The sequence below is a fragment of the Daphnia pulicaria genome, chromosome 8 (genome assembly GCF_021234035.1).
Source record: "Daphnia pulicaria isolate SC F1-1A chromosome 8, SC_F0-13Bv2, whole genome shotgun sequence".
Lineage (NCBI taxonomy): Eukaryota > Metazoa > Arthropoda > Branchiopoda > Diplostraca > Daphniidae > Daphnia > Daphnia pulicaria.
This window is the reverse complement of record NC_060920.1, coordinates 3,463,647-3,526,106: the sequence shown is the minus strand read 5'-3', so window position 1 is coordinate 3,526,106 and position 62,460 is coordinate 3,463,647. Positions and strand designations below refer to the sequence as shown.

Sequence of the window (62,460 nt, the reverse complement as noted above, 5' to 3'; positions counted from 1 at the left end):
AGGGAGGGAGGGAAGTGGGGCGTGCTGGTTGAAAAGAGGCAAATCTCGTGAGGTTCCAGAGTGGCGAAACATGTCGCGTTGGTCTTGTGCTCCTCTGCGTGTCTGTCTGTATGTGTGTTTGCCAGTAGAACAGAACAGAAAATGGATAGAATCTTCTTCTTCTTCAGATTCCCTTTTATCTCGTAAAGTAGTTGTACAATATCAGAGTCTTGTTTGATTCAATACAAATTGATTGCGATAGAATTCAAGGCGTTCGGAAAATAAAAGCCGACTATGACGCAATTGCCCGATGATGAGTTGAAAATTTAATCGAATTGCGTACACGTGTGGTATAAATAGAGTTAAAAACAGCAGCAACAGTACTTGAATGATAATAAGATCCAAAAAATAAGAAAAGGAAGAAGAAATAGTAGAAAAGTTGTTGGTGGTGCTGGTGCGGGGTTTTCCGTCGGGAGCGGGGATGTCGGCCGTTGCCGCCGCCATATAAATATCCTCGGATGTAAACGGCAGGAAAAAGGGTCTAGTAGTATAGTACAAGAGGAAAAGTCAGGGGGGCGCAAATCCCACATAACACATAGCCTCGTTTGCTATAGCTGCCCCGTCCGTCGTCGCTGGCGGCTTTACACAGACAACAACACGCACAACAAACACGTTGGTCATTGTAAATCGCGTAGAATAAGAGAAGAAGAAGAAGAAGAGCCTAGCGGCCACCGGCTCCGCGGCCGCCGCCCCAATGTGAACGCTCTCCCTGACCTTCCCGAGGGAGTCACTATAGACCACCCTCCCCGGCCACCATCAACCCTCCTCCCGCATATACACAAAGTTGTTTGGTGGTGGAGGGGGGGCTAGCCTATATAGAGTCCACCGGGCCGCTGGATGAGCCAGCACACATATCCAGCAGCCGGAGAGAGAGAGAGAGAAATGGATGGATGGACCAACTATTTGCTGGTTGGCTTTTAAGCTTTTTGATGATCCTCCCCACCATCACCCCTCCTAGATATATATGTTGCTGTTGTTGTTGTTGGCCACTATATAAACGGCCGGTTGTGTCTTTGACCATTTTTTCCATCTCGTCTCAACATTACACACGGAAAGAGAAAGGAAGAAAAGAATAAAGAAGAAGAACAAAAATAGATATTGTATCATAGTCCCTTTAGGCTGTTTGATGGCCGAAAGGAAAATATATAAGGAACAACAACAGCAGCACCACCAAGTTGTTGTTGTTGGAGATGAACAAATACAAGAAAAGCTATTAGTTTCCGGTTGTGGATGTGTGTACAATCCTCCAATAGCGCGGACACATATTGAACCCCCGGCCCATGTATCACGCCGGACGACTGCCGACCCTTAATCTCACCGCCATCCCATTTTTCGGCCCTTTTCTTTTTCTTATAATTCATTCCCATAAAATATCACAGCCGCACAATTTTTTGTTGGGGAAAACAAAATTTAGTTTTCAAACGACATTGTGATGATGGGGTGGCCAATAGAGAAGTTATACAGAGGCTATAAAAACTCGATGACGTATAATGATGATGGATGTTACAACACCTCTCTTGTTTCACCGTCTAATCGGTTGACGAGAGTCAACAACACAAATCCTTCAGGAAAAAGATAAATAATAAACCAAACAGCCTTTTTGTTTTTAAAACTCCTGGATACTTTATTTTATAATGAAAGGAATCAAAATGATTTCTTTTCAAAATGTCTCAATGGATAGTCTCTCTCTGTAACATTCACGAGGGGCTTTGTATAGCAGCACAGGCCGAAAGAGAAAAGGGAGAGAGCCAGCGAGAGAGCTTTAAGAGTCCCTCTACTATATAAAAGCCTTAGCTGCTAGCTAGCCGTATGAATATTAATGGCACCTCTGTGGCCGAGTTTTAATAGGCCCATCATTGCTGCGCGGTTGCAACACCAACATGTATCCGGCATTGCCTATAAATAATTCCTCTATAAGTCACACACACCGCCTACTATATATATTATACCAGCATCATCACCACCCAACGCAATTTCCAAATTTTCTTTTTCTTTCAAATTTCGATCGTCTGTTGTTTGTGTGGCAGTGACGTTTCTATCTAAAACTATACGCCGGGCGTCCCGCGACCTATACAACTACACCCAAGTCTCACCCTGCTGTACATATTATAGGAAAAAAAGGAAAAAAAAGTTGTTCCTTTTATAAAGAAGAAGACTATATAGCTATAGTCAGCAGCCAGCCCAGCAGCCAGGAACGGGGCAAATAAACACGGTTGTAAATCCAGAGTTAATCTCAGGTTGACACGTCGCCTCATTTAACGGGCCGGCGCCGCGCTAGCAGTGCGAAGGGGACCGACGACGACGACGGCAGTCTATGACTATATACACACACGACGCCGTTGAAACAGCTTTTTAGAAAGAAGAAGAAAAAGAGAACCGAAATTGTGTGTATAGTTGTGCGGGGACGAAAAGGGGTCGATGCAGTTCACAGCAGCAGCAGCCGAAAGCGGCGAAAGAGAGAGAGAGAGTTTAATGAAAGTGTCTTATGCAGCAGTGATTTGGGCCTAGTAGTAGTAGTAGTAGTAGTAGTACACACATAGCTGGAGGCTATAAGTGCGTGCCGCCGGCGTTATAGAACGGGCCGCGCGCGTGTTGAGTGCGTGTGTGTGTGTAGAACACGGAGAGAGAACTGACACCGACAGGCCCCCCGAAACAGTTTCCGTTTTGTAATTTTTTTTTTTTTTTTTTTCAATTTGGAAATTTTTTGGGAAATTCAATTTTTCAATTTGCGGCGCGTATATATTTTGTAAGGGTAAATTGCGGGAAATTCAATTTGTTCTCTATTTATATACGGTCGGAGACCTCAATTTGATTAAAGACAAGTGAGAATTTTGATCGATAATGTAATTTTGGATTTTTGTTCAATCTAATTAATTCGGCAGACGTGGGCAGGTTCAATTCCTGGAAGACAAGTTTGGGAGACTTGCACGCAAACTCTTTTTTTTTAAATAAGTTGCTGGAATGAAAAGGTTGAAATTTCTCAAATGTTTGTGACATGTCTATAATTAAACGAATCACCGTACACTGTGCCGATCCTGGATATATTCACAAAAATGTTTGTAATAGCTGATGAATCTTTTTACTAGTAGGTAGTAGCTAGCTATATAAGGTAATAAACTGACCTGGGCTTTGACAATTTTTGCAGCAAATATAGATCTTTTCGCTCCATACCTTAATTACGTGTCCATAGCACTTGGCACGAATTGGTTCAGCCTCATTTTATAGAAAATAAAAAATTCATGAATAATCATGAATAAATGCATACACGTTTATCTCAAACTCAATGAATTATCTTAAGCCGACGAGATATTATTTCACATTATTCTGTTTCTAAATGTTCAAGAGAAAAATGCATTTAGGACGGTACCATGGTAATTCCAACCAACTGATGGTGGTTTGAAACCAACGATATAGGTCGGTAAGCGTGTGCAGCATTCACAGCAGTGTTGTGCCCACTTTGACCCTGCCCGAACGAAACTTTTCAAGGTAACGGGAGGAATAACTAGTAATATGTTGCCAGATATCGATTTTCAAATCACGAAAGTACTGTTTATTGATCGATATACTCCTATGATAATTAATGTGTTGAGCGTCTGCTAGGGTCGCATAACAGTCATTCAAACGGAAATATATTAACAATGATTTAAAATTTCTTTTTGAAATATGATTGTAAAATGTTGCGGATCTTGAAAACAATTATGACCGCAAGCTAGTTATTTAATTTAATGATGTTTTGAAATTTAATGGAAATCACATGGTAACTGGATGTTGCGCATGAGGCAGTTCTCCCCCACCCCCTAGGTCTATATAAAGGGTGCGTACTGCTGTAGTTATAGTTATCAGAAAGTATTTCGGCAGTATTTTAAAATGGATATCCTAACACATATCAAGACTTTTACCTTGGGGCTTCTGTCCTGGGTTACTACCGTTTTACTTGCCTCATTTGACGCAATGACCAATAAATACTTGATTGTGAATTGCGATTGGAATTTCGCTGATGATTTACCTGGAATTCTCAATGAACCCGACTCGTCAACATCAGCCCCAGACGCCAGCACACCAGTGATGCAACAACCTGAGCTAATAGTTCTATCCCACCAAGAACTTGAGGAAATGAAACGGTTGCCCAAAGGCCAATGGCGATTTGGGAAAAGGGAAATAAAAGGCTGTTGAATGAATTAAAAGAGAAACCGATCGGGTCCACTCACCAACTCGACGTGAATGAAGCAAGTGCTGCTGATGAGTTTGACCAGCTGAAAGAAATTCCGCCGCCCATTTCCAACGATCCGGTTACCACAAATAAGCCAGTTTCATCATGTTCTGAGAATGAAGCGGGACCCTCTCATTTTTCTGCCATACTACCAAATAAGAAAAAGGACGATAGAGGTCCACAAAAATAAAACAAAATTTCATTTTATTTGAAAAAATGCAGATGAATGCTAAAAAAAAATCAGGCAACCAATTTCAGAGAAAACTAAGAAAATTATTGAAAAAATAAGAATCTCCTACCAAAAAAAAAACCATTTCAACGTCAAAGCTTGAAATGGATGAATCGGAATATATCTTTACGACATTAAGAAAAATACTTTCATAGTTTGGGCTTGACGAAACATGTTCCCAGGCCCAAGTCAAAAAGGCTTACAAAAATAATAAATGTTTACTCTATCACCTGGATCGGCACGTTGCATTAACGGAATGAGAACGGAAGGAGTTGGAAGAATGTTTTAAGACCTTTAAAGAATCTTATTACGGCCTGATATTGGAAAAATGCAGCAGCAGTGACCAAATCACGGACCCCCCCCCCCCCCAAAAAAAAAAAATCTGGAATGTTCACATCACTCATCACGGAAATCAACTTTCGCCATTTTGGGTTGCTCTCTGCCTATATACGTACCCTTCCAGTGGAAATCAAGAAATGATCAGAGGTTTCCTGTTAGTTGAGTTGGCTGCTGTTGTCGAATGAGTCTGTTTTTCTATAGCAAGAAAAGTGTTGGCTATAGTGTCGAGAAGAAGCTGGATATCCTCGTGATTGTCAGTATCGACTCTTCTACTTGTGAGGGAATAACACACATCCGGGTGATTCGAGTTTCTCAATGGCACCTATAAAAAATGTTATTGGAATGACTAAGTACTCGGTCGTCTAGGTGTTTGTGGCATGAGTGCCGATGCAGTCAATTTTTACGGAAAAATTTTGATCCGTTCTGTTTGTTGTTTTTTCCTTTCGAAAACTGAATTTTTAATAATACAATCAATTCAAATATCAAAGAAATACACAGTCAAGTTCATTTCAACAATTATACACGTATAGTATTACCGTTTAAAAATTTCAGGTTTACTTTGAAGGAATAATCTGGTTAGTATGTTGTAATCCAGGAATTATTTTCGAAACGATAGCGTATACCTTGCAGTATACAAACACCATCATGTATAGTAGTAGGGGCTGGTGGCTGATAGATAAATATAGATTTGGACGTTGCTGGATTACGACCGTGAATGGCTGCCAAATGAAACGAATTAAAAATTAAAAAGAGAAAGACAATAAAAATAAAAAAGGTCTTAATCATTCAAAAGAGGAGGAACCAACATCATTAGAGAAGTCAGATAATTATAGCTTACATAAAGTAGTTTCATCTTCTTTTCGTTCTTTTCTCCATCATTCGCGGTTGCGAGCGGTTTTCGTTCGCCATTTTACTATTTTAGTCGTCTTTTCACACGCAAACAAACTATAAGAGAAGACAATAGTAAAGCAGCAGACGAAATTAAAGAGAGATGAAAGAGAGCTAGGGGGGAGGCCAAAGTAGATAATCAGGCGAAATGATGGAACAACGGATCAAATGTCAATGTCTCTCTAATGAATTCGTCCAGCCAGCCGGCCCAGCCGGCCGTGTAGAAATTCTTATCCCAATCGCAAAGAAAAAGAAAAGGCCAGCAGCCGTCAGCAGCCAGGTTGACTAATAATCAATGGGGAGGGGGTGACCCCGACATGTTTGGGTCTACCGGATATGATGACGGGGGAATTTCTAATCAACAATCAAGGCCCGCGCTAGCTTGATGAACAAATTTTTTTTTGGTCAGGTCGTCAGGTATATGATGATGTGATTAAAAACCTTCTTCTTCTCGCGGGCGTCCATATGTGCTCGACTGTTGCTGGTGGGGTCATCGCCAGGTATGTCCTGATTATTGGCAAGACAGGGAGGGGGAAATCTAACTATGTTACGAGGGAGGGAAAAAAGAAAAAGAAAAACGGAAGAGGGAGGTAGAGTTTGATATTAAAACATCCCCCGCCCCTCTCCCCCTACTCTGCTGGTACTGGGTGGGGTGGGTGGAAAATATATTGGCAATTAGAGGCAGAGAGAGAGAGAACGTGTATAATATATCGATTGTAATAGAGAAGGAAAAAAGAGTAGCTATTGTTGGGACCGGTTACATTTATAAATGTTTGATGGAGCGAAAAGAATAATAGATTGATATAATAATAATCAAATGCTGTGATCTTATTTGGACGGGTGGTGGAACATTGCCCGGTTACGACTGGCCGACCGTCAAGCAAAACAAAATGTAATACCCCGAATGCCGAATATCCAAATGTCTGAGACCTTTTCGAATAAGAAAAAAATGGGATAAAATCTGTTTCGGCGCTCTGGACTGTTCAAACAGAATCAAAGAAAAGGTGCGATAAAGCGCACGAATATTACAAAAATCAAATCATCTGGTGGGAACATGAGCCCACGGTTTTTCTCAGCCATGACAAATAGATCAACAAACTTGACCTGTGTATGTGTGTGTTTGGCCGTCTTGTGAGACAATGTGCGAGATATGCCCCGGCCGGACAGAAAACCCCAAAAATGGGGAGAGCCCCGGCCCCCCTTTTTTTGTTTCATTTTATTTTATCGCACATATATCATCGAGATGCTGAAATCAGGGTGTGGTTCGATATGTCCTATACGTAGTCCCAAAAGGGGATAGAGAAAAGAACTCTGCTGCACTACATATATATAGAACGAAGGACGAGCGCCATATCAGTGTTAAAATGACCTTGTTTGACCCTATCCAAAACAAACCCACCGAAAAGGGAAAAAAGAAAAACACATCGGTCACACACATTTTCCACGACATCATCGCGCGGCCAGATGTTTCATTTTCCTTTTTTCTTTCTTTTTTTCCTCTCCTAAATGGCAAATTAGCAAAATAAAATATTAAGATTAATTTTTTCAACGGATATAATGAAGAATTTGAATCAATTTAAATTTGTGAATCTAATTGAATATTACGTCAACACGTTTTGTTTGTTTTGTTTTACGTCATAGCAAAAGTCTACGTGACTCCTCCTCTACGCGGGCGGTTGGCTTTTCGGCCAGCCTTTGAGGGTCGCCGCCACCAATGGGACGGCTCGGATGAAGCGCAAGAGATACAAAGCGAAGGCGGTGCTTTCAAGAAGAAGAAAAAGAAGCACCAGGAAGGTTGTTACCTCCTCCGCACAACCGATCTTGCACGCGCAGTATAGTCAAGGAAGAAGAACAAAGTCACACCCACCGCCACTTGCCCGGCCCCCCGCCCAGCCGGATGATAACCTCTCCCACCCCCTTTTCTCTTTTCTCTCCCGCACAAGGTTTTTTTAGATGGATATATATACTATGCATTTACTACAGACGCATGCAATAGTGCTCTAGAGTGTGTACACACACCAAGTAGCTGCGTGTGTGAATATATAGACGATTGAGTTGGTTGGGGTTGAGACGGGCCAGCCCAGCAGTGACGACGAGTGGGAAAATCATCTTTTGTGATGTCGATGGAAAACTGTGACACCAGTCGGCCAACATCCACGTGATGGAACGCACACTCACCATCTCTTATTCACGACAATCTATTAACTGAAAAAAAATTAAATTACCAAAGTTTTTGAGTGAAATCGAATCAAGTGAAGTGTCGGTTAGTGATTTAATTTTTTTTAAACATTTTCATCTTGAATTGATTGTAATTCAATCGAATTATCGGCAAAGAAAAATGCTGGTTCAACATCTCAATTCATCTGGTAAGTTTCTGTTTGATTTGGAAATGAATTATCTTTTTTCTAAAAAGAAAAAAAAGGAAAGGAGTGATAGTATATTTTTGGCGTGTTCATCCTGATAGCGATAAAACATCAGATAATAAATGGCCGTTTTGTTTTTTGGGCGCTGGGTTAAAAATCCCCGGAGAAAAAAAAAATAGAGATCCATATGAGAAAAAAGATTCTGTTGAAATGAGATTATATTCAAGTAAGAGGTGGTGGGTGGGTGGTGGGGTTGAAGGAGGTCATCAACGTCCTCGTTTGGTATTCATTAGCTTCTAGCCGAAATTTATCTTCCGCAGGAAGAAGAAGAAACTGGGGTGGTTCGTTTTCCATTTCCCAATGGGATCGTCTACGGCTAACAACAACAAATCCTCCTCTTTTCTTTATATTCTTATTCGACATTTAAAGAAATAATCATTTAACAATTGAACGATCATCTCAGGTCATCACCATCACCACCAGCATTTGATGGCCGGCAAAGTTGGCGGACACCACCACAGTTTGCACAATCTGCACCAATCGACCGTTCAGCAGCAACAACAACAGCAACAACAACAGGGTGGAGGAGGCAAGCCACAACAACAACAGCAACAACATCACCACCATCTGAGCAGCAGCTCGGGATTCTTGCACTCGCTCCAGCAGCATCCGTCGGCCACGTCTTCCGGCAGTCACGAAAGCGACGAGAGTCTCTGCCAGGATCAGCACTCGGGTCATCCGCAGCAGCAGCTGGGCGGCGTCCAGCAGCAACAGCAGCAGCACGTCAAGAGTCACGGAGTCTCATCCAACACGACGGCCTCGTCAACATCGTCGTCGTCGGTGAAGCAGAAGAGGCACAGGACGCGGTTCACGCCGGCCCAGCTCAACGAGTTGGAGCGCAGCTTCACCAAGACGCACTACCCCGACATTTTCATGCGGGAGGAAATCGCCATGCGCATCGGACTCACCGAATCCCGCGTTCAGGTTCGAATTTTTTAAATTTTTAATAAAAATTCAAATTAAAACAAAAAAGCAAAAAAATGTTTTTTAAATAAATCGAAAAGTAGCGCCGTCATGGGCGGTGGGAAAGAAATCTGTTCAAAAAGGACCCCGAAGATCATCAAACATTGGGGGAAAAACGAAAGGGTTTTTGTCTTTGGGCTGTTGGTGAACGAAAGGTGCGACATTTGCGAGGTGTCCATCAAACTTTGGAAAGAAAACACATGACAGAGAGGTTGGGGGGGGGGGGAGAGTGTCGGTGACTGTGTCGGTTATTGGGAACTGTGTGAAAAATCTCACTTACGACAAGAAGAAAGAAGAAGAAGAAGAAGAAGAAGATGGGTGGTGGTTGGGTTGACACCTTGACACAAAACACACCTTTATAGACATTTCATCTGTCTGTATTCCAGGGTCGTCGTCACTTTTGTCTTTTTTATTTTCTCTTCTGCTGGCTGGAAACCAAAAAAAGAAAAAGAAACAAATTATTATTTTTTCGGTCATTTGGTTGAATTTTGAATTTGATTTGATTGGTTTTAATCATTTTTTAAAAATTATTGTTGAATGGTTGATTGTAGGTTTGGTTCCAGAACCGACGGGCCAAGTGGAAGAAGCGCAAGAAGACCAACAATGTCTTCCGGTCTGGCAACAATAACGGGAGTGGAGGTGCGGGAGGTGGATTGATTCCGTCGCACGTTTTGCCACCGTTCGGTTCCGGTAACGCCGGAAGCGGAGCAACTGCGTCGGGCACCAACGGCGGAGGTGGCGGAGGCGGAGGCGGACAGGCGACGGGACTAGCCGTCGATCCTTTGTGTTCGCCGGCCTCGCTCTTTGTCAGCACGGCAGCCGATTCCGGCCGTTGGGGAGTGGCTTCCGGTACGTCCTGAGAGATAAAAAAAGAAAATACGAATCGATTTTATTTATTTTGTTAATTGAATTGAAAATTAATTTCACAAATGATTTTCTGGCTTGAAGGTTTGAGCCCGTTGGGGTCGTCGAGCGGTGGCATGTCATTGGCCGGCTTCGGGAGTCCGTCCCTGTCGCAACTGAACCAGCTGAGTAACGCACTCAACAATCACCACAGCCACCACCCACCCACGCAATCGAGCGGTGGGGGAGGAGGAGGAGGAGGAGGGATCATGTCACCGTCATCTCTGATGAACTCGCCCGGCTATCAAACGGCCTACTCTTCCACCACCAGTAATATCTGCAAATAGTTGATATTAAACTTTTAAATTAAATTTAAAACAAAAAATTTAATTTCAAAAATTATTCAATTAGACGGAAGATTGAGTTCGTCGTCGATTCAAACGGGCGGATTGAACGATTTCGGGGGGACGGGCCGAGGTGGCAACGGCCAACACTTGACGGGCGGCAACGGGACGATGGAGCAGCAGCAGACGGCCGAGTCGCTGGCCGCCCAGAATCTGGTCAACAGTTACGTCAAGAACGGCGGCTACAGCGGCTACGAGCAGCTGCTCCAACTCTCCACCAACGGCAATTACTTCCAGGACTGTCTCACCTCCCACCACCACCATCACCACCACATTTCACACTCGAACCGGCCGCCGCCCGCACAGCGTCACCTGTCCCACCTCCTCAACGACAAGGATCCCGGCGGCGGCGGTGGAGGGACAGACAGCGGCTCCTACGAGAACAACAATCAGCAACAACAACTCTCACCACCCATCTAAACTTTTCTTTTTCTTTTTTTAAATTCAATATTATATCCCAAAAAATTTCCTCGGGGCGACTCAAAGCCTTTTTTTTTCTTTTTTTTTTCTTTTAAAAATTAACAAAATCCGCAAATTCCTTTTTCTCTGAAATGTTTTTTTTTTTCTTTTTTTAAAAACCATTTTGAATTTCTCTCCGATTCGTTTTTTAAAAAAACAAAAATTTATGTGGCCGAATTTGTTTTTCTTCCATGTCCTTCCTATGGCTGTGTGTGTGTGTGTGTACTGTACACTTTCGTTATATTAAAGAAAACAAAAAACAAATTTTCAATGTGCATGCTTTTCCCAAATGTTTTTCAATTGTTTTTTTCGTGATTGAAGATATGATGAATTGGTGCTCCAACCAAAAAACAAATATTATGACGTAAGACATTCCACAAATCTTTTCTTTGTATCCAAATCAAACACACACACAAAAAAGGTCAATGTCGTTCTTCTTTTTTTCTTGTCGCCCCCAGAATTAATGAGATGCAAAACACACACACACACCAAAGTTAAACAAAAGAAAATGAGAGAGACACATTTTTTAGAAAATATCTTCTTTGTTCGATTTGATGTTTCCACACACACGCGCGTGCAATCCCTTTTCCCCTGTTTCTATATATAATAATTATCATTAATTAATTTATATCAATTCATTATATATATCTGTAGTGTGTGATTGGTCCGTGTGAATGTCCGGCATCGAGGAGAAACGCTCACAACTGCGGGGTATATAGAGGAAACTCACGGCACGTCAACTTTCAGCACCTCCCACCCGCAACAAACAAACAAAACTGTGAAATTGATTTTGAAAATGAACGGGCAAAGGGGAGGGGCCGGTTTTAAGTGCAAAAATGGAAACAATACAATACCAAAAGATCCTGTAATATCAATTCAATGGTAATTTCTTTCTTCTTTACACTAACGAAATGAAAGCGACCTTATAGGATTTTAGACCCCTCACCCCTTCGTCACATAAATTCTACCCCCTTGGAATATTACATCACAATCCTCAGACCCCCTTTTCTTAAATTAAAAATTTCTAATTAAGTTATAAATTCTCAATTCAGGACGTTGTTGTACTTTTTTGAACAGTTGCCAACCTGGGCCTTAACGCATGAGAACGACACAATATACACGGAATTACCGACCATTGCGTTAAACCTACAAGAAAAGCGAAAGGGCTCACGAAAATTAGTTTGATAAAATCCCAGAGATGGCGGTGGTAGCAGTAGCGATGGGATAGCGACATTAGGACTAATAACCACAAGGACTAATCGAATGCGTCACTAGAACGCGACACTAGAACGCACTTCCACCACTAGAACGTCCATATTTTAGCCACGACATTAGAACGGAAAAACCTCTAAATTCCGCTGCGACACTAGAACGTCCACATTTTAGTAACGACAATAGGACGGAAAACCTCTAAATTTCTCTACGACAGTAGGACGGATTTTGCGACATTAGAACTTTCATATTTTAACAACGACTCTAGGACGGGAAATCATGTATAATTATTGCGACACTAGAACGGCTATAAAAGAATCGGCAGCGGGGAATGATTCTTTACCGCTAGATGGATTTCGCATGCGTCACTAGAACGCCCGCCCGACACTAGAACGTCCATATTTAAGCGACGAAACTAGAACGGGAAAAAATATTGCGACACTAGAACGGCTATAATAAAATCTGCGGTGGGGTTTCATTCTTTACCGCTAGATGTAGGAGATGTATAAAGTTTCCGATTAAGTTGCGCGAATTTTAAAACATCGAATGGATGGATTGGTATACCATACAGCTAACAGACAAAAAAGACAGGATGAGAACGGCAAAGTATAGCGAATACTATATGTTAATCCCTAAATACCCTATTCTTTCTGAAATCTGAAATGGAGTCTTAGAGCTTCCAACTTTTGGTTATACAAGATCCGGCGGCAACTATGTGTCCTATATTACACAAAGGCAGCACTTGGTATGAGAATAAAGGAATCTAATGGAATCTAGCCAATTCTTTTGGCCCTAGTTCTTATACTATCAAGGCTGTGTGCTGCCGTAAGGTATACATAGAGGCGATGTCTTTGAATCAATTAGTGACCGGAATGTTGAAGTTCTGTTCCCACCGTTCCCACCGCGATTTTCACAGCAGGTCGAAATAAATAAAATAGAACTAGATGCCGTCTCTTTTGTACTATTGAACGCATTTGAAGCGGTGCAGAAGGTGCGTTAGATTATCCGCATCACGATGAATACATAATCGAGGCGTTACGTCATGCTCACCCCCTCCTTTCTTGAAGGACCATAGTGTTGGCTGTCGCTCGTATAAACCATACACAGTACCAACACGTAAAGCTGATTGCAGCGCATAATATTATAGAGAAAACGCGCCAGCATGGGATGAAGATACTTGGGTGGTAGGGCCTAATGGTTTCCTTTGTGAGCTCGAAGGCGTTTGTCTGCAGCCACGCTCTCCCCGACCGATTTTATCTTCGACGTCAGACGTTCAGGCGGAGTAATTGATCGGATATCAAACGTAAATTCTTTAAAGCCCACAACTAATTTAAGCGATGTTGATTAACTCTTGTTTTTAATGCAGCTTGTGACGAACAATTTAAGTCAGTTGCAAGATAATAATCAGTACTGCTCGGTAACTTTCATTCGTGGGACACCTTCTGCCGTTCTGCGGCTGTTGTTGTGCGTCAACGAAAAATTCGGTACTCAAATCCAGAAACATTTCAAGGAACTAGTAGGCCACGAAATGGCACCTGCTCTGTACCCTATCCTCTTTGACCAAATTAAGGCACTCGTGGAAAAGTTTTTTATCGCACTGGCCGGGTTGTAGTTAACAAATCATACACGCAGTTCACCAAGAACGTCATTTTCATCACGAAGAATGTGTTAGAAAACAGTAGCCTAATAACAAGAACGACACACCTGCAGAGCATTTGAGTGTAACCGGTAGCCTATTGAAGGAATGATGCTTGCAATTGTCCGGTGAGTTTTCGTAATTCGCCGGATTACACATTAAAACTGATGGCGAGGGACCATTCTTTTAAAATGTTGATAAATTCTGTTTACAGAAATCTGGGAATCCCCATGTGGGAGTCAATCATTCCTGGTGGAGCAATTGAGTGTGTCATAGAAACGACATTACAGAGAATTCAAATAAATTTCAAACTCTGAAATCGGTTACAATTTCAGGCAGATTGTGTACCGTGGGCATGGTATTTTTGTAACGTTTGTCTACCTAAAAGAGGAACGCAGTTTCTTTAGGATTGCAGAAGCAATAGTTAATGGAAAATTTTTTGTGATGGAGTAATTGGAGACTGCGTTATTTTGCCAAGACCGATTTTCGTTCATATAGTTTCCCCTCCGAATACCTTTGTTTTCGTTTATGACTTCGTTTTCGATATTCCCCTGCATTCTTTTCATTACGATAACGATTAACGAAGTTCGTGCGAGAGTTCGTGTGTCTCTCGAGAGTCTCCCCATTACTATCATATTTTGAAATACAAACACTTTCATTACATTTTTTTTTATTCTATCATTTCTTTTAAAACTAATAATATCTATTCTACGAAAACGAGACTGATTGAAAACTGAAAAATCCTGAATACTACTTCTAGGATAACATGTAGGATTTCAGAAAGAATAGGGTATTTAGGGATTAACATATAGTATTCGCTATACTTTGCCGTTCTCATCCTGTCTTTTTTGTCTGTTAGCTGTATGGTATACCAATCCATCCATTCGATGTTTTAAAATTCGCGCAACTTAATCGGAAACTTTATACATCTCCTACATCTAGCGGTAAAGAATGAAACCCCACCGCAGATTTTATTATAGCCGTTCTAGTGTCGCAATATTTTTTCCCGTTCTAGTTTCGTCGCTTAAATATGGACGTTCTAGTGTCGGGCGGGCGTTCTAGTGACGCATGCGAAATCCATCTAGCGGTAAAGAATCATTCCCCGCTGCCGATTCTTTTATAGCCGTTCTAGTGTCGCAATAATTATACATGATTTCCCGTCCTAGAGTCGTTGTTAAAATATGAAAGTTCTAATGTCGCAAAATCCGTCCTACTGTCGTAGAGAAATTTAGAGGTTTTCCGTCCTATTGTCGTTACTAAAATGTGGACGTTCTAGTGTCGCAGCGGAATTTAGAGGTTTTTCCGTTCTAATGTCGTGGCTAAAATATGGACGTTCTAGTGGTGGAAGGGCGTTCTAGTGTCGCGTTCTAGTGACGCATTCGATTAGTCCTTGTGGTTATTAGTCCCAATGTCTACATGCCGTAGCGATAGTAGATGTGAGAATCTGTACAAAAAATGCTCAATAATTACTTCCACCACCGTTTAATGTCTTTTCTGAGTCTCTTAACCGACAAATAATGACGGTAGATACAAAATCCACAAATGTGTGCCAATGATTTGAACAAAACGAACGACAATGAAATTTCAAAACAAAAATAAAAAAAATGTCAACGCCGTTCTTGTTTTTTTCTCGTCTGCCAAAATGGAATGACACACGCACAAAATAACGGAAAAAAAGGGGGAAAAGTAATCTTCTTTGTTCGATTTGATGATTGAAGTACAAAAATGGGAAATAATACAATACCAAAACATCCTGTAATGAATTTCAGTCCATCAGCGGCCGTCCACCTGTTTGGTTCTCATAATACTTTTCAAACCAAATGGAAAACTTCAGGCAGGTTTCATCCAGACGGGAGTACTCTCAAAGTGTTCCACGGCTTGCTTGGCTGCATACTCGTAAGCATCGGTCATAATCTCGAAATCTTCGGGGTACGTCATAAACATCTCCTGGCCCACCTTGATGGAAGCGATGAAACGTCCCGATTTCAATTGATTGTGATTCAAAGTGATTCGACCCAGTTTATATTTAGCCATCATCGCTTTCAGGCGCTCGCAATAGAACTCGCCCAGCCTGGGAAAAGAAAAACAAAATTAATTTCACCGTCATTATTCACTGGCCCAGCATTTTAAATAGAAATTTACCTTGTTGATAGAACTGCTTTCGGCTTGGGAGTAAAATCTTGAGTGACGGTCCGAGAAACTGGTTGAGATTCAACGGGCTGGTGAGGCAACCGTCTAGATAAAAGAGGCGAGACAGGAGGTGGTTGCTTAGGAGCCTCTGCTGGCAAATGATCGGGAAGATGCATGAAAGGCCGGGGCGTTTGCAGTGGCACAGTCGAAGGTGGACTGACGACCACTGGAACGCCGTTCCTCAACAAGACGCGTGGAGCCCTGGCCGCTGCACTTATTTTTGGCGTAACAGTAACAGGAACTTCTTCTTTAACCATTTCAGGAAGTTTTCGAGTTACTTTAAACGTCTCGGTAATGATTTCCGGTAATCTGGGACGTTGCTCTTCCTTTTTAATAACGACACGACGATGATAGGCATTATTTCGTTGCTCGAAGCCAGAGGGCAAGAACTGCAGCGTCGATTTGGTCGCTTCCTGGAAAGGGTTAGGTGTAACTGGCCTCCACTGGAACGCGTCAGGGCTGACTGGCTTTTCTTCATATACCTTTATTGGAGATAATGGTTTAGGCAGATGTTGCATCTGTGTCGCGGAATCTTGCTCGAAGGGATTGATGGGATCCACCGGTTTCGACGAGGAAATCTTTAAATCATTCAGCGAATTTTGAACGGAATCTACAAAAGCTGATGGCTTTTGGATAACCTGAGGGGTTGGTTGAACGTTTGAAGTTTGGATCGTAACAGGAGGAGTTGCAGGCATGTCCGGCTGCACCTGTGGAGCCGGTGTCCGAGGTTGCATCAATTGGGGAGTCAAGTGGGCACGACCGGGCACTCCCTGAGGCTTGTTGGCAGGTGTGACATTTAATTGCAGAGGCACTGCAAAAGGTTTAGGCTCCATCGCAGCATTTGGCACGGTCAACGGTTTGTTGTTATTGATGTTGTAACTGTTGGAAAACATGCTGGGACCTGTTGTGGTTGGAACTCTCTGGCTGTAGTTTGATGAAGGTGAAAAATTGGGCTTCTGCATTACAGGAACTGAGAGTGGTGCCTGATTATATAGTTTCACAAATCTAGGAGGCATATTTGAATTTTTAAATTGACTGGAATACAGTGGTGGTCTAGTAAAGGTTCCACTTCTAGTGTTGTCAAATCTTTCTTGAGGTTTGTAGGCGTTGAAATTTGAGTTGTAGTTTCTGTTGAAGTTAGGATTTGGAGCTACTTGCGAGGAAACTCTAAATGACTTGAACCTGCTACCCATGGAAAAGTTGCTGTTGGTTTTCTTCTTTTTGGCCGATCTCTGTCCTTGAACAAGTTCATTGATGTGAGATGATCCTTCCAACGGAACAGCCTTCACATACAGCATTCCATCTTGGAAATTTGTGTAGGAAGACACTACGTCTGGTATGCTTCGTAAAAAGTCATCCATTTGGTTGTAGCCCAATTTAGCGTACGGCATGGTTGTTCCCATTTCCGAAATGTATAGCCCTACAAAATAACAGTAATTTCAAACCATTTTAGTACAGATTAGATTCAAGAATTAATACCGTATAGCCGTTTAGATGTAATGGCTGTCTTCTCTGTACATAAGAGCGCCTGAATTTCGAGCTTCAATTCATTCCTCAGTTTTTCCTTGTCCGTCATCTTCAATATTACGTGGGAAACAACAGTTCAGTTTCTTTTTTTAATTAAACGTTAAACCAAACACGTGTGCAGTGTGGTCGCGTCGTTTGCTCAAGAGGACAGTCTTTTTTTCTGCACCACGATGACTAAGCCAAGGCCAAGATACTAGCCAGAGGCTAGACTGGCTAGACTTTTCGGTTTTGCATCGTTCTTGCTGCCATCTAGCGGCAAGAGATAAACTTACCGTATGAGCGAATTGCGCTTGGTTAGTGCTAACACCTCATAAAGAACAAGAACATCGATTTTTACAATACAACAACCCGATTAATAAAATTTGCCATTTTTTAAATGAGGTGTATAATTGTAAATTATGTAAATTAGCCAGCATAAACCATCAATTCAACAGTAAAACCCATTTTTTGAACAATATGAAGAGCATGTGGAATAAAAAGTAACACCGTGATTCATGAAAAAGTGCTATACATCATCGCACCAGTTTATTATTTGCTATCTTCTTTAAAATAGTGACAACACCAGGATATAACTTACAATACATGAATTGAAGATATCACACTCGAGAACATGTTTGCTTTTGCATTTATTTAAATGCTTTCTTCTCCCTCCTTCATATGCCCATATGAAGATGATCCGGAAAATGGAACTCGAGTGGGTGTTTTTATTGTGACGTGCTCAAGTGTGAGTACAACTGGTTTAGCTGGGCGATGTGGGGTTTTGAAATTATTTTCAGCTAGCGGGTCTTTTTTGGCTGGCGGGATTGTCACGGCAAATTTCACAGTGTCCGAAGTTTCCTTCGGCACTGTGGAGGCAACCAGAGCTGGAAGCGGAAGCGGGCGGTTCAAATTCAAAGGATAAGGCCGTGCGGTCATTGTTGGAGGCAAGACCTTGTTATCGGGTGACGCTGCCGGGAGATCTTTGACGTCTAAACTGGAAATGTCGACAATTTCTGCCTTTATCTCGGGGATGGATTGCTCTTGGCAGCGGCTGAGACCAAACACCATGAACCAGATCAAAGCAAGGGTGATAAGATGTTGAACCTATAGTTGTATACAAAGTAATTATTACAATGGGAAATAACAGCAGTGTGGTTGGCCATATATTGTAAAAGGTACACATTTCCTTATCCAAGACAAGAACAATTTTAAAAACTAAAGAGTTATTTCTGATTTGCATACCTTCATTTCCAAATGAAAATGTGTTGGAGTGTTGACTACTAGTCGACTGGATGGTTTCAACTGCAACTGATGTCAGAGAATTCATCGCCCAGCGTTTTTAAAGCGCACATTCATGGCCATCATCATATGATTAATAAACAGTAAAAGATCTAGCTTCTCTCATTGATGTTGGTAGCCTATCTTTCATTGACATTCAATTGAATACTTCGAATTTGATAATTAAAATAAAATTGATGAATTTTTAATCCCCCCTTCTCCAGATTCCAAGAAACAACCAAGGATAATCACTAGCTTGTCTATTACTAAGGCAAGTGCGCTAGGAAATGTACACATCTATTTATGGTAAATTGGTATTTGTTTAATTTTTATTGTGTAATTACAATTGAGTACTAAGTTTCCTTTCCCATGCGTTTCCAAAAGATTCTCAGCCGACGAGAAGTTGAATACTAATTTCTTTTTGGATTCCAGCAATGAATAAGGCTTATTCTATCGCTGCTCTTTCGCAATAACGCAAGCTTTTTCTCTTCTTTATATTGGGATAAATTAAAAAATTATGCAAATGATTTCAATCGCCCAGTCCCTAATTTACAGATGCATTCAAAAATTGTAAAAAAATTGTATTGCAGGAAGAATGTACACTGACAGTTCCTCCTCAGACGACAAGTGAACGTTTAAAAATACTTCATGTTGCAGCCTTTGTAGTCGGAAATGATTTTTGTTTTCTAAAAAAAGAAAATAATCAAATACTGAGAAGAAGTGTTCCAGGAACAACCCAAGGGGGTCAATAAAATATGCCAGCCAACTGGTCGACCATTGACTTCAGTTCAGGTATGTGCTGCTTGAGAAGGAAGAAGAGAAATCTTTTAGAAGAGCCGGAGGGATTCAACGGGGAAAAACTGAGTTGACATTTTTCTAAAAACTTTGGAGCTAGTAAATATTTTTTGGGGGTTTAGTTCACCGTTTGAGCCCTATTCGATTTGCATCGTTTTCTCAGTTTGCAGAGGCCAAGTGAAACATCATGTCGTCAACAGCATCGCTCGACGGCAGCTATGAGGATAGCCTGGCCAACGAGAAATCAGACTTGGTGTCCACCCAGCAGTACAAGGATCAATCTCTCCAATGGATCGACAAGGTTATTTGCAATTCCAAGCAATCTCGGTTAATTTCATTGATTACGTGTTGAAAGATTATCACTCGAAGGAAGAATTACTTTCCTCTTTTAATGAAGTGATTTTGTGTTTTCGCCGTCAACAACGCACCTTCAACGTTGTAGCGCATATTTACTGTGTTACACGAACCTATGGCAAATAGAATTGATACCAATAATAGTCAGTTTTGTTTGTTACATTTTTAGTACGAAACCGATATGATGGAGAACAGCAACTATACCGAACCAAGACACGTCGTTAAAGCATTCGTCGAACTCGGTCTGGACCGTCAGTCCCGCATTTTGGATATCTTGGCCGGCTCTGGAGTCGTCGCTGAAATGGTAGGGCAATTTTATCGCCTAGCTATTCTGTTACGAAATGTCCCCAAAATTTTAGTTAAGCCAATTCAAATTCGTGTTAGTTACGTCCTTGTGGCTACACCAACATTGACGCTATCGACGCCAGCAAAGAGATGTTGGCGCTGGCCAACAAGAAACAACTTTACAAAAAGTTCTACGTTTCGCTGTTGGGAGGGCAGCACAAAGCGCCCGTCCATGACGGTTGGTTCTACATTATCTCGAGATCAATTCTTTTCATTAATTAATTCCCCTATTTTCCCCATATAATATCAGAGACGTACGATGCCATTATCGCTAGCGGAACATTCGCCCCGGGACATTTGAATTCTGACGCTTTTGGTGACCTTATTCGCATCGCAAAACCAGGTTAGTTTTTAAAACGATTAAACTGTTCTTCTCAATGAGATTTAAAAATCATGTTGATTGAATTACAGGCGCAATTATCACGTGGAGCATGCGATCCGATTACGGGTCGTCGGCTCCCAAGTTCGCCCATTTCGACGCCGAGGTGGAGGATTTAGTGAAAAACGGCGTCTGGCGCCACCACGTCCCGCGCAGAACCATCGAGCCTTACCTGCTAGGATCCGACGGCTATATCTATACAATGAAGAAAATTTAGATGCAAATAATAATTACCTCTTCTTCAATTACGTCTCAACTTTGTTTATTTTGTGTGATAACAAACCGAATCATACAAACACAGGGTAGTCGTTCAACCAGTCGATTTTCAGTTTGTGTTTTTGTTATGAGAATTGTCTTATAAATTATAAGTTTATAGCCTTAGAAATATTTCTCCAAAGTGCTACGCAAAGTAACATTGCTATTAGCCAAGGTTTATTAACTAGCCTGCTAACGAAAACATAGTGATTTATTTTGGATTTTGAAATTTTTTTTGAACTTTGAATGATGGAAACAGCTCAGACTTTTAATCTTTATAGTTGAAAGAGCAGGTGATAACGTGAAAACTTGCCCAGTTTATTTATTTTTAAAAAATGTATATTGATGCAGACGATCGATTCTTTTTTGAGTAAACACAAGCTATTTTACAGATTTACAGACATAGTAATGTTTGGTGAAAAACATAAATTTTAAACATGCATTTTTTTGCATTGCTGCGAATAGGATATAACAAATTAAAGTTTTAAAAAAATTACAGTTTCAGAGTTGCGACATTTGTTTAGCAGTTGAATCCATGGCAGAATATATTCTGTTCATCAAATCATTGGCGTACTGGACTTCCAACTCTCTGCGCAGGATTTTGCCCGTATTGTTTTTAGGGATTGCTGCGCACAATTCGATCCCTCCTTTGATTTGTTTGTGGGATGAGACCTTGGAGTCGACAAATGCCTGAATTTCAGCATCGCTGACCGATTCCATTCCCGGTTTCTTGACGACGTAAGCTCGAGGGAGTTCACCGGCGTGTTCGTCGTGGATTCCGATCACAGCAGCTTCAGCTACAGCCGGATGGGAAGTCAGAATGTCTTCTAGTTCAGCCGGAGCGACCTAACAAAATGTTGTATTAATTATTTGTTCAGAAGGAAACAAGAGAATGTCAGTCTTTTACCTGGAGTCCTTTCACTTTGATGAGTTCCTTGTTTTTTGTAACGATGTGGTTTATAAATTTCGATGCATCTGGCATCGGTTGCAACTTGTTGGCCGAAGCAAGTTGACCTAGTGCGGCTTTTCGGCCGTTAGTGCCAATCCGGTTGGCCAGCAGAGCGGCTTTCTTTAGAGTCGATCTGAGATGAAGCGATGACATTATGGTAGATAAAATGACCTGTAATTTATTCAACACATTTTGTTAGCCCTAAAATTCAATATGAAATATAGAATTGCATTTGCCTACCTGTGCCTATTTGTAAGTTTGCAACTCCAATGAAGGGAACTTGGATACTATGAGAAACCCAATGAGCCGTGCTGGTTTTTATAGTCTGCAAAACGCGCATTCGAAATCCTAATCTGAATGTTGGAAATCACGGGGTATATACGTGTACACGTCTCTGATGTGGTTGGGGGTTTTTCCTAGGTTTGTTTTAGTTGAACCTTGTCATTCGTGTAATCAACTTTCATTTCCCGTTCAGCTATATCGGATAATGATGAATCTACGCCCTACAGCCCCACCGAACCACACCTTTCGCATATATGTATTATCGATATTATCACTTGGCTGCACAGTAACAACCCTAACCCCTCCCACCTTTTCCCGCTGATGTATCCTAAATGTAAAACGAGTGTTCTGTATTTGTTACCATAAAATAATAATAAATAATTATAAAATATAAAATTTTTTTTTTTCAACTGTCAATTTTATCAGTGGAGCCCAATGTTGGCTCGTCTGGTTTTGTTAAGTACACAATTAATGAGCAGCAGGGAAGATAGACGCGTTTGTATAGCCTTGTGCTGGCTATATACTTCATATATATAGGCTATGTTCCAAACAAGTGACCAAGTGACATCAATCAAAGAGGTTAGAGAGTGATTTCAGGGTCTGTAAAAGGAAAATGTTTGACTGCTGAAGTGCTGATATATTATATGCCGTTGACCACGCAAACCAAAAAAACAAACAACATGTACACACACACAAAAAAAGAATTTCTAAAAGAAAATGTTTGACATTGGAAAAATAAAAATATTTACGTAATTCAAACGGACAATGCTAGTTCAGCTTTTTTAAAATGAATTCCAATCATGTGCCAGAGTTTACTACAGGAAACCCGGATTATAGCGTCACATAAATAAATTAAAAACAACATAAGAAATAAAAAATAAAGGATCGGTAAAAACCAGCGGTTATTTTTGTCGTGAATTTCTTTTTTGAATAATCTAGGAAAAAAACCCGAAAACCGTATAACTTATGCACTTGACTGTACTGTCGTCGGGTTATCAGATTCACAGTTGTTTGACTTATTTTTGTTTTCATTTATTGAAGACAATGTAGGACTCAAAGGTCAAAGCTATATTATTGATTGTGGTCATTGAGCAAATATGGTTATCTTCCTGTTTACCAACAAACAGATCTCTTTCAGCAAATAATAATGTTAAATTAAGTGTGGTCTGATTGTCCATGAATAGAATAACGTTAAATTAATCCCTGAGACGTGAAATGCGCAGTCAGCTATAGGAAATTTTGTTTGGGAAGGAAATTTTGTTTAGCATTAGATCTCGGCTAAAGGAAACTAAATCTTGAACTAAGTGTTATTCATATTAGGTCAGTAGTATAGCTAATCCCAGAGAAAAAACCTGACCCGACCGATTTACCATCTCAATCGGCTAGTATTAACGAACACATTGCGATCTGAGAATTCGTTGTGATGATCACCCAAAAATTTGAATAAAAGAAATACGGTAACTTTAAGGAAATACAAAAGATCAGGTGTTTAATCAAGCGGCAATATCAGATGCAGACGATCGTTTATTTTTTAATAGGTACATAATTTTTTTCTTACAGATTTACAGACACATCGAAAAGTTATATGGCGAATAAGATAGATGCCGTTTAACGTGCATCATTGCGGCGTATACAGGTATTCGTTAAAAAACAAAACTAAAAAGTAACAGTTTCATAGTTATTCCGACATTTTTTTAGCAGTCGAATCTACGGAAGAATATATTCTGCCCATCAAATCTTTGGTTTGGCTGTTGGCGTACTGGACTCTCAACTCTCTCCGCAGAATTTTCCCCATGTTATTTTTGGGGATAGTGGCGCAGAACTCGATCCCTCCTTTAATTTGTTTGTGGAGCGAGACCTTGGAATCGACAAATGCCTGAATATCAGCGTCGCTGACCGACTCCATTCCCGGTTTCTTGACGACGTAGGCTCGAGGGAGTTCACCGGCGTGTTCGTCGGGGATTCCAATGACGGCCGCTTCTCCCACAGCTGGATGGGAAGTTAGAACATCTTCAAGTTCGGCTGGAGCGACCTAATGAAGATTTTGATTGATTATTTGTTTAGAATTATACACACAAAAGGATGTCATTTTTTAAAAATTACCTGGAGTCCTTTGACTTTGATGAGTTCCTTGAGGCGATCGACGATGTAGAAGTTGCCATCGTCGTCGTAGTAGGCGACATCTCCGGTGCGAAGCCAACCTTCTCCGTCAATCATTTCCTTGGTTGCTTTGGGGTTGTTCCAATATCCTTTCATCACTTGCGGACCGGAGAGGTAAAGTTCGCCATGTTGGTAAGGTCCCAGAGCTTGGTCGCCGATTTCGTGATTGATGACTTTCGCTTTCGACCTGGAGATGGGAGCTCCACAAGAGCCGAGCTTGGTGTTTCCTAGTGGAGCCATCAACACCCCTGGAGACGTTTCCGATAGGCCGTAACCTTTTCATAATAATTATAAACCGTTAATAAAAGCTTAAACGAGCTTTCCTCTTTTACACAGATGAAAGTTATACCTTCTTGAAGGCTTAAGTTTGGATTGTTTAGCCGTTCGAGCAGCGTAACAGAGGTTTTTACGCTCAAAGGGGCCGCGCCACAGGTGATTGTGTGCGTCTGACTAAGCGACTCGACTTTTAGAGCTGGATATTGGGCAAGAAGACTTACTAGAGGGGGAACAACGTGGAGCACTGTTGGCTAAAATTGAGTAATACAAACAAAGTTATCGACACATTACAGCAATATTTAGAGGAACAATCCGGTTAGATTTTCAAATTACCTTGTGATCATCAATAGCTTTCAGGTAACTTTGAACTTCGAATTGGGGCAGCGTCACTAATTTGGCGCCAGTTTGAAATCCCATGTTCATCAGAAGTGTGATGCCATAGGTATGAAAGAAAGGAAGTAGACAAATGTACGTGTCCTGGTAGTTGGTCGAAGCAACTTGCAGGTTGGTGCCTCCTGGTTGCATAAATTGCATTGCGTTTGAAGTCATGTTGAAGTGGGTCAACATGACACTCTTGGGCAATCCTATTCAAATTAATTAATTTAGTTAGTAGAAACTCAAGATTGCACATCATATGGGTGCTTTGCAATCCTTACCGGATGTTCCGCTAGAATGAGGAAGCAAGAAGATGTCTTCCTTGACATTAATCTGTGATGTGATGAAAAGTGTTAAAATTAACATTCCCGGTATCCTAGATTCTATTTGTTTGTCTTACATCGGGTGTTTCGTTGAAAAGATCCCCGGAGTCTTGGGCCATTTGTTGGAAAGAGACTGCGCCATCCTGAGGAGGGCCCAAAAGAATGACGTGTCGAATAGCTGGACAAAGTCGGGCAACTTGTTTCAGGGTCTCGGCCATTGGAGCCACGCCAAATAGAGCCGTTGCACCGACAACAGACAATTGACGAGCCATTTCCTCTGTGGAATAACACAAGAAACACATTCGTTAATCTCTATTTGCATTCGGTGATAGACTAATATAAAACATTCGTTTATAATACCTGCAGTAAAAGTGGGGTTGACCAAGGAGACGGGCATCCCAGCACCAGAGGCTCCGTACAATACGATAGGGAATTCCGGAATATTTGGCGAAATGATGCCAAAGACTTCGCCTTTCTTGTACCCCATGCGAGTCAATGCGCTTCCAAAACGGCGGATCAACTGGCGGGTCATCTCGTAGGTGTACTTGCGTCCAGTTATTCCGCATTCCTGTAAATACAAATCGAAGACAAGTATCAATAAATGTGTCATGAAATTCAACAAAATTGCAACATACCAGTGCGATTTTGTTTGGCCAGCGTCCGGCGCTTTCGAAAATTTTTTGGACCATCGTCATGTCATGGAGATCACAATCTCCGTACGGCGATGTAACGATGTTGTTTTCAAACTTGGATACATCTGGCGTCGGTTGCAACTTGAAGGCTGGAGCATGTTGACCAAGTGCGGCTTTTTGGCCGTTAGTGCCAATCCGGTTGGCCAGTAGAGCGGCTTTCTTTAGAGTCGATCTCAGATGAAGCGACATTATGGAAGATAAAATGACCTGTAATTTATTTAACACATTTTGTTAGCCCTAAAATTCAAGATTAAATGTAGAATTGTATTTGCCTACCTGTGCCTATTTGTAAGTTTGCAACTCCAGTCAAGGGAACTTGGATACTATGAGAAACCCAATGAACCATGCTGGTTTTTATAGTCTGCAAAACGCGCATTGGTAATCCTAATCCCAATGGTGGAAATTACAAGGCACTTCATGAAGTAACTCTTGTTGTTGAGGGTTTTTCCTGGGTTTGTTCAGGTTGAACCTTGTTATCCATTGTCAAATTTAACTTTTCGTTTAGGCATATTGGGCAATGATGAGTCCTATACAGCCACACCTTTACCGTCTTTCACATCCATTATCACTTTTATCCCTTGGTGCACACCTCCCAGCCCTCCCACCTTTTCCCGCTGATGTATCTTAAAGGGAATTAGAGTTTCTAGTTTCCTTCGTTTGTAAATATTCAGCAAAAATTTACGTGCTCGTCGCGTAATATAAAATATATTAAAATTTAAATCAATCAAAACTAGAAGGTTTTAAATTTCTTATCAGAATAAGCGGTTTGATTCTCTGGATAGCCCCACAACTAATAATAATTGAAATATTGAATGCAGGGAACTAGGCGTTAAATACCATTAAAAATGAAATTAAAATATAGACCGGAAGTGGATATGGGTGAATGAATCAAATAAATGAATGAACTATAATTTTATTAGAACAATCAACATTAACTACAGCACAGTACGTTTGTTCATTGGACAGTTAATTTGAACTAGGTACATCTTATTGACGCTCATTACCGACTCTTCCATAAACACGCGGTTTTGAAAACACGGGAAATCCAAAGTAAATTTCCAGATGATAAGATTTTTGTTATTCAAAAAGGTTTTTTTCCAAGTGTCGCTTTTTATCAGCGGCGCCAAATGTTATGGCTCGTCTGGTGTTTCATATGCACAGTTAACTCAGGTAAGATTTGAGACGCAATTGTACATAGCCTTGTATGTACTGGCAGTACTTTACAATATATGCATGCTCCGAACAGGTGACGTCAATCAAAGAGTTTATAGACAGGATCTCAGGGTCAGTCAAGCTAGTAGGTTTAACTGACATATATGCCCTTGTTCGTTGATATAGAAAACAGTCAAAACACAAACAGTAAAATCAGACATGTACAAAAAAAAAATTCTTAAGAAAACCTTTGACATGGAAATAATATCAATTTTCAATTCAAACGCGGAAAAAGTTATTGGCAAAGCTTTTTGAAATTAAATCGTTGTTTTTCCCTATCTTATACGCAAGTATGATGACGTCAGGAAACCCACGATTGCTGTCATGAACAAACTAGATTAAGAATTAAAAAATCGGTGAAACCAGTGGTTATATTTGTTGTGAATGTATTTTATTGTTTAACCTTGATTGGGTATGACTTAACTGTTCCGTCGTCGCGGTATCAGATGCACGCCCGTTCACGCCCGTGTTTGACTTTTATTTTTTGTTATCATTTCTTCAAGGCAAATGTATCCCAATAAGGACAAAGCTATTTGCTGTGGCCATTGAGAAAATGCTGGTAAAATTTTTTATTTACCAACAGTTTTTTTTTAAATAAATGATAACGTCACATTCAGTGTGGTCTGATCGTCGATGAATAGAACTGTAAAAACCCTGACACGTGCGATCAGCCTGCTCGCAGAGCGTACAATCAGCTGTCGGGTAGTTTTATTTAGCGCTAGATCAAGGTTAAAAGAAACTAAATCTTTTAGTAAAGGTACTAATTAATTCTTAAAAATAAAGTGAAGATTGAGACAATGAACAAAGTTTTTTTTTTTTTAAGTTGGAGGATAAATTGGTTGACATTATTATAAGCTATAGAAATTAAATCTCACGTCACATAATATTGTGAAAACAAAAAAGAATCATACAATAACAAGTGGGGTGGTGGTCTAGCCAGAAGACTTTTGGTTTTTGTTTTACAAAGAGAATTGATTAAAATAACATTAAAGCCTTAGAATCATTTCGCTAAAAGTGCAACGCATATTTCACCAATAGTATTACTATGCCCAGAAGCAACATTGAAGGGTTCTGGATTTTTGTCATATACCAGTCAGCATTCAACAATAGGCCTAGTTATGAAAACGTCGTTATTCTAGATTTATTGAGAATTTTCGTGATGATCTATGATCATCTGCAATGGAAAGATTTTGATCTGAAAATTTGTAATAACAAAGTTACGCCAAGGGAATGCGAACAACTCATGCGTGTAATCTATTCAGGTGATTCGCGAAAACAATTAAGCATTATTTTTGTCATGTGTATTGATTCAGACGATTGATTCACTTTGAGTATACATACATTTTTTACAGATTTACAGACATCGTGATGGTTTGAAAAATATAAGATAAATTTTGAATTGCATTTTTTTTTGCACTGCCGCGCAAAACAGAAAAAAAAGGTAGTTAAAAAAGATACAGTTTTAGGATTCCGACATTTTTTTTAAAAGCATTCAAATCCACGGTAGAACATATTTTATCTATTTTTCAAATCTTTGGCTTGGTTATTGGCGTACTGGACTCTCAACTCTCTCCGCAGAATTTTCCCCATGTTATTTTTGGGGATAGTGGCGCAGAACTCGATCCCTCCTTTAATTTGTTTGTGGGGCGAGACCTTGGAATCGACAAATGCCTGAATATCAGCGTCGCTGACCGACTCCATTCCCGGTTTCTTGACGACGTAGGCTCGAGGGAGTTCACCGGCGTGTTCGTCGGGGATTCCAATGACGGCCGCTTCTCCCACAGCCGGATGGGAAGTCAGAACATCTTCAAGTTCGGCTGGAGCGACCTAATGAAGATTTTGATTGATTATTTGTTTAGAATTATACACACAAAAGGATGTCATTTTTTAAAAATTACCTGGAGTCCTTTGACTTTGATGAGTTCCTTGAGGCGATCGACGATGTAGAAGTTGCCATCGTCGTCGTAGTAGGCGACATCTCCGGTGCGAAGCCAACCTTCTCCGTCAATCATTTCCTCGGTGGCTTTGGGGTTGTTCCAATATCCTTTCATCACTTGCGGACCGGAGAGGTAAAGTTCGCCATGTTGGTAAGGTCCCAGAGCTTGGTCGCCGATTTCGTGATTGATGACTTTCGCTTTCGACCTGGAGATTGGAGCTCCACAAGAGCCGAACTTGGTGTTTCCTAGTGGAGCCATCAACACCCCCGGAGATGTTTCCGATAGGCCGTAACCTTTTAGCAATTAAAATAAACCGTTAATAAAGGGCTTTAGCGAGCTTTCCATTTTTCAAAGTTGTACCTTCTTGAAGGCTTAAGTTTGGATTGTTTAGTCGTTCGAGTAGCTTGACAGATGTTTGTACGCCCAAGGGAGCCGCACCGCAGAAGATGGTGTGCATCTGGCTAAGCGACTCGACTTTTAAAGCTGGATGCTGGGCCAGAAGAGTTGCTAGAGGAGGGACAACATGCATTGCTGTTGGCTATTATCAAAAATCAAAGAATCATGTACATAATTAGTGACAGTCGAGGGACAATCCGGTTAAATTTTGAAACTACCTTGTGATCATCAATAGCTTTCAGGTAACTTTGAACTTCGAATTGGGGCAGCGTCACTAATTTAGCGCCAGTTTCGAATCCAGTGTTCATCAGAAGTGTGATGCCATACGCATGGAAGAAAGGAAGTAGACAAATGTACGTGTCCTGGTAGTTGGTCGTAGCAACTTGGTGATTGGTACCTCCCGGTTGCAAAAATTGCATCACGTTTGAAGTCATGTTGAAGTGGGACAACATAACGCTCTTAGGCAATCCTATTCAAAATGAATTAAATTTCGTTAGTAAAATTCTACTATGCAAGAATATCGCTTAAATTAATTACCAGAAGTTCCGCTCGAATGAGGAAGCAAGAAGACATCTTCCTTAACATTAATCTGTGCGAACCCAATAAGTGTTAGATAAATATCCCAGGAAAATTTGATTCTCATCATCTTACATCGAGGGTTTCGTTGAAAAGATCCCCGGAGTCTTGGGCCATTTGTTGGAAAGAGACTGCGCCTTCCAGAGGAGGGCCCAAAAGAATGATGTGTCGAATAGCTGGACAAAGTCGGGCAACTTGTTTCAGGGTCTCGGCCATTGGAGCCACGCCAAATAGAGCCGTTGCACCGACAGCAGACAATTGACGAGCCATTTCCTCTGTGGAATAACACAAGAAACACATTCGTTAATCTCTATTTGCATTCGGTGATAGACTAATATAAAACATTCGTTTATAATACCTGCAGTAAAAGTGGGGTTGACCAAGGAGACGGGCATCCCAGCACCAGAGGCTCCGTACAATGCGATGGGGAATTCCGGAATATTTGGCGAAATGATGCCAAAGACTTCGCCTTTCTTGTACCCCATGCGAGTCAATGCGCTTCCGAAACGGCGGATCAACTGGCGGGTCATCTCGTAGGTGTACTTGCGTCCAGTTATTCCGCATTCCTGTAAATACAAATCGAAGACAAGTATCAATAAATGTGTCATGAAATTCAACAAAATTGCAACATACCAGTGCGATTTTGTTTGGCCACCGTCCGGCGCTTTCGAAAATTTTTTGGACCATCGTCATGTCATGGAGATCGCAATCTCCGTACGGCGATGTAACGATGTTGTTTTCAAACTTGGATACATCTGGCGTCGGTTGAAACTTGATGGCCGAAGCATGTTGACCTAGCGCGGCTTTTTGGCCGTTAGTGCCAATCCGGTTGGCCAGTAGAGCGGCTTTCTTTAGAGTCGATCTCAGATGAAGCGACATTATGGAAGATAAAATGACCTGTAATTTATTCAACACATTTTGTTAGCCCTAAAATTCAAGATTAAATGTAGAATTGTATTTGCCTACCTGTGCCTATTTATAAGTTTGCAACTCCAATGAAGGTAATAATTAGGATACTATGAGAAACAAAATTGAGCTGTTCGGGTTTTTATAGTCAGCAAAACGCGCATTCGAAATCCTAATCTGAATGTTGGAAATCACGGGGTAACCAATATTATTGGTGGTTTTTCCAGAGCACTTTACGTTTGAACCTTGTCATTCATAGTTAAATTGCACTCCCCGGCACTCCCCGTTTAGGGATCAGATAATGATGTATCCACGCCCTACAAACCAAACCACACCTTTCCACCTTCGCTCGTTATTGCTATTATGGTTATATCGCTGCACAGCAACAAAGTTCTCCAGCTCATCCCCCTATTATCCGGCTGATGTAGCCTAAAGGGAACTAGAGCTTCCTGTGTTTGATGAAAACATTATCCAAGAATTTTAAGAATATGCCTGATGTTTATTTAATTTAATTAATTTACAGTGCTCAAATGAATATAGTTGCTGGACAATTATTAAAATAAATATTTTTGTATTTGTTGAATTAATGTGAAGAGTCCCACTGCATTTACTCTACAGCTGTTACTATTGCTAGTGCAATTTTTCACAGTTTAATTGGCATCATTTATAAGAACTAAAAAAAAAAATAGCTTTTCATCTTAATACAGCAGAAATAGCCTTATTTGAATGTATGGATGATCCCTCATTATTCACACAGTAGAAGATAGAATAATAATTAGAACCATAACTACATGCAGTTTTGTTGTTTAACAAAACTATTATTAGCCGTTGCCTTATTGGAGAGTTAGAATCCCGGTACACATAACCTTAGAACCTCGACGTTCGTTACCGACCCTCCATCGACACGGGTTCGGAAACTTGGGGAAAACCAACAAAAATCCCCAGCTGGATAGGTATTGATATAAAATTGAGTTTTTTTTCCCAAGTGATACATTTTTATCAGCGGAACCCAGTGTGTTGGTTCGTCTGGCCCATTTACATACGCAATCATACAAGATAGAAGCTGTATCGTATAGCTTACAGGGCTGGCTATAATTACTTAAAGATTTCACAATACGTCAATCAAAGAGATGGGAGAGAGGTCTGTCAAGGGCAAATGGACTGGCTGCCATATGCCGTTGATGATTGATAAAATAGAATACAATAATCAGTAAAAGCAAATTACATAAAAAACATAAACTGAATTTTAAATTTCGGACAGAGAAAGCTGGAAGACAATTTTTTCAAACGCTTATTAACCGTTGTTTAGTCTTTTTCCAGTCATTGTGTAAATGTTGACGTTATAAGAGACCCCGATTGCCGTCATAAAAAAAAAGAAAAGAAAAGAATCGGTAAAACCAGCGGTTATTTTTGTCACGAGCTAGTAATATTAAAATAAAATAATAAAATCTTGTGTATGCATAACTGTACCATTGCCGTGTTATCAGATTTCATTACGTCCTGTTGAACTTTATGTCTTTTGTTATCCTTTGTTATTTATTGTAAGGAAATACCCAAAACTACTGATTGTGGCTATTGAGCGTACGTCATCGATTGATCAACAAACAGTCGTTGTGAATAAATAATGATGTCAAATTCAGTATACTGAACCTAATCGTCGATTTAAGGATTTCGGCAGTTGGGAAAATTTTCTTGGCCGCGGTTTTTGAGTTCGTTTTTCTCGTTTTTTTCGGTTTCTTTTTCCTTTCAGTTTTTGCGTTTGTTCCGAGTTTTTTCGCATTTTCATTTTTTTAAATGCGCACTCGTTACGCCTTTTATCTATCTCCCTGATTACTTAAGGATTGTCCCCTGTGTGTGAAATTCATTTTGTTAAATCCCCGACCCATGCAGTGTGCAATCGGGTGGGAAACAAAAGTTTGTTAAAACGATCTAAACTTCGGCTACGAAAATTAAACTAAATCTTTTAGTTCTTTTTAAAAATAAAATTTGGAATTGAGCGATGAACAGAGAAAGTGTTTTTGAAAAAAAAAAGATTGATGGTTCTAACGGTTAATCTGGTTGACATTAGTATGGGCCATAGAAATTATATTCCGCGTCACAGAAATATAATTTTTGTTGAACATCATTGGAATAATTACGGAAAACCTGAAAATGAAGTATTTACTCGGGTAAAATTGAAGTAACAAATAAAAATCAACCAAAATCGCTACAGAAAGTCTATGACTGATGTCAGTCCTGACTCAAAGGTCTACTTAAGGCCATCGGTTGCTACAGAAAATTACACCGCCTGTTTGAAAATCCATTAAGAATGACTTCTTCAGCAGAGGGCAGTGCAACCAACCGGTCTTGCATGTCCAATCAAAAGTGGTTTTTCCTTCTTTTCGTTTTCGTCGGTTTCATTTTGATGGTGGCTTCTGGGCTAATCGTTTATTACTCTTTCTGTACATCAGCCAGCCCAAGTGATGACGACAGTGCCACAAACGACTTGTCTGATACATCACGAATGTGTCCCCAACCTACTCCAGCGACCAACTGTCCAGCTCCACCAGAGAATTTACCTTTTTGTTCTTCCCCACCAACGTGTCCGCCAATAGCGGCTTTACCTTGCACAACCAGTCCGGTTCAGGTCTGCAGACCCTGTCCAGTTTATCCAACGTGTACTGCATCGAATTGCCAACAGGGAGCGCCTTGTCCGACTCAGCCTCCTGTTGCAATACCAACTGAAATTCGTCCATTGACAGAACCCGAAATGACCAACACAAGAGCCTTCGATCTGATAACACGACATCCCGTGAATTCTTACGAACGTCTGCAAGTTGCTCTTCAACTGATGGAGTTCAGCATCGAGTGGTGGGCGAATGCTTTCACCGTCCGCAACTGCATACACGACATTAGACGTGTGTGCACCGTTTGCAAGGATCGTTACCATTACTTGCGCTGCATTGTGGAAAACGATCTCGACTCGAACAAAGAAATTCCCAAGGCGACGAGATTCGTCAATGAAAAATATGTCAACGAACCGAGTAACAACATGAACCACATTTACGCACTGAATGACCGTGGGAATCGCTACTGGTTTCCGGAAGACATCCGCCGCCGAGCCTATCATTCCGCCAAAGAAGAACAATTTCAGAAGTATTTTGAAACGGACGTGGACATGTGGAAGTGGGGACTGCGTTACGATGAATACATTCCGCTTCAGATCAACCAAAGGGCACTCAGTTTTTGGATCGACAAAGCCGGGACACCGAACAGAAGACATTGCACACCTTGCGAGGGAACGAATCCTCTCCATCACATGAGTTGTACTGCCTATCCGCATTACTTGTACGAAGGTGGAACCCGGACCACTGAATACGATTACACCTGGTGGCCACCGCACCAGCTGTAAGTTTCAGGCCCTGTGTTACACGTTGAATAATTAAACTCTCGATTAAACTTGATTCTGATAATAAACAGTCGAATACAAATGATTTACAAAAATATTTTTCTCGACTCTGAATTTACTTTATTTCCCTCTATTATTAGCCGATTACCCTTTATCAACGATTACCCTATACGGAACACCATTTTCAAATAATAACTGATGCAATTTATTTTCCGGAACTATAGCCAATTATAAGGATAAAATTTTAAATAGCAAAGGAGGTGGTGCACAAAAGTTAACGGTTTAGCCTGAATGGTCTTCTTCTTAGCAATTCATCATCCAACGAAGATTTTGTTGTTCGTTAGTTTTATAGTCGCGGGAAACATCTAGTAGGTTAATTATTTTGAGGCTCCAAAGGGTAAGTAAGCGCACATGTCGTCGCATTTCTTCTTGGACGCGAAACGATTTGCGTTGCCACCGCAGCCGCCGTAAATAAAATTTTTGCATTCGCCTTTATTACGCGAGTCAGTTGGCGGATCGAAATACCACGCAGTTACCGCCGCTCGGCACATTCCAGAGTCTTTTTTTAAAGTGCACACATCTGCGAGAAAAGAATTAATCATAATGATGTGTACAGTTTTGGATTTTTTGAATTTTAGTAGACTTACTTGCCGGTGTTGCGCACCTCTTCTCACATATCTTTTTTGTCCCGAAACTGTTAAAGTTGCTGCTGCATTCACCGATGTTGAACGAGTAACAAGTTCCAGTCGCTTTGTCGAAATACCAAGTGGGAAGTAATGTTCGGCACTTGACGGATTCTCGCTTCAAACTGCAAACGTCTGTTCAAAATTTGAATCATTAAGTATTTTCATACAGGTATAGGCCTATTTGCAGTTTCCTTTCCCTTATGAACTTGTGCGTTATACTTACCATCAAATTGGGCCGCTTGCGATGTGACCAACATCAAACTCATAACGAGAAACTGATATGAAAATAAAATTTTTTATATTAATTGACTAACGGTACAATCTCGACAATTAGTAGTCTGCTCATGATATGAACTGTGAAGAATAAAGTAATATGTTTTAGCTTACCAAAGAAAACATCGCAAAAGATGTTTTCATGTAGCCTAATAAAACCGCTTGACAAATTTGAATGTAGAGACGACGGTGGAAATTGCTTTATTTACCTCTGGCTGCCAAAGCGTATCTGAAATATTTGAATGGTGTATTAGACAATATAAGATGCTCTAAATTATACGTTCTATTATATACTCAATTGAATTTCGCGTGCGTGCTGTCAATCTAAACTGGAATCAACCAATAGTAACTTGACAAATGTTATCCGTGTCCATGGGAAAAAAACTCACCGATATATTTAGCCAATGATGACATAATTTCGGCGGTAGTATTATTTTCCCGAGGTTAGTAATGCGGATAGCTGATACTCGATAACCAGTCAGAAAATAAAGCACTGGTTTTTCTCGTAGAGTTTCTCGTCAAGAGCGTGGTTTTTTCAAAAAAGCACGCAAATTTTTATTTTTATTGTTTAATTAGATTCATTTTACATTCCATCTTGACGTAATTCTTTAAATTAACATATTGGTAATCCCATACGCAGATCGCGTGCCTATTGGTGTTGGTTCTTGCCGCCCAAATTCAAGCTCAAATTTACGGATACGGTCTCGGCGCCGTAAATGGTGGATACTACGGAAACTACGGTGCCTATCCGTTTGCTGACGTTCGCGCCACCACGGCCTATACACAGAAATCCTCGTCACTTACGTCAATCCTGATCTTTCTCGGCCATCCAGTCAGCCAGGACTAGCGCTAGCACTCGAATCAATTCGCATCAAAAATCACAATTCGAGTTGAATTGTTTTTTGAGTTGATTGAGTTGAAAATGAATTAAATCTAATTGCCAGAAACTCCTTTAGAATCCATTCTAATGAAATCATGAAAAATTCTAAAAAGTCATTTCTTGAATTAGGCAAGAAATATTACACTAAAACATCCAAAATTTTAACTGTTTTCATTTATTGCAGTATAATATCACTTGAACCGCACTTAATTTAGTGATAATTCAATTATAATAGAATATCTCCTTAGTTAAAAAAAACAAGAGGTTAGCGCATCTAGCGGTCGAAATTGAAACTAAAAAAGTCGTAGGGGAGAGTGGGGCTATTTGGACCGATTTGTTTTCTCGTGTAGGACCTTGCCTAATCATCCGATTTAAAAAAAAAATGTTTTTTTTTTTTTTTTTTTTTTTTTTTTTGTATTTGCCTCACTTATAATATGAATAATTATTTGGAAATAAGATATTTGTGAGGGATTTTTCTCACGCTTACTCTGGGACTCACCTCCCTCCAAGCTCACTCTCCCCTTTGCACATCCGTCTATTGACTAATTATAATGGTTGAATCGAATAATAATCTATAATAACCCAGAATAGGCAAAATGATAAAAATAACTTTTGAGGTTACGCATCTTTTATTCTAAATTTGAATTTCAAATACAAATAACAGACATAAATTAATATTCAGACACAAATACATTTTTTGTTGTTGACTTGTCGTATGGGTTTTTTGCGTCTTCTTCATATCCCGAACTGACTTCAACAGTGCTGCTGATTGTCGATGGGCTGCACAAATCAATTGTCGATGGGCTGCACAAATCAATTGTGTTCCCGCTTTGGTTAGTATAAAATGTAATGATGAGAATTAGAGGTGAGGTGCTAAAAATAGAGGTGTTTGTCCATCCCTCCGTGTTGGTAGTTGATGGCCAGGATGTTAATGAGTATGATGATGTTGATGAGTTGATATGAGTTGATATGTCCGACATGGGGGTGGTCATGAGAGTGGACATGTGGTTAGGTAAGGTTAGCTGCAATTAAACTCTATAACTTAATACCAAAAATTGCCACGTAACACAGCCTGTTTCAAATGAAAGGAACATACGGAATGATGGACTTCAGGAAAACACTTCTTTACCGCCTTAAATACGGCTATTTCAAAATCAGAAACAATTTCTTCAACACATATACTGAGTAAACAGTGTTTTTTATCGCCTCAAAAACCTTTACATAGTCAAAGACTCTTTAGCGAATTCCTTTGGTGCTGCTCTAAATGTGCCATCCATAAACCACTGACAACAGCTGCCTACAAGTTTCCGTTGTTCATTCGTTAAAAAAAGCTTGTGGCGGAACCGGTATGACAGAGACCCTGCAAGTATAGGGTCATATGTATGTGTATGTGAAACAATCTCGGTCTAAATTAATTAGAAAAATTTTAGAAACTAATATTTGTAGTTGTGTTCTATCAAAAATTGGAAGATATTTGATAGTTACCATTTACTGCACCCAGGTTGATTTTTTAGTTTGGTTCTGTCAGGTCAATCTTGGGAAAGGGATGTTTTCTCTCCGATTTACAGCCAGAACAACATGTTTAACAAACGGAAGCTGCGTTTTCAGAAGCTCTACAGCTTTCGTAGAAAGACAATTCTGAACAATCTTCCCGGCCGTGGCAAATGGTTGTTTTCTTGATGCCTCCTTAGTGTCCCTCACAAATTCCAATATTATTTCCGTTCTAACATCGGCAGATTATGAGATTTCTCAGTGCTATGGGGAGGAATTTAAAATATTGTTGACTGTAGATTTTCATGGCATTTTTTTTTCTGTTGATAATGGCAGTTCCTCTTGCATTCTTCTGTCGGCTTCTTGGTAGCTCCAAACTAATAGATGACAACTAAATAAGAAAAGAAAGCGTCTGGAAATCAGACTTAATCATAAGAAAAAAACTCAAAGTTGAATCAAATGAAATGATTTTTTGGGGGAAACGCGAGAACGATCGACAAGGCACTTTAACATTTTCTCATCATGATGTGAAAAAGGACCAATGCCAAGTAGACCAACTAGAATGATTTAAAAGACTGAAACAATAGCTCATGCCGTAACTTAGCAAAGCACTTCCTTGAATAGTTCTATAACAGTCATTAACGTAAGAATTGGGGTCTTCATTGTCGTCACTTTCACACTCTCGGAGAGAAGCACTCTGTACATAGACATCAGATTCTTGTTCAAATGTTTCCTGGAACGAAGATCTAATCCTGACATATGGCCGCACCGCAGTCCTTGCGATTGCTCAATAGTAGAAGCCGTATCATTCCATTCTTGATTATGTCTTTTGCAAACCATTGGATTGCTTTATGGCTAGAGCTGGACAACTCGACCAGGGCCTGTCGGATCTGTTGGTGTAAACCGCTTTGCTAGTCCTTTATGCCGCATATTTAGCACAGATTCATGGGAATTCTTTGAAAATAAAGTGGTTCGTGGATCTTGATTGTCAGCGTCTTTTTCAATCTGCCAAGAAAGGAAAAAACAACAACATTAGTTTGTTAAATAGTAATTGGGATAGAAAATTAAAAAGCCAATAATGTACCAAGGGCTGATTAGCGTGTTCGTCAACTTCATCCTGGATCGAGTTGTGAGTGTTATTCATGAATGAATTCGTAGTATTGACATGCACATATAATAAATTTAGAACTGCTAATAGCTAAAATGTTTTTCGATAACTTTTGCTTACCGTAAAGTGACTAGCATTGACGTTCAATTCGAAGATCTTATTTCCAATTATATATTTATCAACCGAGAAGTCATCGTTTTTCCATGTTAACACACATCCATTTTTATGATTCTGAATGTTCTTACACCAATCAAAGGTATCACCATTGAATTTTTCATCTATATAACAGACGCCCGACCCTGTAAGAATTTAGAAAATAAGTTTCAATCATATACAAAGGTAAAATTCGAATAATGAAATCCAATCTTACTTTCCATTTGTAGTTATACTCATTGAGGATGACAAATTCATTTTTTTTACCCTTCTTGCATTTTTGTTATGTCCGCAATTTTGTTGATGGTGGGACTGGGACATTCGACCGCGGTTAGCTCCAAATCTTCTTCGTTTTCGAAATCTTCCAGCTGAACGGGAGTGTCTTCTGATGTCCATCTTGACGATTGCAGATCTTGACTGATGTGTTATGTTAAGTGTTGCCATCCATTATATACTAACCAGTTGATGAGGTCTATTCGTAACCTTGACTATATGTAAAACGTTTACGTTTACGAGATATGGGTGACGGTGTTGTGAATTCCAAGTTAATCAAACGGGTTTCTTCGAACGTCAAACTATTTGTTTCTTCCGTTTCTCGTGAAGAAATTCGTTTATCGTCAAGGGATTTTTCCAAACAATGATATAAAACTATTAAATGTCATCAAGTCAAATAAATAAGTCCTTAAAGTTAACGTGTATGAACTGTTGTGTTTATTCTCTCTACAACCCAAATGCGCGTTGCCAAACCAGATTTGAGTTGCTGAAACCCACTCCCTTCCTATCACCAGATGTCTCTCTCACTTCGTCTGCTAGAACTCTAGCTTGCCTTCTTCTTCTTTGTGACACCTGACAGGAGATAGTCGTCCGACTTGTAACCAGGTTATATTTGATATCTTTAAGTTGAACAATCTTATTTCTGTGCTTTGTGAAGGTACGTGTTTATAAGTTAATAAATTATTGCAGAAGTGTTCTTGTGTCTAATTGTAGAGTTTATTATTACAACAGGTTATGGGCCCAGATTAACGTAGCTTTTAACTACAATGGCCGAACACGTTGCACAAGACTTTAATTCTTTGAGAGCAGTTTCTCACGTGCCAAAATTTGATGGCACGAATCATAGAGAATGGAACTATGAGATACACTTATGCTTCCAGGCAATGGAGATTGATCGTGTTGTGTTGGGAACAGAGTTATGTCCAGAGGAGGTAACAAATGTTTAATTTATCACTCAACTAGTCTCTGGTTACAGAACGTGTTGAAAAGTTTGCCCTATGGCACATGTTAAGCGTCAAATGCCCTATGGTTACAGAACATGCTTGCCCTATGGCACATACAAGTGTGAAATGCCACATTCCATTCCATATAACTTCAGTCTAAATTCTTTAAACTTTATCGTAGTCATCAATCTTGCAATTCTCCTTTTTTTGTCATGTAAATTTTGATTTCCACATTCACAGACCCATCTAAACCACGTCACACCAAATGATCATGGTCTAAGTGCCATCTGTGAATGTTTCTAAATTTCCTTTTTGTAATACTTTCTTTTGTCTCCTACGTCAAGTAAGACTCTTATTTTAAAGGGCAATTCTCACCTTGCTAGTTACTAGCTCAAATCAGCCCTAACGCTGATAGTCATTCATGCTGCAATAATTATTGATTTATTTCGTCCTATGACGATGTCATGCGATAACATGTGACAATCTTAACAACTTCATAATTTCTTTTCCTCCTAACAGGAACGCAATGAAGAAAATCTACTTTTGAATGAAGCAGCCATACGGCAATGGACACGAAAGGACGTCTTAGCTCGAAACTGCATCATGGCAACTATAACTAAGGAAATGAAGGAAAACCTGTATATTTGCGTGAACGCAACTCAAATGTGGACAAGGCTGAACCAACAGTATCAACTGCAGACAGAAGAGCATCTGCACCTACTCTGGCAGAACTATTACGACTTCAACTACACGACTGGTATAATCTTGTATAGTCTACTACAAACTAAATTCCTCAAAGCTAATTATACATTCAATCTTCAACCCTTTCAAGGCGACGACATGAGGACTCACATCCAAAAGCTCTCAAACGTGGCCGACAAGCTCAGAGAGCGGGAACAACCACTCAGCAATATCCAACTAGTGTCAAAGGCCTTAGCCACTCTTCCAGAAACCTTTCGCATCGTGAGATCTGTATGGGCAAGCGTTCCAGCCGCAGACCGCACTCTAGATCATCTCCTTCAGCGACTTCTTACCGAAGAAAATGTCGTGAAGTCCTATCAAAAGATCGGCAACGTGACTGAAGGAGCTTTTGTCGCGAATGAAGGAGCAAATGGCGGTTACACCCATGGTCGTGGTGGATATCCTGGTGTTCGTGGAAGAGGAAAGAAACACTTTGGAGTTCGAGGAGGATTTGTAGACAAGCGATCGAGACAACATTACAGAGCTGATCAAGACTCACGCCCAAAATGCGAATATTGCACGAAACCGGGCCACCAAGAGAAAGATTGCTACTCAAAGCATGGCTACCCAGACGTCGGGGGTAAAGGCAAACACTCGACTGGACTGCTTTCGTTATCCAAACCTGATCCAAGAAGCATATTTGCTTTCTTTGCTGATTCAGGTGCCACGAAACATATGTCCGACCAGAGAAGCTTCTTTTCAGATTTCAAACCAATCGAAATTGGTAGCTGGTCTGTGTCAGGTAACAATTCTTTCTTTTTATAAACAAATTTTACAACTTTACTGAAATCCTCTTTCCTTATTCAGGAATAGGAAACAGCAAGCTGGACGTAAGGGGCACAGGCAGCATTAACGTCACAATTATGATGAATCAAATAAAAACCTCAAACACACTGATGGAGGTACTCTACATACCAGGCCTTGGCGTGAATCTATTTTCCATCGGAGCCGCTACTGCCAACGGATTAGTAGCGCACTTTGAGCAAAACAAGGTACTGTGAAAATACATGCATACATTTATAACGTATATGCTCACTTAAATCTCTCATTTAAGGTATCGTTCATGAGAGGAGAAGATATTGTTCTCACCGGAGAAAGAAAAGATGACACCCTTTACCATCTTGATCTTGAACCTGATATCCAGACGACTCAAAAAGATGTACGAAGAAGCGCTGAACTCTCCCTCTATAGCGCACATGGTGCCGATATCCGAGCATCACTCATCACATGGCACAAGCGCCTCGGCCACCTTGGCTATCAAATGCTCCTGAAGATGCTGCGACAAGATCTGGCCGTTGGTCTTAACATCGATGGTGACTGTGAAATTCCAGCATCACTCTGCTCTGGCTGCGAGATAGGAAAGTTTACAAGAGTCTCGCTCAAAGAAGGCCGACACAGAGCTGGCAGGATAGGTGAACTGACTCATTCGGATGTCTGGGGCCCCATCGCGTCCCCGAGTCTTGGAGGAGCTACCTATTACGTCACTTTTAAAGACGATTTTAGTGGTCATCTTACGGTCTACTTCATGAAAAGAAAATCTGAAGTACCCTCACTAATCCGACTCTACTATGCGACGCTGCTCAACGAAACTGGAAATTACATGCTCACTCTGAGGACAGATAATGGGCGAGGAGAATACGTAAACAGCGAGAACGACGCTTGGTTCAAAGAAAAGGGGATTCGACATGAGACAAGCGCCCCGTATACACCTGAACAAAATGGCACAGCCGAACGTACCAACAGGACCCTGCTGGACATCGTCCGATGTATGTTACTTTCCAGTGGACTACCCTCATCTCTTTGGGCAGAAGCCGTCTCTTACGCCACCTACATCCGAAACAGAGTTCTTTCCAGAACTGGTGAGCTCACTCCCTACAACTACTGGTATGGCAGGAAACCTGATTTGTCAAAAATCCGAATCTTCGGTTCACGAGCGTTCATAAGAGATCCATCAGTATCATCAAAACTGGAAGCCCGTAGCCAAGAAGGAGTCTTCGTTGGGCGCTGTAACACTCAAAACGCTTTTCGAGTCTACATTCCTTCCACCAAGAAGATTCTCATTAGCAAAGATGTTAATGCGACGCTGCTCAACGAAACTGGAAATTACATGCTCACTCTGAGGACAGATAATGGGCGAGGAGAATACGTAAACAGCGAGAACGACGCTTGGTTCAAAGAAAAGGGGATTCGACATGAGACAAGCGCCCCGTATACACCTGAACAAAATGGCACAGCCGAACGTACCAACAGGACCCTGCTGGACATCGTCCGATGTATGTTACTTTCCAGTGGACTACCCTCATCTCTTTGGGCAGAAGCCGTCTCTTACGCCACCTACATCCGAAACAGAGTTCTTTCCAGAACTGGTGAGCTCACTCCCTACAACTACTGGTATGGCAGGAAACCTGATTTGTCAAAAATCCGAATCTTCGGTTCACGAGCGTTCATAAGAGATCCATCAGTATCATCAAAACTGGAAGCCCGTAGCCAAGAAGGAGTCTTCGTTGGGCGCTGTAACACTCAAAACGCTTTTCGAGTCTACATTCCTTCCACCAAGAAGATTCTCATTAGCAAAGATGTTAAGGTGGACGAAACTATGTTCTACAATGACATGAAGAAGCAATCGGTGAGTACTCTTTCTTCACTCTGAAACAAAAACTGAACTAAAAGATTTCTTCCTTTTTAGAAGGAGCCACAAACAGATGAGCCCGTCTTTCAAGAATTAGACCTTGACGAAGCTCCCACCGACATCAATATTCCTCAAGAAATTTCAAGGCCACTTGATGATGGAATACAAGATGGCGAGAAAATCAACAATGAAGCCATAGATGAAGAAATCGTCCAGGACACATCTCCTAACGCAATCAACACAAGTTCTCGCGTTGACCGTCAAGTTAACAACGAGAGAACCCGTCAATCGGCTCGCCGTCCCAAATTTTCCGAGCGATACCTCCAGTATAGGCAATCAATAGCCAAACAAGGTATAAACAAGCACACCGACAAAACAAACAAACAGACACCAGTTATAACCTTATTTTTTTTTAGCAATTATCTTTGGCTTGCCCTCAACAACGTCCAATTCAAGCACAAAGTCTCGACCAATAGAGCCTAGCAGTTATCTCGAGGCCATCTCCTGCGCCGATTCAGAACTCTGGATTCCAGCGATTATTGAAGAGTATGAGTCACTCATCCAAAATAATACATGGAATTTATGTCAGCTACCACCAGACCGCAAAGCAATTGAAGGAAAATGGGTGATGAAGTTCAAACCCGGATTCAAAAGCACGCCCGCAAGATACAAGGCCCGCTTTGTCATCAAAGGATATTCGCAAATCCCAGGGCTAGATTACACCGAGACCTACGCTCCAGTAGCCAAACACTACTCTCTTCGCGTGATCATGGCCATTGCTGCTACAAGGGACTTAGAAATGGTCCAACTGGACGTCAAGACTGCCTTCCTTTACGGCACCCTAGACGAGGAAATCTACATGAAACAACCCGAGGGCTTCATCGTTCCAGGAAGAGAAGAAGAAGTCTGCCGTCTCATCAAAAGCCTGTATGGTCTAAAACAGGCTTCCAGAGTATGGAACATCAAATTCAACGAATTCCTCATCCTTTTTGGACTCACAAGAAGCATAGCTGACCCATGCGTGTATTATCGTCATCTTCGTAAAGGGGAGGCGGATGAAGAAATCACTATTTTCATCCTTTACGTCGACGACGGACTCATTCTCAGCAGCACCAAGGCAGTCCTCAATGAGATGATGGAATTCCTTGGCAAGGAATTTGACGTTCGTTCCATTCCACCCGATCGATTCATCGGAATCGATATCAACCGCAACCGAATCCAACGCACAATTCATCTCTCACAGCCAGACTACGTCAAGACCGTACTCGAGAGATTCAACATGAGCAACTGTTCCACTTTGTCCGTTCCGGCTGATCCATGCGCCAAGCTCACACCACAGATGTGCCCACAAAATGAAGAGGAGAAACAAGAAATGGCCAAAATCCCCTTCATGGAATGCATTGGCTCGGTGATGCACCTCACCCACTTAACACGACCAGACATCGCCTACGCCGTTGGGCAAGTCTCGAGATACTCGCAAAGCCCAGGACAAGAACACTGGAAAGCTCTCAAGCGCATCCTTGCTTATCTACGCAAAACCTTAAACTTCGGCCTCCTATTTGGAGGTGGTGACGACGAACTGTACGGCTACTGCGACGCGGATTACGCTGGAGACCTGGGAAACCGGAGATCAACATCCGGAGCCGTATTCACACTACACAACGGTCCGGTTTCATGGTACAGCCGTCGCCAGCCATGCGTCGCTCTCTCAACCACGGAATCGGAATTCATCTCTGCGGCGGAAGGAGCAAAAGAGGCCATATGGCTCAAGCGCTTTCACTCTGAATTAGGAGCTCCCACCTCAGCCATGCCACTAAGATGCGACAACCAAGGCGCCATCGCCCTCATTCGCGATCCTGTGTTCCATCAGCGAACAAAGCACATTGACGTGCGTTTTTTCTTTGTGCGGGAGGCGCAAGAACAAAAGAAGGTTGACATCTCCTACATCGAAAGCGAAAATCAACTGGCGGATATATTCACCAAGGCGTTGGCTGCTCCAAGATTCGAGAAATTGCGTGAAAGATTGAACATTTGTGAGCAACCAGAATAACGCTCTTGACTTTAGGGACGTTTTGGATTTCATTCCTATTTCGTGTTTATTTCTATTTATTTATTTTGTGTACTATTCCGGTACTACCATTATTTCTTCTTCGCGCACTTGTCTTGAGGGACGTGTTGTGTTTATTCTCTCTACAACCCAAATGCGCGTTGCCAAACCAGATTTGAGTTGCTGAAACCCACTCCCTTCCTATCACCAGATGTCTCTCTCACTTCGTCTGCTAGAACTCTAGCTTGCCTTCTTCTTCTTTGTGACACCTGACAGGAGATAGTCGTCCGACTTGTAACCAGGTTATATTTGATATCTTTAAGTTGAACAATCTTATTTCTGTGCTTTGTGAAGGTACGTGTTTATAAGTTAATAAATTATTGCAGAAGTGTTCTTGTGTCTAATTGTAGAGTTTATTATTACAACATGAACATCTCCAGTGCAATGAATAAAAGTTAAATTTTCCCGTGAAATATGTTGTTTGTTGAGTATAGCTTCCGCATTTCTTTCGTAAAAAACGGACGTTGGATTTTTGGGAATAAAAGGTTGGTTTGTCTTAAAGGGAACATGCCGCAGTCGTTTCAATTACGATAGGATGGAGTGTTGGAATATTGCGGTTAATATCTATCTGTTTCAATCGAAAGCGCCGCACTTGATTGTCACGGTTTGCGTTTGTTCTGAACATCATGCGTATAATGAGAGGAGGACGAAGGTTGTGACTTTAGTGATGAAATAAAAAAAACTGCGAAGTTTTGCGGGTTAACATTGGAGAATATTCGTGCAATTGAAATTCATTATCGAAGTGGAAGTAATCGACTTCTGAAATACATGGATCCCTACGTGTGGCACCCGGAAGTTAGAGTAAGGTGTATTGGAAAAAAAGTTTTGTTACATTATTTGCTAAATGTTGTAATTTGCAGTGTAGATTGGCTTGCTGTTTCAGTCAAATTATGATAACTTGAGTCGGTTTTTGCGGCATCGGTCGGATTAAGCTTCGTGAGCGGAGAAGTGGATAAAATTTTTTGTGAAGCAAAGGAATTTACAGAATGCAATCAGCCGGATCCCGTAAAAAATTAATTTGTGTTCGGTACTAATCTTAAAAATTTATTTAAAATGCTCCTCTATTTTGAATACTTTTGGTTCTTCATGGAGACGATTTTCGCCTGGAGTTTCGCCGCACTAATATGTCTTTTGTACGTGATGGTGTATTTTTTATTGAAACGTTGCTTTGGTTTTAAGGTAAATCTGGATGATTCCGTATAACTTTCAATTTTTTGTTTGTACGAATCTAAATGTATCATCAAGTTTGTGATCATTGGAAACCACATTTTTAATTTAGACATAAAAAAAAAGAAAAAAGGGAAAATGACTGTCGGAATACAATTTGGATTACATTTAACTGAGTAATTTAGTCAGACATCAAACCTTTTTACCTTTGACTGCTAGCTTTATTACCAAGAATGGGTTGTATATATAGGAAGAGACTATTTTTGTAGTATAGAGAAATAGTATCGATATGTGTGTTCCGTGTGAGATGAGTCGAAAAGAAGAATGTTTCAATGGTATTCCAGTTGTGTAAGATCTAACATAGGTAAAGGAAGTTATTCTTGTTGTTCTTTAGTTGAAAAGGATAGCCAATATTGTAATTTTTGACAGTATGCTTACACTCAATGTCATAAATCATGTCATAACATACATCATGTCATAAAAAGATGTTCAGCAGAGTGAGTAACAGCTGCAGGTAATTGGATTAGCATTCAACATTTGTATCAATTTTCGCAGAAGATCATGCTGAGTCTATATGTTGCTCCAGTAACATCGGAATGGTATGGAATCTAAAGTAGAGAAGAATTTTAGTCTCTTTTTAATGAAAGTGCATTGAACATTTTGTCTTATTACCTTGGGCAGCATGCTTATCCAAACATTTTCAAAAGTAAATGTATCAAAAGACAAGAATTCAGTGTTGTCGAAATCAGCTGGAGGCCATGTGATCCAGTCCAGTGTCATCCATATCCAGAATCCGTATCATTATCGAGAGAGTCAGATGAGAACTACATGGTGTGTGTGGAATGAAATCTCAACTAGTGGAAATTAAAGTAAATGTAGGATGTTAGCTTTGATTGTCTGTGGGTGCTATCGATATTCAATTTAAGTACCTTTTGAAGTGTGTTTTTTTATACAGACAGTGGGATGCAACGTTGATGCTTCTGACGATGTTGATGCATAATTTAAGCTTCAGACGAATTCGGTTGAACAATCCCGATGTTTGAAAGAATCTTGTCCACAAAAGTCGTAAAGTTCAACAGATTTTTTTCCTTCATATTTGACAAGTTTACGACGTCACCTACCACGTCATTATGCGTGAGTCTTCGGGTTCGGAATGAAAGTTTAGCCTTTGATTGCTTGTCCTTTGAACCTGAAATTATCAAATAAAAAATTTGAGGCACCGGATTGGATTCAGGTACGGCGTCTTCCTTTTTGAACTCCATCTCTTGGTAGGTTGCTTTGGGGAAATATATAGAGATTAGATGCATCCTCATCTTGCGTTCCAAAAATATCATCTTCTGGTTCAAAATATTCGCTGATCGCCAATTATGAATCCGCAGGTGTCGATTCAACGTCAGGAACGATCAGGATACTGTACTATTAAATTCACTTAAACACAGGTGTTACAAAGAATGTGCATCCAACATATGTAAACTAATCAGTGGAGGCAAAGAGGATACTGCGAATGCATTCCCTTTTACTGACAATGAGTGTCATGAAGACGACTTTGATGAAACCAATGAAAAACCGAGACAAAAAAAAACGTAAAAGAAAAAGAATGGGAATCAATGTTGAGAAAATGATTGATATGATTATGATGAGAGAACTTGATAAGAAAGGAGAGAAGGAATTTGAAGAATTGAGAAAAGATATCTATCTTTTCTCAATTCTTTGTTTTCTCAATTCTTTTGTTTCAACAAAAACGTAATGACGAAGGATACAACAAACCCAAAACCCCATAAGAATTCTGATGATTGCTGTAATACAATGGACAAAAAAGGAGTGAGAGACTAGATTAGTGACAGTAATGAAAGAAATAAGTGATTTGTGTGATTCGCCTTAATCAATATTCTAAAATTTTGTTAAATAATGGGATTAATATTAATTATTAGCAACGATAATTCTCAAATGATCTGTTTTTTTTTCTGTGAATACGGTGCTTTTAGTGGTTTATTTGTGAATCTTCAGTCATGTCTGCTAAAATACAAATCCATCTATAATAACATTTACATTAAAAACAGATTATCTCATATTCAAGTTATCGGCCATTTCTGGCTATCAATGAAGTTTGTAATTTCTCCCTGTTTTGCTTGACACAATAATGCTAAAATATCATTGTTTTCTCATTGCTCACTTGTTGGATTTACATTACAATGTATGGCAATATTACCTAGGGTAAAATTTTTGCCATAATATCGCCTCTTTCTGAAGACAGCAAATGTTATGCAGCGTACATGATGACACAACAATATTCTCTACTTTCTCAATATTGACATGAACATCGTCTTGGATTCTTCGAAATATATTTTTTAATTTGCCAAATAAATGTTCAACGACCATTTTCGTAGCTGAAAATTTAAAATTAAAAGTTCTTTAGAAACCAGCCAGTTCCTTTTTCATATGATGATAAACACCACTCTTCAAAAGGAAACGCTGAATCCCCAGTGATGTGAAACCGTTTGGGATTAAACAAAATAGAACAACAATTACACAATTTGTCATTCATAAACTTAAAAGAAATCGTGAGAGCTTGCAGTGAATCCACTAAACACATACGAAAAAGTGCCATCATAAACAACAATAATGACCATTATGACAAAGATAAATTTTATCAAGTATACGTTCCTGTACTTTTTTTAGTATATATGTTGTTCATTGACGAGAAATGGTACTGACTTAATTGTGTGTATGATTTTTATGTAGCTTGCTCAAAGACTTGGAACTCGCTCTACCTCAGCAGTGGCTTTTTTTACTTAAGTTACTGCCAACATTTTGAATGCAAAAGTTCCTGTAAGTTTTTATAGTATGTTTTCTTTGACGGGAAATGGAAATGACTTAATTTTATGTTTGGTTTTTAATTTAACTTGCTCAAAAGCTTGTGGCTTGAGTTCTTCTAAAACACCAGGACAACAACGGATCTGGTGTGCCATTCACAGTCGTAACAATGTTTAAAATGCCAGTTATTTTTTTTTATTGTTGCGTAGCTGATTTTGGTTAACTCTAATTAAAAATAAACTCTAAAAAAACTAAAATAATAACTCTACTTGTAGCCACTTTACATCTTGCTTCAATGTCAGTTCGATGACTTTTCAGGTATGCAAGTCACAATTATCACAACAAGTAAGCATGTTTTTGTTTGTATTTTACAACAAAATTGTGCACTATGAAGAGTTTAGTTCCACAGCACCACTTACAAATTGGTTTGTTCTAAGGCTTTACTTCCCGTTATGAAGTTGGAACTATCTATTCGGAAATTATTTTTACGTTGAAATCAAATTTATTGGCCAACTTAACAAAACGACTAAAGTAGGGCCTATGATGATGGCACGTCTCCATCGGCATGTGAAAGCAGCGTTAACTAGAAAATGCTTTATGCTCAAGTTACTCATTGTCAGGAAATTTTGTATATTCTTCGAGAGACGTGCAAAAACTATAAGAAAGGGAAAACTTGGCATTTGAATTGTGTGATTATTCACAATGCTGATTACTTTAAAACGTAAGCACAATTCAATGACAAAACTAAGCTAACTCAAATATATTTTTATATTCTCAGGGGAAGTCTTTCTATTTCTTAGAGAGTGGAATAAAGGGATAGATTTTTACCACTGGGATTTCTATCACACAATGTCTTTTCTGGAACATAACATAAAACAGAGATCGTAACTGCTATAACAAAAGTTTATTGAAATTATAAATGGCACTTGTACAATAGTTGACAACGATTGCGGTTTTCTTCAATTGACTAAACAAAAAATTTTGAACTAAACTCATCTATTTATGTATTTATACAACCCCTAGTGATGATTTCTGCAAAATAAAAAAAAATGCCAAAATGGTATCTTTGAGTGGCGGATTGCTTGTAAATATTAGCTTAAAGCCTCAAACCTACACTGACATGTTTAGAAATGCACACGGAACAAAACTCACTTGCTAGTTCAATGCAAATTTCCGGAAGTTGACAAAAAAGCAAATTAGTAAAAATCTAACAAGTGAACTTAATTGCTGGAAAATTTACAGTATAATAATCCACATCATTATCTTACGTTAGCTGCCGATATTTGTCTTTGGAATTGTGTAAAATAAAAGTAACTGAAATGGATGTTTCTGACTGCTGAAAGCAACTGGAATAAATCTGGAAGAAAACTGGTTTTGCATGCTCAGGAAATTAACCAGAACCAAAAGATGTTATGTAAAAGTATACAATAGAAATTTTGGTTAGTTTTGGGTTACCTAAATTCACACTTTTTTAACAGTTTACTTTAGCTCTTCTGACTTGCACCTTCATCAGGCAGTTCTGTGGGCAATCTGATTGGATTTGACTAAAAGAAAGATCAACAAAATCTTCAAAAACTTGCTCAGATTTTTCAAAGTGCTTAGCAGCCTAAAAAAAGAATATTATGTAACGTAGGGAACAGGAAATGCCAATGACATAAACCAATGAAGATAATGAATTACTTCTACGTTAACATTTCCATGGATTTTTAATTGTATTTATGAATCAAGTGAAAATAATCCACAAACAAGACACAAGAACAAAACTCAAGAAAACAAAGTCTCCCGACAACATTTTGTGTAAATGAGATTAATTTCTTTCATTGAAAATCTCAAATAGAGCAGGAAAATATCTGACAATGCTGCGATTCACGTTCTGACTCATTTTCTACAGGCACTATTATATTAATAAAAACAGATGTGATTAATACTCAAAGAAATAAAAAATAAAATAATAACTAACCTAAGTCCAAATTTGTGGTGCCAAAGTCTCGCAAGATATTTCGCAAACTGTTTTCATTTTCTTTAAAAAGCAGTCTGATTTGAGAAAAATCATCTTCTCTTTGCACTACTTGTGCTTGAAGATCCTTAAATACGTCCACCAAGGACAGTTCATCAAAACCGTAGAGCTCAGCCCCATTATCTGCGTCAAACGAAGACACGAGGTAGCAAAACACAGGAGTTGCCGCAAGATCATCTGGGATGTGAAATAGCTGGGTTTGCTTTAACAGTTGCATAATTCCGCTGTCGACGAGAACAACAAAACACCAAGATGAACCTGATTTCATTTTTCGAACAGCAGTTATCATACCAGTTATTTACCACTGTAATACTCGTGGTGTCAGCTGATTGCTTGGGAGAGTTCATTTAATCTATTCACGCGACCGTCCATTCGCAGTCACAATGAGTGCGTGAGTTCATAACAAATTTTACATTTCAGATTATGCTAGGAAGGCATTTTAAGCAAAGTCGATATGGCAAAGTTTACTTTAAAATAACACAATGTTGAGTCACAGCAAGTGATGCATAAATTAAGTTGTCGTACTCAAAATTTTGTTTCTGCTGGTATGTTGTGGATGATTAAAGCATGTTGAAGTAAAGTGTTTAAACTATTAAATGTAATGCATTGTATTTCACTTATTCACTGTAACAAATTATATTTTTCTCAGGAAGGTGGAGAGACTGAATTAGTATCAGGAGTCTACACTTTTAGTCTGAACCAAATAGAGAAGCAGACCAGAAAAGAAAAAAGTCAGCTAGTAGCAACACTGGAGACTGATGGAACCTTACGAGGTCTTTTTAAGAAGAATTTTTATGCCAGAAATCTCAGAATGTTTTATTCAAGAAGAGATCGAGCTCGAAATAAGGAATTAAAGAAGTACCCAGGACAAGCAAATTTATCTTGACTTCATTGGTTTTGGTATTCTTGGTTCCATTGTTGGAAACTAGCTCACGACATGTCGGCTTCCTTGTCTGGAAACAGCGAAGATTTTTGCATATCGAATTTGGAAAAAAACAAACATATTGATTGTTGATGAATTTGCTCTACTTATCCCTTTTTATTTTTCAAAGACTCGGAAAGGCAAGCGTTCTGTCTTCTTTGTTGTCAATAACAAGCAAGTGAGACCTGGCTAGGATGGTGATTCATATACTGCCATATGGCCTAATAAAAGAACAGGAATGAAATTCTCGCCATTGTCTTGGGAAGTTTTTAAGATTAAGCACGAAAAGGTGGCTGCAGATAGTCCGCAGCGAAGAGTTGTCGAAGAATTTTGGAATCTTCTATACAACGCCTCCAAAACGGATTGCTACCACAGATACTGGTTCGTGACAAATTATAGTGCATTGCTAATACAGAATGAGTGTTAAAGGATTTTTGTATCTAGGACTGGGTAGTGCATTAAAAAGGACCAAGGACTTGAATGTCAATATGGTTTGAGTCTAAAGACCCTAAACGTCCAGTGCGGACCAATATTTTCAGCTTGGAAAGAAATTTCATCAGTTATTAGATCGATGCAGGTATTCACTTAATTTCTAAAGATTGTGATTAATTTTAAAGGTTCAAATTTAAATTTGATGTTTTTAGGCTGTTCGTGTGAATATTCAACATGTGGGCCTAATGATACCGGAAAACTCCATTGAGCTCGTACTCGCGATTCTCTGGTGCAAAGGACATCGTCAGTGCTAAATTTTATCTTCAAGCGGACTTGACTCAACATTTGCTGATACTCGTCTCGTGAGCTTTCCGTTATTCTGAATAGAACTCGGATTACTGCTTTCTTTTGTTGTGTAGTAAGTAAAATCGATCTGTCCAAGTTTGATGTTCTTCATTGTGGCATTAAAAGGCTAAAGTTAAGAAGTAAAGTTCAAGAATATATGAGCATAATTCTCAAGGATCCTCTTGGCAGCGCTGTCTCTCACGAAATGCAAAAACGCTTAAGTGGATTTTCTTCAAATTTGCATAGTCTGCTCTCGCATAAAAGTTGCTGACGATAGGGAGGGGGCGAATGCATAATAGACGGTCACTATCCCCTTTGTTGTATGTTGAAGGCCACCGTATTTAAGTATTATGCGGCATTAATGATTCAGTTGCCTGGCGCTCGTCAGACCTTAACAGCAATGTAGTATACACCGATTCGAGGTGGTAGATTTCAGTTTGCCGATGCGAACGGAAGGTTACGGAAAACACCAAACAGTGAGCAGGCACAGTGGTAACTTTGAGTGAGTTGGGGAAGGTTGTTGTGTTGAATGCCGGTTGGTCAGAATATCTATCCTAGCTGGGCCAATTAGTCGTCCAAGCCCAGCAAGAGCAAGGACGCCGTGTGGCGTCTCTCCTTGCCGACATCCGAACAACATTCGTGCTGCTATTGGCCTCGCTTCGTCGCCAAAGTCGACCCTGACAAAGTTAGGGGTGTTACTAAACTATGGAATTGGAACTTCCAAAATTGAAGTATAGAATCTGGAATTCGAACGAAAACTATGGAATTCAAGGGCCGACTTTCCAGATTTTAGCAAAATTTCTGCCGTCTAAAATATGGAAATGGAACTTCCAAAAATTAATGGAATTCAACTAAAAATTCAAAAAAATTCACATTTTATTTTATTTTTTGTGGCACTAGATGGCATATATATTTCATATTCACATTTATTTACAAAAGTGCTACCAATACTGTCTAACCCTCATATTCTTCATTATTCAAGCCACCTAGCGCTCGCGAAAAGAAAATTTTCTCCTCATTGCCTTTAGGGTCTGTCTGACCACCCCCCCTCGCTAGGTGTAGACTGACGCTATGAGGGAGACCTAAAGGCAAAAAGGGGGAAATGTTGTTTTCGCGAGCGCTAGGTGGCTTATAGGATGAAGCCCGGCATGGCCAAAAAAACGAAGAAATTTTGGGAAATTTTTTCCAAAATTTCAATCATTAATATCTCGGCTTCTAAGCGGAGTATTTAAAAATAATTAAAATAGTTTGAAGAAACGGGCTATCTTATCATTATATACTAATTAGATTTTTTTAGGTGCAGCAGTTGACGAGAAAACTGCTGCACAAAAACCGAAAAAAGTCAAAATTTCGGCTACCCCATCTCAGTTTTTTTTTTCAAATATCTCCTAAACTAGAAAAGCTAAGCGATTGCGATTTTTACCAATCGACTTAGCGAAAAATTTGCATAAAACTCATATATTTTTTTATTTTTAGGACCCCCAGCGATGATTTCCGTAAAATAAAAAAACCCCAAAACGATTTCTTTGAGTCGTAGATTGCTAGTTAACTTCAAATGAAACTGAGAAATATAAATAAAAAATATTGTAAATCAGACCTGAAATAAAGCTAACGCAGGTCAATTTTTTGAAAAAAGTCGCGTTTCCCTAGCCCTAGCCGTTCAACTGAAAAAAAAGGCCAAAGTGACCTAATTTGCATAAGGTCCTCTCGGCTTTCCAAAGACTTTTACATCCGGCCAAAAGTACTTCGGGAAATGTAAACAAAAATCTATAAAAAATCAGAGGTGTTCCCACTACCTCTAGTTATCTCTTAACACGAAATTTCAAAGAATTTGGTTAAAACTGTACTAATTAAAGGACTGCAAAAACAGCGTTTTTGCATAAGGTCCTCTCTGACTTCCAAAGTCTTTCGGTAGGTACTGTACAAAGAATTTTTTTTTAATTTTTTAAAATACTGAGGTTCTATTGTCGGTGGAGTTTTTCTGTCCTTGGAGTTCTACGGTCGCCATACCTTTTATTCAATCGTATTTTTCTTTATTTGCTTGATCTTTCTTAACATGTATAAATTCATTATGTTGTGTTGAATAATAATAAACTATAAAAATTCAAGAATTTAATTCGTGTTCCATTTTTTTTAAATTCTGTGTTCAATTTTGGAATTCCATATTTTTTCGTCTATTTCCATACTTTAGGCTCCTACTTCCATTGTTTGAGACACCTAACGCCACCTAGCGGATTCCATAGTTTTCGGTTGAATTCCAGATTTTATACTTCCATTTTGGAAGCTCCAATTCCATAGTTTAGTAACACCCCAAAGTGAGCACAACGGAGTTAGTAGCATCAGTAGTGAGTGTATGGACTCTGCAGACGGCGAGTCAAGCAGACGACGCTGAGAGGAGCAGGGGAGTCAGTCTTGGCTAGCTAGCCTATTCATCGCGTTTTGCTCTCGTCCCCTCCCGATTCGGCATAAGGTATTTATTGGGTACGCCAGCGGCCGTCAGTCGGCCTTGAAGGTACAACCAAGCTGGAAAGGCACAACCAAAGGACTCACTAGATCTCCAGTGAGGTTAGCATGAACCAGTGTTAGGTCCCCGCACCGCCCGACAGGCCCAGCTTCCATTTAATATTGTAACTCATCAACCCAATGAAAATAACCCATTTGTATACTTGTAAAACTGAAAATATGAATCGGTAATACACTGGGCAGCGCCCCTACAGAGTACGCCCATTAAAACATTAAAAAAGGTAATACACTGACTACCCTCGCTACATCGGTCTAAACAGTGAGGAAGTCCGCCAAAGTCTATCAAACGTGTGCTAGTATATAGATTACAGCATCTAGTCAGTCCTGGCGGTCATTAGTTCCTCTTCCTCAAATAGTCCCACGACTAAATTCTTCGTCACTTTGGTGTACTCATTTGGCTTTGTTCGAAGTTCGAACACGTCCTCTTTAATACCACACTGGAGGATGACTGCCTAATAGTTTCACGATAATTAATTAATTTTTTAAAACGCCTTACTTTTTCTCGTTCTACATCATCCCTTCCCTCTGCTTTCCCCGCTCTACCTTCAGCAATCCCACCGGCTGGTGCTGTCGGAAAAGCTGATTTTAAGACGCTCACAAGAAAGTCCTTCATTAATATCTCTTGTACCGCGTCTTCTATCATGCAAGGAATATCTTTTATATTTAAAAATTGATATTAAATTATATAAATAACTACAAAGGTATAAAAACTACGTTTTATTGTTACGTTCAATAATTCTTCCTTATCAGCCAATTGTACCTTTGGGACCGAAAGGATTGCCTTTGTATTAGCGTGTTCCTTTTTAAACTTTTTATATTTTGCCTCGAGCAAAGAATCCCCATTCTTCAAGGCCCCTTTTCTTACGAACTTCAATCGAGGAATCCAATGATGATTCGTAACCATCACGCTATATTGTACAAAAAATTAATCAAATTGAAATGTTAACACGAAAAAATATAAAAATCTTAAATACCGAAGCTGAGGATTGAACAGATTTTTTCAAATTGTTGAAATACTCAGCCACAATTTCCTCACTATCCCGCTCTAAATCACCTTTGTTAGCTAAACCATTACAAATATTATGCTCTACTCAAATAACCACCTTAAACTAAAAATTTTTACCAGAGTTCTTAAGGACGGATCCCTTGATACACTCCTAGCCTTCATCGGGTTCTTGCTCGTTATCTTGAGGTCTCGGTATCATATCCGATATTCCCGGATTTTTTAACATTCTTTTATCTAAAATCCATGTCTCTGCAATAGCGCTAAATTCTCTCGAATCTCGCCATAACACAAGGACGAACCCATTTCCATCATGAGAATTTCCTGCTTCCTTATATTAATCACTCATCAATTCAGAGGATTTTTATGGAGATCTTGCTTTATATCTAAATATTTCAACTAAATTTAGGTTTAGTTCTGCAAAAATAATCATCTTCCCTTCAAACAAACAAATTTACTTCCTTATTGAAAAACCACCGCCCTATACTTTTTCCACCCATCCCTTGGCACCTTTCCTTCCTTAGGGTAGGCAATTAGGTCCACAATTTGGTTGACGTATAGCATTTGCTTGTTTGTTTTGTATTTCGACGATAGAATTGAAACTTTTTTTCGTCAATCCACAAAACGAGAGTGAACTTTGGAACACTTGAGCCAGCAATTGAACACATTTTGACACTAATGTTTAAAAAAAATCTTTTCCTGAATTCTTTTACCTTGAACGCCCACCATCCGTTGATTACGATTCTAACTCTTTATTTCCCCCTTTCCAAGGACTGTCTGTCTAACTGTCTTTTGCAATATTCACATAATCCAATGACCTTGAGGAATAATCTAATGTGTTATATTATTCTTATGCTCTTTCTCTTACTCTCGTATTTCAAGTCCACTTTCCTTATCTCGTATAGTTTCCTCTTTGTACACCATAGTTTTTATGATTGAATTTCGAAGAACAGCCATAACAATCGAAAGACTAAAGATTTAACAGTTGATTGAGATTCCCGTTCAAAAAATAATTTGATAGGCGACCATTTACACTTTTTTTTTATTATTGCATTATTTATTGTGTTTCATGGATTTGAACCTGGTGTTTCCCGGTTCTGAAGTGGTTACTGTCACCACTACACAGCCACACTATACAGTATTTATTTTATGACTCATCCGGGTCATTCCGCTGAAATCGAATTAATTTTGGCGCTCGACATCACCGATTTTTTTTAAATTTTTTTACAGTGTGTTCATTGTGTTTGTATAAAATTTTCTGTATAGGGAAAAATTTTCCCCGTTTACCGAATGGGAGAAAGATCATAAAGTTTTGGTTTTTTAAATTAAAAAAAATTTTATTTTTCGTTTAAATTCAATTTGTTCCGATACTAGTTATGCTACAGATTACAAAAAACAGAGGAAAGATAGAGAATTTTTTCTATTTTAAAAATCTATTTGGAATTGAAATGTAATTAAAATAAAGTAAGGATATTGGGGTTTAAACATTTTTTAAAAATTACCTTAGCGAAGATATGTTAACTTCGATTTGAAATTTTTTTTACTCATCAATAGCTCTAATGTCTCTATTTAACAATGATGCTACTGCATAACTTTGACGTCTAGAGATATTTCTTTGCTGTTTTTCCCTCATTCTACGCCAGTGCAAATCCCAATAAGCTGGAAGTCCACAAGACTTTTTCTTTGTAATATTCCCATACTTAATCTAAAGTTGCAAAATAAATTTTCAATTTAAGTATCAGCCAACAACTTGTAAATTCATACTTTTATCGCTGCCAATCTTTATGTTTTTGCTTTGTCTTTTTGTTTTTAAGTCTCTTAACCATTTCAGTTTGATCTTGTTCACAATGGTCATTCGATTCCATTTCAGATCAGACTTGATAGTTGATCGAGAATTTAGAAGAGAAATTGATTTTTGAGATCAGAAAATACGTAGTTATGATTAACAGCATCGACGAGATTTATGAATTAATGGCGATTATTACATGCGCAAAGAGTGGAGTTGCATTCATTATTTTTAAATTTAAATTTTAAATCAGTTATAAGTTGGTCGGTGATTTTCATTATTAATTTTTACACAATTAATTACAATTTATGTTCTCATAAAATAATATCGTCCAATTGAAGATAATAGCTTAATACTACATAAATATACAATACTAAAAATTGCACGTATAATTCATAATAAAAAAGTAATGAAACAAAGAATTTTGTGATACAAGTTTCAAACAATTTTTCAATACCATCTTTTCTGTATGTGACTGAATACTTGGGGCGCTACGGTCGTTCGAACAATCAGCTGGGGAAGTCGGCGAACCTGGTAATCTGGAGTGTGTAGATCCGCCATCCCCCGCAAAAAGCGTTCGTTCACCGTGTTCCGATAAATAATCAATATAAAGTTTTGTTTGAAAATTAGAACTGCTACGCAACGAAAATTACTGACAAAACCAAATCCAAATCTATAATGTCGTTTATGTATAAGCGTTATAAAGTAACTAAGTTATTTATTTGCAGAGAAATTTAAAAGTCGTTTGAAAATTGAGAAAAGTAATTATTCATATAGTATATAAACTTCAGAAAAAACGTTGTCTCAAGATGCTGTGAGCGCAATTGCAGTAATAAATATCACAATATAATTATATAAACTTCCACACCTGTACTTTTCAAAGATTTTTTATAACAGACTACGAAAACATCACATTCAATGCATAAGTGAATATGTCAGAGCATCAACAATACACCACGGTATTTGAGGACTAAACAAACTCATATTTTTCAATCCATTATAAACAAAGAATTCTCTCAACAATTGAATGCAGGAAACCAAAAATCAAATTGTTTTCGGTATTTTTTTACATGTAAAAACACCTGTTTTTCAAAGCTATAGAGTAGTTGGACATCCTGCGATGCGCATTCTGCCGCAAATTCGCAGTCAATTATCAAAGACTTCACAGTCAACACTCTATAATATATTTAAATGTACTGGAGATCAAAATGTCAAAACCATCTCGTGTTCTATTTCATTTATTTTTTTAAATTATTATATCAAAATAGTCTTATTATTGTAAGAAATCAACCATTAAAGGGATAAGTAAGTTGTCGAATTTCTTCATTTAAAAAAGTGTTTAACTGTTTTTGATTAAAATCAACTCTTCTAACACTTTGGATTTGAATTACAATTACATTCAACTGAAAAGATCGCAAAAGCAATGACAAATTGAAGCGCGAGTGGAAGTCACATAAAAGAGGAATAGTAAACAAAGCCGTATCAAATCAACGATTCTGCACCATTCACTTACGCACTACTCTACCAATAATTGGAAAAATTCCTTGGACCCAGATGTATTTCCCACTTCTCATCATGGATTTGTTTTGCTTCGAATATTGTGCTACAATTTTAAAATGCCATTCTGTTATACTCAAACTGGTTGTCGGGTAATTTTTTAAATAGTATTATACGTTAAGATAGGGAATACGCGATACAAAAATTAAAAACTAGTAATTATTTAAAAGTTACTTGAAAATTTGTACAGTAAGGTTTTGATGATCTATTAACACGGTTTTTATGAACTATAACCACGTAATGCTTCTTTCCTCAACAATATGGCAGTTTTAAACTGAGATATATTATTTATGTTTCCTCAATTGAGGCTGATTTAAATTTCAATTGACGTTGATTCAAGACGCTCGCCATGATCTTGTTCTTGGAGATCCCTTTGGGCTGGGAGAGATTTTCGGCATTAGCTTTGGATTGCATTTGTTGGGTGGTAAGAACTGCTTGTGTCTTGAAATAGGAGAATTCTGAGCTGATGTAGTAAGAGGCACTGAAGGGGATGGCGCGTTTTTTACATAATTCAAACCTTTAGAGCCACAACATGACCGAAAATCTATCGAACTCTTAACAGTGATGTAGCTAAAATAAATATTACCCACATTACCCAGATGGAACAAATCCCTGTAACATAATCTTTTTCAGCTGTCTCCCAGAAAATGGGAATATACCGATACATTCCGAAAACAGATCTGTAACAGCTCCGAATTTGGAATAATTTTCAAAGTCTGAGGGAATAACCACCTTAAGCTTTTTGCCGAAGAACCAAGGAAATTCATTTGAATTTTTCTCGCTTTATGATGTAAGATTTGACAATTTTATGGTTTTCTCGTCACTTGTCCAAAAATTGACAGTGAGCCTAAAGCTATTCCAGACGTCTGTCTGGTTTCATCAAAATTTTATATTTTGGAGGGGAGGGGGATTCTTTCTTCCCACCTTTAGGTTTATTTCTAATCCCCAAATTTGGCTCAAAAGCCAAACACAGTTTCCTGCAATATGGATTGGTGGCTTAAAAAAAATCGCTGTTCGGATTTTTTTGTAGGATACTGCCGTTTGAAATTGAAAATGGAATGACTCGTACGCTGCTCGTTTTTGCTGCTGTCGCTTGTAAGTGATTCAAGTTCTGACTCATCTTCTTCAGGCGCTATTCATCGGGCTATTCATGAAAAAAGATGTGATTAATACTTAAAGAAATAAAAAAAATCAAATAAAAACAAACCTAAGTCCAAATTTGTTGTGCCAAAAATATCGTAAGATATTTTGCAAACTGTTTCCGTTTGCCTTGACAAGCAGTCTGATTTGAGAAAAATCATGTTCTCTTTGCACTACTTGTGCTTGAAGATACTTGAATACGTCTACCAAGGAAGAAAACCATCAGATCAAAACCGTCGAGTTCTGCAACATTATCTGCGTCAAACAAAGACACGTGGTAGCAAAACACTGGGGGTGCCGCATGATCATCTCGGATTGAAATAGCTGGGTTTGCTTTAACTGTTGCCGAATTCCGCTGTCGACGAGAACAATAAACACATGGATGAACCTGATGAATTCATTTTTCGAACAGCAGTAATCTTTCCACGAAGAAAAAAATTATCCTTAGCAGAAAAGTCGATGCACAAAGATCTTAACTGAGGTACTCCCTTGAGGGGGTTAAATTCTATCAAGTTTACACTATTTCGCAAAGCACGAAACTCACTAGCTTCTTTTTTCAGTTGGATGTACAATTCTATTCTATTCTATCTCTATTCTATTTCTATTCTATTCTAAGGGGCCTTGAGTAATGTGGGAGATATCCGCGTCGTAGAGTTCACCAAGGCATTTCTTTATGCACAAAATAAAGGTTGACACCAGAACAGTGGCTGAACGAGTAGTCTGGATCCTGCAATTTCACTTCATGTTTGACAGGGACAACCTCCCAAGTTTGGTTAAAGATAGCCTTTCGCGTCGAGCAAGCCCATGAATTCTCATCCTTAGCAAAGATGTATTTTTATCTATTGCACTTACTGTCCTGTAGGAAAGGATACTGTTAAAGGTCATATTTTGATTGGGCAACAGTCAATTCTACGAACATAGACAAATTACTTAAATACATTTATCAATAAAATTTCCATTAACGTCTTATTCAAAAGTCATTCCAAGAAAAAGTGGAAAGGATTATTACATAAAGTTCCACACAGTACTTTCACGCCACCCAGGACAGCGCCTGTAGTGGCGCCTATATGATCTTCACATTTTAGCGACAATCACTACTACCCCTTGTTCATTCTGGATAGTATTAGTATCAGAAGGTATTTCAATACTTGAAAGATACGAAAATAAACAAGCATACGATACAACAAACAGCTACAGTGATTTAAATGCAAAATTCTAGGCAATTTTTGTCCAATTAAATCCAAATTTGG

The 62,460-nt window shown here is 39.4% G+C and overlaps 8 protein-coding genes across 8 annotated transcripts; 2 read left to right on the top strand and 6 right to left on the bottom strand.

Moving 5' to 3' along the window:
• Window positions 1–7,718: 7,718 nt before the first annotated feature.
• On the top strand, window positions 7,719–10,795 carry LOC124312368 (homeobox protein orthopedia-like). The gene is made up of 5 exons (XM_046776868.1): window positions 7,719–8,071; window positions 8,532–9,052; window positions 9,643–9,940; window positions 10,040–10,264; window positions 10,346–10,795. The coding sequence occupies exons 1-5, from the start codon at window positions 8,044–8,046 to the stop codon at window positions 10,756–10,758; spliced, it is 1,485 nt and encodes a 494-aa protein (XP_046632824.1). The 5' UTR covers window positions 7,719–8,043; the 3' UTR covers window positions 10,759–10,795.
• A 4,316-nt stretch (window positions 10,796–15,111) lies between these two features.
• Window positions 15,112–17,553, bottom strand: LOC124312330 (titin-like). Its single transcript, XM_046776814.1, has 3 exons — window positions 17,315–17,553; window positions 15,788–17,255; window positions 15,112–15,716 (listed from the first exon to the last, which is right to left on the bottom strand). The coding sequence occupies exons 1-3, from the start codon at window positions 17,409–17,411 to the stop codon at window positions 15,476–15,478; spliced, it is 1,806 nt and encodes a 601-aa protein (XP_046632770.1). The 5' UTR covers window positions 17,412–17,553; the 3' UTR covers window positions 15,112–15,475.
• A 319-nt stretch (window positions 17,554–17,872) lies between these two features.
• LOC124312492 lies at window positions 17,873–18,647 on the bottom strand. The gene is made up of 2 exons (XM_046777022.1): window positions 18,584–18,647; window positions 17,873–18,445 (listed from the first exon to the last, which is right to left on the bottom strand). Exons 1-2 carry the CDS (start codon window positions 18,587–18,589, stop codon window positions 17,993–17,995), a joined length of 459 nt encoding a protein of 152 aa, XP_046632978.1. The 5' UTR covers window positions 18,590–18,647; the 3' UTR covers window positions 17,873–17,992.
• A 791-nt stretch (window positions 18,648–19,438) lies between these two features.
• On the top strand, window positions 19,439–20,812 carry LOC124312461. The gene is made up of 6 exons (XM_046776981.1): window positions 19,439–19,513; window positions 19,578–19,715; window positions 19,938–20,072; window positions 20,153–20,291; window positions 20,364–20,456; window positions 20,525–20,812. The coding sequence occupies exons 2-6, from the start codon at window positions 19,602–19,604 to the stop codon at window positions 20,707–20,709; spliced, it is 666 nt and encodes a 221-aa protein (XP_046632937.1). The 5' UTR covers window positions 19,439–19,513; window positions 19,578–19,601; the 3' UTR covers window positions 20,710–20,812.
• A 277-nt stretch (window positions 20,813–21,089) lies between these two features.
• On the bottom strand, window positions 21,090–22,042 carry LOC124312477 (acyl-CoA ligase lcsD-like). Its single transcript, XM_046777004.1, has 3 exons — window positions 21,937–22,042; window positions 21,655–21,867; window positions 21,090–21,593 (listed from the first exon to the last, which is right to left on the bottom strand). The coding sequence occupies exons 2-3, from the start codon at window positions 21,847–21,849 to the stop codon at window positions 21,249–21,251; spliced, it is 540 nt and encodes a 179-aa protein (XP_046632960.1). The 5' UTR covers window positions 21,850–21,867; window positions 21,937–22,042; the 3' UTR covers window positions 21,090–21,248.
• A 1,445-nt stretch (window positions 22,043–23,487) lies between these two features.
• Window positions 23,488–26,161, bottom strand: LOC124312326 (probable 4-coumarate--CoA ligase 1). The gene is made up of 9 exons (XM_046776809.1): window positions 26,081–26,161; window positions 25,748–26,011; window positions 25,473–25,680; window positions 25,190–25,389; window positions 25,071–25,122; window positions 24,748–24,998; window positions 24,488–24,665; window positions 24,082–24,413; window positions 23,488–24,010 (listed from the first exon to the last, which is right to left on the bottom strand). The coding sequence occupies exons 2-9, from the start codon at window positions 25,991–25,993 to the stop codon at window positions 23,657–23,659; spliced, it is 1,821 nt and encodes a 606-aa protein (XP_046632765.1). The 5' UTR covers window positions 25,994–26,011; window positions 26,081–26,161; the 3' UTR covers window positions 23,488–23,656.
• A 2,140-nt stretch (window positions 26,162–28,301) lies between these two features.
• On the bottom strand, window positions 28,302–31,039 carry LOC124312333 (probable 4-coumarate--CoA ligase 3). The gene is made up of 9 exons (XM_046776819.1): window positions 30,892–31,039; window positions 30,559–30,822; window positions 30,284–30,491; window positions 30,001–30,200; window positions 29,887–29,938; window positions 29,568–29,818; window positions 29,314–29,491; window positions 28,915–29,246; window positions 28,302–28,843 (listed from the first exon to the last, which is right to left on the bottom strand). The coding sequence occupies exons 2-9, from the start codon at window positions 30,802–30,804 to the stop codon at window positions 28,532–28,534; spliced, it is 1,779 nt and encodes a 592-aa protein (XP_046632775.1). The 5' UTR covers window positions 30,805–30,822; window positions 30,892–31,039; the 3' UTR covers window positions 28,302–28,531.
• Window positions 31,040–34,428: 3,389 nt separating this feature from the next.
• On the bottom strand, window positions 34,429–35,414 carry LOC124312496 (BPTI/Kunitz domain-containing protein-like). The gene is made up of 4 exons (XM_046777025.1): window positions 35,293–35,414; window positions 35,129–35,180; window positions 34,867–35,037; window positions 34,429–34,799 (listed from the first exon to the last, which is right to left on the bottom strand). The coding sequence occupies exons 1-4, from the start codon at window positions 35,320–35,322 to the stop codon at window positions 34,597–34,599; spliced, it is 456 nt and encodes a 151-aa protein (XP_046632981.1). The 5' UTR covers window positions 35,323–35,414; the 3' UTR covers window positions 34,429–34,596.
• Between the last annotated feature and the right edge of the window lie 27,046 nt (window positions 35,415–62,460).

Bases quoted from the DNA above. Each gene is read 5' to 3' on its own strand.
- LOC124312368 (XM_046776868.1), top strand. From the start codon at position 8,044: ATGCTGGTTCAACATCTCAATTCATCTG. The intron at 9,941-10,039 runs GTACGTCCTGAG...TCTGGCTTGAAG, and splicing joins CCGTTGGGGAGTGGCTTCCG to GTTTGAGCCCGTTGGGGTCG. The intron at 10,265-10,345 runs GTAATATCTGCA...TTATTCAATTAG, and splicing joins GGCCTACTCTTCCACCACCA to ACGGAAGATTGAGTTCGTCG.
- LOC124312330 (XM_046776814.1), bottom strand. From the start codon at position 17,411: ATGACGGACAAGGAAAAACTGAGGAATGAATTGAAGCTCGAAATTCAG. The intron at 17,256-17,314 runs GTATTAATTCTT...GTTATTTTGTAG, and splicing joins TACATCTAAACGGCTATACG to GGCTATACATTTCGGAAATG. The intron at 15,717-15,787 runs GTAAATTTCTAT...TTCTTTTCCCAG, and splicing joins AAAGCAGTTCTATCAACAAG to GCTGGGCGAGTTCTATTGCG.
- LOC124312461 (XM_046776981.1), top strand. From the start codon at position 19,602: ATGTCGTCAACAGCATCGCTCGACGGCAGCTATGAGGATAGCCTGGCC. The intron at 19,716-19,937 runs GTTATTTGCAAT...TTACATTTTTAG, and splicing joins CTCTCCAATGGATCGACAAG to TACGAAACCGATATGATGGA. The intron at 20,292-20,363 runs GTTGGTTCTACA...ATATAATATCAG, and splicing joins CAAAGCGCCCGTCCATGACG to AGACGTACGATGCCATTATC.
- LOC124312477 (XM_046777004.1), bottom strand. From the start codon at position 21,849: ATGTCATCGCTTCATCTCAGATCGACTCTAAAGAAAGCCGCTCTGCTG. The intron at 21,594-21,654 runs GTAAAAGACTGA...ACATTTTGTTAG, and splicing joins TCAAAGTGAAAGGACTCCAG to GTCGCTCCGGCTGAACTAGA.
- LOC124312326 (XM_046776809.1), bottom strand. From the start codon at position 25,993: ATGTCGCTTCATCTGAGATCGACTCTAAAGAAAGCCGCTCTACTGGCC. The intron at 24,414-24,487 runs GTATAACTTTCA...TATTATGAAAAG, and splicing joins AAACTTAAGCCTTCAAGAAG to GTTACGGCCTATCGGAAACG. The intron at 24,011-24,081 runs GTAATTTTTAAA...AATCTTCATTAG, and splicing joins TCAAAGTCAAAGGACTCCAG to GTCGCTCCAGCCGAACTTGA.
- LOC124312333 (XM_046776819.1), bottom strand. From the start codon at position 30,804: ATGTCGCTTCATCTGAGATCGACTCTAAAGAAAGCCGCTCTACTGGCC. The intron at 30,492-30,558 runs GTATGTTGCAAT...TTGTATTTACAG, and splicing joins GGCCAAACAAAATCGCACTG to GAATGCGGAATAACTGGACG. The intron at 29,492-29,567 runs GTAGTTTCAAAA...TTTTGATAATAG, and splicing joins AAGCTATTGATGATCACAAG to CCAACAGCAATGCATGTTGT.
- LOC124312496 (XM_046777025.1), bottom strand. From the start codon at position 35,322: ATGAAAACATCTTTTGCGATGTTTTCTTTG. The intron at 35,181-35,292 runs GTAAGCTAAAAC...TTTTCATATCAG, and splicing joins CTTTTGCGATGTTTTCTTTG to TTTCTCGTTATGAGTTTGAT. The intron at 35,038-35,128 runs GTAAGTATAACG...AATTTTGAACAG, and splicing joins GCAAGCGGCCCAATTTGATG to ACGTTTGCAGTTTGAAGCGA.